General features: G+C 37.1%; 1 protein-coding gene and 1 long non-coding RNA gene across 3 annotated transcripts in view; one reads left to right on the top strand and one right to left on the bottom strand.

Moving 5' to 3' along the window:
- Positions 1–602: 602 nt before the first annotated feature.
- LOC309837327 (uncharacterized protein) lies at positions 603–59,804 on the top strand (the record flags this gene model as incomplete). Its single annotated transcript, XM_082677799.1, has 7 exons — positions 603–650; positions 1,927–2,089; positions 29,310–29,367; positions 49,894–50,020; positions 50,332–50,424; positions 57,824–59,308; positions 59,650–59,804. The coding sequence occupies exons 2-7, from the start codon at positions 2,085–2,087 to the stop codon at positions 59,802–59,804; spliced, it is 1,923 nt and encodes a 640-aa protein (XP_082533925.1). The 5' UTR covers positions 603–650; positions 1,927–2,084.
- Positions 59,805–71,771: 11,967 nt separating this feature from the next.
- LOC309836963 overlaps positions 71,772–72,089 on the bottom strand; it is a 22,061-nt gene continuing 21,743 nt past the window's right edge. For both annotated transcript variants that reach the window (XR_014298191.1, XR_014298192.1), the window contains one exon: positions 71,772–72,089. This exon is cut by the window's right edge and continues 109 nt beyond it. This is a non-coding gene — a long non-coding RNA (uncharacterized lncRNA).

Genomic DNA, 72,089 nt, shown 5'->3' on the forward strand with positions numbered 1-72,089 from the left:
ATCACGCAACGGTGCTCCTCCCTTTTCTTTTCTTTTTTTTTACTCCTCCCTTTTATGACTGCCTCCAGGAGCTTGAGGCTCAGGCTGGCCCATCTCGTCTCTTCAAGGTGCCCAGACCTTGCCCCACTTTCACCCCACTGAAGTCCAGTCCCAGGTGGAGCCGGGACCAGACGGAACGAAACCGACTCAGCGGTGCTTCCCTCACGGACCAGATACCGTAACGCCTAGAACCCAAAGATCCAGACAACTGTAAGGAGGAGGCGACTTTTCGCAGAAAATAGATTTGGGCCGAGACGGCCTCTGGGAAATGTAGTCCGGGGCAGGAAAACTGCGGATCTCTTCACATTCTTCTCAGCACCAAGTGGCACTCCCAGGCTCCGAGGGCCGGACTCACTGGAGGCAGCTGCCGCAAAACTCTCAGCTGAGGCCCCTCGGCAGATCTGAGAGCCCCTCAACGCAGCGGTTGCTTGTTCCCGCTACTCGTCAACTGGAGGGCCAGTCCCGCCCCGGCGAGCCGCGAGGGCCTTTGGGAAGAGTTATCCTGCGTCTAACGGACCGAGGCTTGTGCTGCCTTCGGACACAGCCGGCACTGACCTTAATGGATTACCTAACTCGGGCTGCACCGGCTGTGCCACTTGGGCAGCGCTGAGGTGCGGAATTGGGGCCTGTGTCTGCGGGCTCGGTGGTGAGTCCTCGGGAAGTCGTGAGCTCAGAGTCCGGGACTCTTTGTGCTGGGTGAAATAGGGGCCTGCGGACCACCCGGTGCCTGTGTTGTTGGAGGAGGAGGCCGGGCAGGGCTTTGCCTGTGCGGGTGGTTCCCTGAGGCCGTGGGAGCGACGTGTGAAGGACTGTGAGCGTGTGGCTTGATAGGACTTTATTTGCCAGGCATTTGTCTGTGACTGATATGGCCGTGGAGTCGTGTGTGCTGGCGGATTTTGTGGATGTGCTTTTCCTTTTCTGTTTCACTATGAACGTGGCTGCAAACCACGATAAAAGGCAGAGTTCGGTTGTGTGTGTAGATTTGTGAGACTGTTTGTACCAGTGCTTCATTTCTTTGGAGATGGTAATCGTAAATATGTTTTTCTATGAGATATCAATAGCCCCAACACGTTGTTTCAGTATTTATTTAAAATTTTATTTCTGTGTAATGGCCACGTTGTTTTGTGTGCTTAGTAACAATACTCCTTGCCCCTCACTCCCCGCCCCAAATCACAAAATAAAGAAAAGCTCCAAGAAAACAAAAATCATTTATACTTCTACCAACCACTATCAAAATTTATTTCCCATCTTTTCACCCCTCCCTCTGTGAATACATACATATGCATTCGTATATTATAAAATTGGAATCACGCTATACATACAGTTCTGTAATCTACCTATGCCATTTAACAATGTGCAGTTAATATTTTTCCATTTAAACAATTACACATCTATGTCATCATTTAAAAGTTTTTTGTATGGTATACATTTTAATGCATTTACACCTGTTGATGGGTAATTTGGTTTTTTTAACTTCTTGCCATTATATAGAATGTGTTTATCAGCAACTATTTGGCATGTTATCATGCACTTTCTTAATTTTTTTTGGTGGGAGGCAGGCTCTTAGATGTGGAACTGATAGGTTGAGATATATATGCTTATTAAAGACTCCCTAATTCTATCCAGTTATTCTCTTGTAAGGTTCCAATAATCTACAGTATTACTGGCATGGTATAAGATTGCCTATATTCATACACCCTTGATAACAATGGTTATCGTTAGTATTAATAATCTTTGTTAACCTCATAGATGTAAAATAATTTCTTTAATTTGCAGTTATTTAATTACTACTGAAGTCAACCATTTAAAAATCTTTTTTTGTGTGAATTATGTGTTTTCTAAGGTGTTTTTCTAAAGCAGTGTTCTATTTTCAAATTTCTTTTCCAGGTTCTTCAGGTACTGAGGATTCATTCATTCATCCACTCACCATTTATTGAATGCTGCATGTGACAGGAATAATTATAGATGCTTGGGATATAACATTGAACAAAGGAGACAAACTCTCTGCTATCATGGTACTTACATTGTTGTGGGCCAGATAATAAATGAGGTAAGTAAGTTAAATATACATTAAATAGTGAAACATTCTAAGAGAAAAGTAAAGCAGGAGGATATATAGAATCAGGGATGAGACTTGGAGTTTTAGATGGGGTAGTTAAGAATGCATCCTGAAAATGTAATAATAAAGATATGAAGGAAATACAGGTGCTAGTTATGCACATAATTAAGGGAAGAGGGAACAACAGTTAGAAAAGCCCTGAGATGGGAATATGCCTGTTACGAAGAGGCTGGTGTGGCTGAAATAGAGCAAATGAGAGGGAGAGTAGTGAGAGATGAGAGAAGAAAGGTAATTGGAGGGAAGGAGGGCAGATCAGATTGGGCCTTATGGGCCCTGTTAAGGATCTTGGCTTTTTACTGTGAATGAGATGGGAAGCTATTGGAGAGTTTTGAACATACAAGTGATAGTATCTGCTTACGATTTAAGAGGATTGCCTTGGTTGCTCTGATGAGAGAATTATGAGAAGAAGAATAGGGGAAGAGGTCAGGGACAAGGGCAGAAGCAGAGAGACCAACTAGGAAGCTATTGCATTAATCTAGGGAAAAGATGTTGGTGACCTGGACCAGAGTAGTAAAAATGATGAGAAGTAGTCGTGTACTGGATATAATTTAAAGGTAAAGCTGACATAATTTGCTGATAGAACTGATGTGGAGTGTAAGTGTGACAAGATGACACGATATTTTTTAATCTGAGCAACTTGAAGAATGGAGTTGTCATTAACTGAGAAGGGAAAGAAGGTAGAAAGAACCTGGGGCATAGAGAGATAGTGAGATTTCAGTTTGGAATATTGTATCTGAAGTATGAGATGCCCATTGGACATTCAGGTGGAAATATTAAGTTGGCAGTGGGATATACAAGTCTGAAGTTCAAAAGAAAGTTCTGAGACCTAGGTTGGAGACATACGTTTGGGGATTATCAGCATATAGGTGATATTTAAGGAGATCACTTAGAGGGTAGATGGAAAATGATAGACGTAAAGGACTTATCTCTGGGTCACTTCAACATGAGAAAGTCAAAGAAAATGAGGAGGAACCAGCAAAAAAGACTGAAAGGGACTACCTAGAATGGTTGGGAGAAAACCCCAGTTATGGTGCTTAGTGCTACTGACATGGTCATTGTTTCTAGGCTTTTTGTTTTGGTGGGCAGAGCAAGGAAATATATTCTTTTAGTTTTTTTTAGTAGCTTGATTCACATACCATACATTTTACCCTTTAAAGTGTACAACGGAATGTTTTTCTAAAAAATCCACAGGGTTGTGCACCCATCACCATCGTGTAATTTTAGATCATTTTTGTCCCCCCTGAATTATCGTACCCATTAGCAGTCAATCTCATATTCTCCTCCTTCCTCCCAGTCTAATGAACCACTAATCTGATTGATGCCTTGATGAATTTGTCTATTCAGCCATTTCATATCAATGAAATCGTACAATATGTGGTCTTTTGTGACTGGCTTCTTTCACGTGATATGTTTTGAATGTTTATTAACGTTGTAGCTGGAAATATACTCTTAACAGAGTAGACCCCATGAGTTCATACTGCTATTTGCAATAAAAAAAATTTAGAATTATAGAGTTTCTACTTTAGTTTCATTTTTGTATCTTTTATTTATTAATCCATCCATCTGTAGATGTGTATATGTATATATAAATAAGATAGTTCAGAGCAATATTACTAGTACTTAAAATATTCCTACTGCAAATAATTTAATATTTCTTTATAGATCTATTTGCTTTGGGGTTGTCTCTCTAGGGACATATAACCCAATTATTGTGCTTTAAAGTAAGTAGAACTAATTTCTCTGTGTGTGGTTAAGCCACAAATGTAACATACGAGTAGGTTCATTTGTTTCATTCTGCTTTTGATTTTTAGGTATAGCTTATGGGTTTTTTTGGTTGTTGTTGTTTTAATTTAATTTATGTAATTAATTATTTTAGTTTTTGTTTTAACATTTGTTTTAATTTTGTTTTAGAATCATGTAAGACATTTACATGGTTGGAAAGTCAAATATGCAAAACAAACACACAAAACAAAGAGAAGTCTTGTACTGTTTGCAAACAGGGAGCATGATGCCTCCAGCTTTGTTATTCCTTCTCAAGATTGCTTTGGCAATTTGGGGTCTTTTGTGGGTCCATACAAATTTTAGGATTGTTTGTTCTATTTCTATGAAAAATTCCATTGGAATTTTGATAGAAATTGCATTGAATCTATACATTGCTTTGGGTAGTATGAACATTTTAGCAATATCAATTCTTCCAATCCATGAACACGGAATTTCTTTCCATTTATTTGTGTCTTTTTCAATTTCTTTCATCAGTGTCCTATAGTTTTCATTGTATAGTCTTTCACCTGCTTGGTTGAACTTGTTCCTAGGTGTTTTATTCTTTTTGATGCAATTGTGAATGGAATTGTTTTCTTAACTTTTCTTTCTGATAGTTCATTATTAGTGCATAGAAATGCAGCAATTTCTGTATATTAATTTTGTATCCTGCAACATTACTGAATTCATTTATAAGTTCTAACAGTTATTTGGCAGTCTTTAGGGTTTTGTATGTATAATATCATGTCATCTGCAAATAATGAAAGTTTCACTTCTTCCTTTCCATTTGGATGCCTTTTATTTCTTTTTCTTGCCTAATTGCTCTGGCTAGGATTTCCAGTACTATGTTGAACAAAAATAGTGAGAATGGGCATCCTGTCTTGTTCCTGGTCTTAGAGGAAAAGCTCTTAGCTTCACACCATTAACTATGGTGTTAGTTCTGAGCTTGTCATATATATCATTAATTATGTGAGATACGTTTCCTCTATACCCACTTTGTTGAGAGTTTTTTTTTTTTTTTTTTGGCTGTATGCGGGCCTCTCACTGTTGTGGCCTCTGCTGTTGTGGAGCACAGGCTCCGGACACACAGGCCCAGCGGCCATGGCTCACGGGCCCAGCTGCTCCGCAGCATGTGGGATCCTTCCGGACCGGGGCACGAACCCGTGTCCCCTGCATCAGCAGGCAGACTCCCGACCACTGCGCCACCTGGGAAGCCCTGTTGAGAGTTTTTATCAAAAATGGATGTTGAATCTTGTCAAATACTTTTCCTTCATCTATTGAGATGATCATATGGATTTTTATCATTCATTTTGGTAATGTGGTGTATCACATTTGTTGATTTGTGGTTATTGAACCATCCTTGCATCCCTAGAATATATCCCACTTTATTGAGGTGTTTGATTCTTTTTTTAAAATTTTTTAAAATAAATTTATTTGTTTGTTTTATTTTTGGCTGCATTGGGTCTTCATTGTTGCACATGGGCTTTCTCTAGTTGTGGCGAGTGGAGGCTACTCTTCATTGTGGTGCACAGGCTTCTCATTGCAGTGGCTTCTCCTGTTGCAGAGTGTGGGCTCTAGGCATGCGGGCTTCAGTAGTTGTGGCTTGTGGGCTCTAGAGTGCAGGTTCAGTAGTTCTGGTGCATGGGCTTAGTTGCTCCGCAGCATGTGGGATCTTCCCAGACCAGGGATTGAACCTGTGTCCCCTGCACTGGCAGGCGGATTCTTAACCACTGTGCCACCAGGGAAGCCCTGAGGTGTTTGATTCTTAATGTATGTTGAGTTCATGTTTGCTAATATTTTGTTGAGGATTTTTCATCTGTGTTCATCCGGAATATTGGCCTGTGATTGTCTTTTCTTGTAGTATACTTGTCTGGTTTTGGTATCAGGGTAATGCTGGCCTTGTGAAGTGAGTTTGGAAGCGTTTTCTCCTCTTCTATTTTTGGGAGATTTTTAGAAGAATTCGTATTAATTTTTCTTTGAATGTTTGGTAGAATTCACCAGTACAGCCATCTGGTTCTGGATTTTTGTTTGCTGGGAGGTTTTAAATTACTGATTCAACCTCCTTACTAGTAATCGGTCTGTTCAGATTCTTTGTTTCTTCATAATTCAGTCTTGGATGGTTGTATGTTTCTAGGAATGTATCCATTCCTTCTAGGTTGTCCAATTTTTTGGCATATAATTGTTTGTAATAGTCTCTTATCTTTTGTATTGTATTTCTGTGGTATCAGTTGTAACATATCCTCTTTTGTTTCTGATTTTGTTCGAGTCCTCTCTCTTTTTACTTGGTGAGTCTAGCTAAAGGTTTGTCCATTTTGTTTATCTTGTCACAGCATCAGTTCTTGGTTTCATTGATCTTTTCTCTTGTCTTTTTAGTCTCTATTTCATTTTTTTCTGCCCTGATTCTTGTTATTTCCTTCCTTCTACTAAGTTTGGGCTTCTTTTATTCTTCTTTTCTAGTTCCTCAAGGTTTAAAGTTAGGTTGTTTATTTGACATTTTTCTTGGTTTTTGAAATAGGCATTTGTTGTTATGAACTTCCTTCTTAGAGCAGTTTTTGTTGCATCCCTTAAGTTCTGGTGTATTGTACTTCCATTTTCATTTGTCTCAAGATATTTTTGATTTTGCTTTTGATTTCTTTGTTCCCATTGGTTATTCAGTAGCATGTTGTTTAGTTGCTACATATTTCTGAATTTTCCAGTTTTCTTCTGGTAATTGATTTCGTTTCATACCATGTGGTTGGGAAAGATGCTGGATATTATTTAAGTCTTCTTAAATTTGTCAAGACTTGTTTTGCGGCCTATCATATCCTAGAGACTGTTCCATGTGCACCTGAGAAGAAGGTGTATTCAGGTGCTTTTGGATGGAATTTCTGTATATATCTATTTAGTCTGTCTGGTCTAATGTGTTGTTTAAGGCCAATGTTTCCTTATTGATTTTCTGTCAGAACAATTTATCCATTGTCTTATTGTATTGCTGCCTATTTCTCCCTTTAGACCTGTTAATATTTGCTTCATATATTTAGGTGCTCTTATGTTGTGTGCATATATATTTACAAATGTTTATCCTCTTGTTGGATTGACCCCTTTATCATTATGTAATGCCCTTCATTGTCTCTTATGGCAGTCTTTGTTTTAAAGTCTGTTTTGTCTGATATAAGTATAGCTATCCCAACTTTCTTTTGGTTTCCATTTGCATGGAATATCATCATGCAAAAAGATGGACCCTTCAGTCTGTGTGTGTTCTTACAACTGAAGTAAATCTCTCATAGGTAGCATATTGATGGGTTTTGTTTTTTTTATCCATTCATCCATTCTGTGTCTTTTTGAAAGCTTTTCTTTTTTTGTGTGTGTGGTATGCAGGCCTCTCACTGTTGTGGCCTCTCCCATTGCAGAGCACAGGCTCCGGACGCGCAGGCTCAGCAGCCATGGCTCATGGGCCCAGCCGCTCCGCGGCACGTGGGATCCTCCTGGACCAGGGCACAAACCCATTCTGTGTCTTTTGATCAGAGAATTTAATCCATTTACATTTAAAGTAATTATTGATAGGTATGTATTTATTGCTATTTTGTTAATTGGTTTTTGGCTGTTTCGTAGTTCCTCTGTTCCTTTCTTTGCTATTTCTTTGTGGTTTGATGGCTTTCTTTATTGGTATGCTTAGATTCATTTCTCACTATCTTTTGTTATCTACTGCAAATTTTTGGTTAATGGTTACAATGAGACTGACATAAACCCACTTATATTTATAATGGTCTAATTTAAGTTGATAATAATCAAAGTTTGAATGCATTCTAAAGCTTTACATTTCTATCCCTGCCCCCCCATCATTTTAAAAAATATCAAATGCTTCACAAATTTGCATGTCATCCTTGTGCAGAGGCCATGCTATTCATCTCTATATCATTCCAATTTTAGTATATATGCTGCTGGAGTGAGCACTGGGAGGTTTCTGTTGACCTGTCTTCAAGTTCATTGATTTTTTCTTCAGTCATGTTGAGTCTACTGATGAGTCCATTGAAGGCATTCTTTTTTTTTTTTAGAGTTCCATCAGCACTAAGCAATTTTAATTTTAAAAAAATGATGTCAGAGTAATTTCAAACTCACAGAAAATTTGCAAGTACACTACAAAAAAACTCCCTTATTGCCTTCACCCAGATTCACCAACTTTTAATATCTCTCTCTTTCTTTCTCTCTCTCTCTCTCTCTCTCTCTCTCTCTCACACACACACACACACACACACACACAATGAGTCTTTTTCTGAACCATTTGACTACAAGCTTCAGACCTGATCCTTCATCCCCTAAATACTCCAGTGTGTATTTCCCTAAACAGAGACCTCCCAATAAGTCAGGAAGTCAACAATTGATACAACATTGCCATTTAGAGAACCTGTTCAAATTTCAGTTTTGCCAATTGTCCCCAAAATGTCTTTTTCTTCATACTTTAAAAAACATATATATTTATTTATTTTTATTTGGTTGTGCCGGGTCTTGTGGCTGGTGGGCTTTTTAGTTGCAGCTGGCAGGCTCCATAGTTGTGGCTTGCCATCTCCTTAGTTGCAGCATGCGGGCTCCTTAGTTGTGGCATGCGAACTCTTAGTTGCGGCATGCCTATGGGATCTAGTTCCCTGACCAGGGATTGAACCTGGGCCCCCTGCATTGGGAGCATGGGGTCTTAACCACTGCACCACCAGGGAAGTCCCCCCGAAATGTCTTTTTTAGTTTTCAGGTACAGGATTCCTTCATACCTTGCATTTGGTTGTCATGTCTCTTTGGCCTCCTGTAACCTGGAACAGTTCCTCAGTCATTCTGTCTATCATGTCCTTGAGAGTTTAAAAGAATACAGGCCTTATATTCTGTAGGCTGGCACTCAACTTGAGTCCATTGGATGTTTCTTCATGCCTAGACTCAGGCATGTATTCCTGACAAACTTTGATTTTCTCATTATGTCATTCTGTCCCATCACTGGTGATGTTAACCTTGATCATCTAGTCATGTTGATGTCTTCACTGTAAAGTTCTATTTTTCCTTGTAACTGTTGGAAAATGTTCCAGTATGGTGCTAAAATCCTGTTCCTCATCAAAACTTTACCCATTCTTAGCCTCCATTGACAACTTCAGTCTGAACCACTCTCCAGTTGATAAGTGGTTTTATGTTTATATTATTCCTTTTACATTTATTGGTTGGCATTATAGTGGAAAGGAAGAGCTTTCCTTTCTCCCTATTGATTTATATCATGTTGAGCTCATGGATTCTATTTTATTCAGTAGGTTATAATTTATTACTGTAAATATTTATTTTCATGCTCAAATTGCCCCTAATTTGGCCAATGGGAGCTTCTTTGAGCCAGTTTCACATCTTTTTAACATGGTCCTATCAGTTTTTGAGCACTTCCTTAATTTCTGGCACAAGATGTTCTAGGCTCATCTTGTAGTTTTCCTGCTCCAGCCCTAAAATCAGATATTTCTTCAGACAGTCTTGGTTCCTCTTCTTTTTTCCCATATAAATATTTTTTGGAAAATTTTGGACTTTTATTTATTTATTGTTGTTGAAGTATAGTTGATTTACCATATTATGTTAGTTTCAAGTGTACAGCAGAGTGATTTGGTTATATATATATTCTTTTTTTGATACTTTACATTATAGTTTATTACAAGATATTGAATATAGTCCCCTGTGCTATGCAGTAAATCCTTGTTGTTTGGTCTTTTTATATGCATCTGTTAATCCCATACTCTCAATTTATTCCTCCCTTGCTTCCTCTCCCCTTTAGTAACCATAAGTTTGTTTTCTATGTCTGTGAGTCTGTTTTCTGTTTTGTATATAGATTCATTTGTACTATTTTTTAGATTCCACATGTGATATATAATATTTGTCTTTGTCTGACTTCACTTAGTATGATACTCTCTAGGTCCATCCATGTTTTTGCAAATGACATTATTTCATTCTTTTTTTATGACTAAATAATATTCCATTGTGTATATATATATTATATATATGTACACCACATCTTCTTTATCCATTCGTCTGCCAATGGACATTTAGGTTGCTTCCATGTCTTGGATATTGTAAATAGTGTGCCACTATGAACAATGGGATGCCTGTACCTTTTTGAATTAGAGTTTTTGTCTTTTCTGGATATATGCCCATAAATGGGATTGCTGGGTAATATGGCAACTCTACTTTTAGTTTTTTTTTTTTAACATGGTTCTTTTTTTTAACATCTCTATTGGAGTATAATTGCTTTACAATGGTGTGTTAGTTTCTGCTTTATAACAAAGTGAATCAGCTATACATATACATATATCCCCATATCCCCTCCCTCTTGCATCTCCCTCCCACCCTCCCTATCCCACCCCTCTAGGTGGTCACAAAGCACTGGGCTGATCTCCCTGTGCTATGTGGCTGCTTCCCACTAGCTAGCTATTTTACATTTGGTAGTGTATGTATGTCCATGCCACTCTCTCACTTCATCCCAGCTTACCCTTCCCCCTCCCCACATCCTCAAGTCCATTCTCTACATTTGCATCTTTATTCCTGTCCTGCCCCTAGGTTCTTCAGAACCATTTTTTTTTAGATTCCATATATATGTGTTAGCATACAGTATTTGTTTTTCTCTTTCTGACTTACTTCACTCTGTATGACAGACTCTAGGCCCATCCACCTCACTACAAAAAACTCAATTTCCTTTCTTTTTATGGCTGAATAATATTCCATTGTATATATGTGCCACATCTTCTTTATCCACTCATCTGTCGATGGGCACTTAAGTTGCTTCCATGTCCTGGCGATTGTAAATAGTGCTGCAGTGAACATTGTGGTACATGTCTGTTTTTGAATTATGGTTTTCTCAGGGTATATGCCCAGTAGTGGGATTGCTGGGTCGTATGGTAGTTCTATTTTTAGTTTTTTAAGGAACCTCCATACTGTTCTCCATAGTGGCTGTATCAATTTACATTCCCACCAACAGTGCAAGAGGGTTCCCTTTTCTCCACACCCTCTCCAGCATTTATTGTTTGTAGATTTTTTGATGATGGCCATTCTGACCAGTGTGAGGTGATACCTCATTGTAGTTTTGATTTCCATATCTCTAATAATTAGTGATGTTGAGCATCTTTTCATGTGCTTTTTGGCCATCTGTATGTCTTCTTTGGAGAAATGTCTATTTAGATCTTCTGCCCATTTTTTGATTAGGTTGTTTGTGTTTTTGACAAAGAGTTGCATGAGATGTTTGTATATTTTGGAGATTAACCCCTTGTCAGTTGCTTCATTTGCAAATATTTTCTCCCAGTCTGTGGGCTTTTTATTTTGTTGATAGTTTCCTTTGCTGTGCAAAAGCTTATAAGTTTGATTAGGTCCCACTTGTTTATTTTTGCTTTTATTTCTATTGCCTTGGGAGACTGACCTAAGAAAACATTGCTGTGATTTATGTCAGAGAATGTTTTGCCTATGTTCTCTTCTAGGAGTTTTATGGTGTCATGTCATATTTAAGTCTTTAAGCCATTTTGAGTTTATTTTTGTACATGGTGTAAGGGAGTGTTCTAGCTTCATTGATTACATGTGGCTGTCCACCTTTCCCAGCACCACTTGCTGAAGAGACCGTCTTGTCTTCATTGTATATTCTTGTCTCCTTTGTCAAAGATTAATTGACTGTAGGTGTGTGCGTTTATTTCTGGGCTCTTTATTCTGTTCCATTGATTTATATGTCTGTTTTTGTGCCGGTACCATGCTGTTTTGATTACTGTAGCTTTGTAATATTGTCTGAAGTCTGGGAGGGTTATGCCTCCTGCTTTGTTCTTTTTCCTCAGGATTGCTGTGGCAATTCTGGGTTTTTTGTGGTTCCATGTAAATTTTATGATTATTTGTTCTAATTCTGTGAAAAATGTCATGGGTAATTTGATAGGGAACACATTAAATCTGTAGATTGCTTTGGGTACTATGGCCATTTAAACTATGTTAATTCTTCCAATCCAAGAACATGGGCTATCTTTCCATTTCCTTGAATCCTCTTCAGTTTCCTTTATCAATGTTTTATAGTTCTCAGCATATAAATCTTTTACCTCCTTGGTTAGGTTCATTACTAGGTGGTTTGTTTTTTGGATGTGATTTTAAATGGGATTTTTTTTTTTTACCTTCCCTTTCTGATATTTCTTTGTTAGTGTAAAGAAATGCAACACATTTCTGTATATTACTCTTGTATCCTGCTACCTTGCTGAATTCATTTATGAGTTCTAATAGTTTTTTGTGTGGAGTCTTTAGGGTTTTCTATATAGAGTATCATGTCATTTACATACAATGACAATTTTACCTCTTCCTGAATGCCTTCATTTCTGTTAGTGTATTTTTTAAATTAATTTAAATTAATTTTTATTGGAGTATAGTTGCTTTACAATGTTGTGTTAGTTTCTGCTGTACAGCAGAGTGAATCAGCTATATGTATACATATAATCCCTCTTTTTTTGGATTTCCTTCCCATTTAGGTCACCTCTGTTGATATATTTTTGATTGCTAGCATTCCTTTTGTTTATTTCTCCCCTTACATTATCTATTTTCCTAATTTGTTCATTAGAGCCCTGAACATATTAGTCATAGTTATTTTAAATGCACTGCACAAACTTTTACTGTGCCCTTTGAAATGTAAATTATTGTGCTAGGCCATGAAGAAGCCATATAAGTAGTCCCTGCCATAAGTGATTCACAGTCCTAGGGAGAGAGACAAATCAGCAAATGCTGTGGCAGAATGATAAATGCCAATGTTGGGCAAGCTCATGGGATGTAGGAGTAAGATATATCCAATAGAGGGATATCCTGATCAAGGGATAAAGTAGTTTTTTGTTTGTTTGTTTGTTTTTTGCCATGTTGCATGGCTTGCAGGATCTTAATTCCCGAACCAGGGATCGAACCTGGGCCCACAGCAGTGAGGGTGTCAAGTCCTAACCACTGGACTGCCAGGGAATTCCCTGGATAAAGTAGTTCTTAATTTGACTTAAGGATGAGAAGACATTGGTCAAGTGAAAGATGCAGTTGATCAGCAATCAGGGAATGGTTTCTATGTAGGGGGAAATGATATGCAGTAGCTTTTAAAGGAGTGAGTGCACTGTGTTTCTTTTAAAAGGCACATAACCATAACTTGTGCCCCCCCCATGTGATTTAAACATATGTTGCCAAGTGGATGTTAGGACATGGAATCCAGGGACACATGGGAAGACTAGGGAAAGAGAAGACTAGGGAAATTTTGGGGTGGTGGTGGAAAGAAAATACTCATCCACGATGGAGCTATTTCCCCAGTATGTAAGTTAGCTCAAACTATCTAGAGAATTGCTTTGGGAAATGCAGCCAGGGGTGGGACTCTCAATTATTCTAGAGTTTTTGGCAAAATTTGGATTCAAGCAGGCAGAGATGATGATAATGACGATGATGATGATACGGATGCCCAAGTTGTTAATGTTTTTTAACTGTATCCGAGCTCATTTCAGGAGGGAAGTATGCATAGTGGTTCAGAAACTGAACAAATGGATATACCTCAAGTAAGTTCTTCACAAAGGGACAAGAAAAATAACATTTGGTATGAATAGAACATCTGAGAATTTGTTTTGAAAGTATTTCTCCAGTCAGTCCACTTTGAATTCCTCCAAATTTATTCTTTTTTCCCTGACACCTTGCCAATTGCTACTGCTTTGCCTGTAACAGTTTGCCACAGCAACTCCAACATAGCGAATTTACTTAACATTAAGATACCATCTTAATCCTAACTTCATGTGGGAGGTATTTGGGGGCCCCATGCCAGAATAAGCTGAGGGACTTTTGCTGTGTACCTTCCAAGTGGGGCAATTCTTAAAAGTTTATTGTAGTGGAGGGACTTTGGGTTTCTGCTCAGGGACATAGATGGAAAGAGCTCTGCCTCCACCCTTAAAACAAGGAAAAAACTGGACGAACTGCAGATTAACAACTTTTTTTGAACTCATCAAAGAACTGAGGTCACAGGGCAACCAAGTAACCTGAAATCTGAGGAAAAACAGATGCCTTCTGGGAGAAACAGGACTTGAGCCTTCACTCACATGGGGTGGATACTGCCAGACACCATATAAGCCAGTAAGAAGATACAGTTAAATTTTTTAAACAAATTATCAAAGGTTGAATGTGGGCCAGCAAGAGTATAAAGCCACTGAGGGAGTTGCAAATTTGGGAGTTTTCAATCTCTGTTAGGCTTTTCCTCCAGAAATCCCACCAGACACTCACTGTGAAAATGGAGGAGAGTCCTGTGATATCTTTCCTTGTGGTACTGCTTTGGGAAAGGGAACAACAGCACAGACCCATCTTTGCTGCAGAATAAAAACTTTAGTTTGTATAATAAAAAGCAACAAAAACTGTTACCTTAGGGCACAGGTGGAAACTTATAGCAGTTTAAGAAAGTGAACTGAAAAAAAAGCACTACCTCTGGGAGTGGGGAAGGAATATATGGTAGACCTAGCACACAGCTGGAGGAGAGGCAAGAGCATTCATGAAAGCCACATACATAACCAAGACCCAGGGACATGGGGCCTGCCTAAGATTTAGGCTTAGTGAGAATATAAGAGACTGCTTTTCTCTACCAACCCCTACTGCCCAACCCCCCATGAGGGTAACAAGCATCAAATAAAAATAATACTGGAACATAGCTGGGAGACCTGCAAGAGAGATTCTCTGTGGGGAACAGCACAGATGGAATACTCATTGCCAAGGGAGAAACATATATTGAGAAAACATGCCTGGCAAACCAACCCATACCTTAAACACAGGTATCTTTAGAGGAATTTGAAGCCTGTGGTACAATGAAGGTAACCACAGAAATGAAAAACCTAAACCCCACCCATCTGCTGACTCAAACCCCCGTGTTAAAAACATAGCAGAGGGCTTCCCTGGTGGTGCAGTGGTTGAGAGTCTGCCTGCTGATGCAGGGGACACGGGTTCGTGCCCCGGTCCGGGAAGATCCCACATGCCGCGGAGCAGCTAGGCCCATGAGCCATGGCCGCTGAGCCTGTGCGTCCGGAGCCTGTGCTCCACAACAGGAGAGGCCACAACAGTGAGAGGCCTGCATACTGGAAAAAAAAAAAAAAAAAAGCAAAAAACAAAAAAACCTAGCAGAAGGAAAGGCATGCTAATCTGTAAGCATAAGAAATACTTAACTTTATATTTGCTGTACTACCCAAGGTGTCCAGCTTTCCAAAAAATTATAAGGTATGTGAAAAGGCAAGAAATAACACTTCAAAGAGCCAAAGCAATCATCAGAACCAGACTCAGATATGACGTAGATATTGGAACAACCCAATAGGAATTTAGAATAATTATGACTAATATGTAATGAATCACATGGGTAATTACAGCAGAGAGATGGAAACTATAAGAAAAAGTTGAATAGAAATGCTAGAAATCAGAATCACAGCAGAGGTGAATAATGTTTATGATAGACTCATTAGTAGATTGGACACAGCTGAAGAAAGAATCTGTGAACTTCAATTTAGAGTAATAGAAATTACCTATACTGAAACACAGTGAGAAAAAGAGTGGGTGAAAAAAGCCAGAATAGAGCATCCAAGAGGTATAGGACAGTATAAAATGTCTCATATATGCTTAATTGGAATCCCAGTTAAGAGAGAGAATGAAGAAAAAATATTTGAAGAAATAATGGCTGAGACTTTTTCAAAGTTAATGACACCAAACCAGTAAACTCAAAGACCACCAAGCAGGATAAACACAAATAAAAATGAAAAACACTTTTGGACATATCATATTTTTTAAAAATATACTTATTTATTTATTTATTTGGCTGCTCTGGGTCTTAGTTGTGGTTTGAGGGATCTTCATTGCCACATGCGGGATCTTCATCGCAGCATGCAGGATCTTTAGTTGCAGCATGCAGGATCTTTTAGTTGCAGCATGCAGGCTGTTAGTTGTGGCAGGTGGGATCTAGTTCCCTGACCAGGGATCGAACCTGGGCCCCCTACATTGGGAGCACAAAGTCTTAACCACTGGACCACCAAGAATGCCCCTGGGTATTATCATATTTAAACTTCTGAAAAAGAAAGATAAGGAAGAAAATCTTGAAGGCAACTTCAAGAAAATAGAAACTTTATGTACTGAGGGACAAGGATAAGAATCACATACAGCAGACTTCTCATCAGATATCATGCAAGCAAGAAGACAATGGAGACAAATTTTTAAAGTACTGAAAGAAAAAAGCTATCAATACAGGATTCTATACCATGTAAAAATATGCTTCAAAAATGAAAAATAAATACTTTTTCAGGGACTTCCCTGGTGGCGCAGTGGTTAAGGATCCACCTGCCAATGCAGGGGACATGGGTTCAATCTCTGGTCTGGGAAGATCCCACATGCCATGGAGCAACTAAGCCCATGCACCAAAACTACTGAGGCTGCGCTCTAGAGCCTGCGAGCCACAACTACTGAAGCCCACTAGCCACAACTACTGAGCCCCATGAGCCACAACTACTGAAGCCAGTGCACCTAGAGGCTGTGCTCCTCAATAAGAGAAGCCACCACAATGAGAAGCCTGCACACCACAATGAGAGAAAGCCCACACGCAGCAATGAAGACCCAGTGCAGCCAAAAATAAATAAATAAAATACTTTAGACAATCAAAAACTCATTGCAGGCTTCCCTGGTGATGCAGTGGTTAAGAATCCCCCTGTCAATGCAGGGGACACGGGTTCGAGCCTTGGTCCGGGAAGATCCCACATGCTGCGGAGCAACTAAACCTGTGCACCACAACTACTGAACCTGCACTCTAGAGCCCACAAGCCACAACTACTGAGCTCACGTGCCACAACTACTGAAGCCTGCATGCCTAGAACCTGTGCTCCACAACAAGGGAAGCCACTGCAATGAGAAGTCCGAGCACCGCAATGAAGACTAGCCCCTGCTCGCTGCAAGTAGAGAAAGCCCGTGTGCAGCAATGAGACCCAACACAGCCATAAATAAATAAATAAATAAATTTTTATTTATTTAAAAAAACTGCCAATAGACCTTCTCTACAGGAGATGCAGAAGGAATATGATATCAATCAAACTTGGATTTGCACAAAGAAATGAAGAGCATTGGAACTGGAATCAGTGAAATTCAAATAAAATTCATTTCCTTTCTTATATGTAATTGCTCTAAAAGATACGTGATCATCTAAAGTAAATATTGTATGTTTATGGCATAGGTAAAAGTGAAATATATGACGAATGTAGCACAAAGGATGGGAGGAATTTGGAATATGTTGTTGTGGTCTTTATACTACAAGTGAAGCAGTGTCATATTATTTGAAGGTAGATGCAGATTTTTTTTGGGGGGGGGGTTGTTCCAAAGAGCAAATTTAATCAGAGAAGTGAGAAAATTCAGAAACAAAGGAAAGCAGTCAAGCAATTTGAAACAATAATAGCTTAGCCATTAAACAAAGTTAAAGATCATTAGTTCCTCCATAAGGTCTGTAGTTAGTATTCTGAGCCATCCTTGAGTTGTTTGGCAGATGGTGAAACCCCCATCAGGTGGAAAAAGTTAACTGCTGCTTGACCATGAACGAGTTGACCCCAGGTGGGTTGGAATCAGATTGATGATATTGACTCCTGATTACCTCACCACCAACGAATCAGAAGAAGGTGCACAAGCTGATCACACAACTCCACCCCCTTACCCTGTCTTTATTTATTTATTTATTTTTGTGGTACGCGGGCCTCTCACTGTGGTGGCCTCTCCCATTGCGGAGCACAGGCTCCGGACGCGCAGGCTCAGCAGCCATGGCTCGTGGGCCTAGCCGCTCCGCGGCATGTGGGATCCTCCCGGACCGGGGCACGAACCTGTATCCCCTGCATCGGCAGGCGGACTCTCAACCACTGCGCCACCAGGGAGGCCCATATGTACATTTTCAATATTCTTTTCCACTATGGTTTATCATAGGCTATTGAATATAGTTCCCTGTATTATATATATAGTAGGACGTTGTTGTTTATCCTTTCTGTATATAATAGATTACATCTGCTAACCCCAACCTCCCACTCCATCTCTCCCCCTGCCCCTCCTGCTTGGCTACCACAAGTCTGTTATCTATGTCTGTGAGACTGTTTCTGTTTCATAGATAGGTTCACTTGTATCATATTTTAGATTCCACATATAAGTGATACCATATGGTATTTGTCTTTCTTTTTCTGACTTCACTTAGTATGATAATCTCTAGTTGCATCCATGTTGCTGCTGAAGTAAAATTTTAAATGCCATTTTATTAGCACCCCCAAAATACAATACTTAATAAATCTCACAAAGTATGTACAGGCACTATATGCTGAAAATGAAAAAAAACATGATGAAAGAAAATAAATTAAAAATAAATGGAAATGCAGCTACATGGGTGGACTTAGAGATTAGCATGTGAAGTGAACTAAGTCAGAAACAGAAAGACAAATACCATAATGAAGGGGTGTTCTGCGGGTTGTCCTCCACTTCATGTTAGTGTTAATAGGTCTGCTAGTAGTACTCAAAATAGGCACTGGCTGAGAGGTGGAGATGTTATGCTTCGTTGTTTGGATGTGTGAAGAATTGGGATAAATGCTAGAATTAAGATCGAAAAGATTAGGGCTAATACTCCTTCTAGTTTATTAGGAATTTATTGTAGAATTACATGTGCAAATAGAAAATATCACCCTGGCTTGATATGAGGTGGTGTGTTGAGAGGGTTTGCTGGAGTGTAGTTGTCTGGGTCTCCTAGTAGGTTGGGTGAAAATAGCACTAATATTATTAGTATTAAAGTTAGTAACAAGGCACCTAGGATGTCTTTGATTGTACAGTAGGGGTGAAATGTAATTTTGTCTATATCAGATGAGATTCCTGTAGGATTACTGGAGCCTGTCTTGTAGAGGAATAGTAAGTAGACAGCTGCTAGTGCTGCAATTATAAATGGGAGAATAAAATGGAAGGCGAAGAATCGTGTAAGAGTTGCTTTATCTACTGAAAAGCCACCTCAGATTCATTTGGCGAGGCTTGTGCGGATACATGGGATTGCTGAGAGGAGAACAGTATTAACTGTTGCTCCTCAGAATATTTGTCCTCAAGGTAAGACATAGCCCATGAATGCTGTAGCTATGACTGTAAATAATAAGATGATTCCAGTGTTCCATGTTTCTGAAAAGGTATAGGATCTGGGACTCCCCTGGTGGTCCAGTGGTAAAGAATCCACCTTCCAATGCAGGGGACGTGGGTTCTATCCCTGGTCGGGGAACTAAGATCCCACATGCCATGGGGTAACTAAGCTCTTTTGCCACAACTACTGAGCTCACATGCCTCAATGAGAGAGCCCACGTGCCACAAACTACAGAGCCCACGTGCTCACCCGAGGGCCACAACTACAGAGCCCGTGCTCCCTGGAGCCCACACGCCCCAACTAGAGAGAGAAAACCCACACACCACAACTAGAGAGAAGCCTAAGCACTACAATGAAGAGCCCACACGCCATAACAAAAGATCCTGCATGCCTCAACGAAGATCCCGTGTGCCGCAACTAAGACCCGATGCAGCCAAAAAAATTAAAAAGGAAGAAAATAAATAAAATAGGTAAATATTTTAAAAAGGTGTAGGATCCATAGTATAATCCTTGTCCTACATGAATAAATAGGCAAATAAAAAAGATGGAGGCTCTATTTGCATGTAGATATCGGATAATTCATCCATAGTTTACATCTCGGATATGTGTTACTGATTAAAAAGTGGTTATTGTATCTGATGTATAATGTATTGCTAGAATAAGCCTGTCAAGATTTGTAGAACTAGGGAGTTCCCTGGTGGTCCAGTGGTTAGGACTCTGTGCTCTCACTGCTGAGGGCCCAGGTTCAATCCCTGGTTAGGGAACTAAGATCCCTGCAAGCCAGGGCGGGGATCTTTTTGTGGCGGGGCCAAAAAAACCCCAGAAAAAAACAAAAATAAATGCCCAGTAGGGAACCAAAATTTCATCATGACGAAATGTTTGATGGAGCTGGGAGATCGATAAATGCATTGTTAATTTTTGTTAATGGATGATTTTCAGATGTTGGTTATTAAGTATTCTTATGGTTGAAATACAGTGATTTTTCATGTCATTGGTTATGGTTAGATTCCATGTAAGAATAATGATAACTACATTGTATTTATTTTAAGTACTATTTTTGTAATTAGTCTCGTGGGTTTTTCTTCAAAACCTTCACCTAGGGCTTCCCTGGTGGCGCAGTGGTTAAGAATCCGCCTGCCAATTCAGGGGACGTGGGTTTGAGCCCTGGTCTGGGAAGATCCCACATGCCGTGGATCAACTAAGCCTGTGCACCACAACTACTGAGCTTGCACTCTAGAGCCTGTGAGCCACAACTACTGAAGCCTGCGTGCCTAGAGCCCATGCTCCGCAACAAGAGAAGCCACCGCAATGGGAAGCCTGCACACTGCAACGAAGAGTAGCCCCCGCTCGCCACAACTAGAGAAAGCCCGTGCACAGCAACAAAGACCCCAAACAGCCAAAAATAAATAAAATAAATAAATTTAAAAATAAACCTATTTATGGTGGACTTGGGTTGATTGTAGGTGGTGGTTTTGGTTGTGGGATTGTGTTGAATTTTGGTGGTTCGTTTTGGGGTCTAATAGCATTTTTGATTTATTTAGGGGGAATGTTGGTAGTATTTGGTTATATGACAGCTATGGCTACTGAGCAGTATCCTGAAGTTTGAGTTTCTAGTAAGACCGTTCTAGGTATATTTCTTTCAGGGTTGATAGAATTTTCAATAGTATTCTATGTTTTAAAGCAGTGGTCCCCAACCTTTTTGGCACCAGGTACCAGTTTCATAGAAGACATTTTTTTCTTCTATGAAAAAATGGTCGGGGGGTAGGGGGGTGGGGGATGGTTCAGGTTGTAATGCGAGCGATGGGGAGGAGCAGATGAAGTTTCCCTCGCTTGCTTACTACTCACCGCCTGCCGTGCTGCCCTGTCCCTAACAGGCCGTGGACCAGTACCAGTCTGTGGCCCGGGGGTTGCGGACCCCTGTTTTAAAGGATGAAGAAGTGGAGATTGTATTTAAGTTTAATGGACTAGGGGATTGGGTAATTTATGATACGGGTGATTCTGGGTTTTTTTTTTAGTGAAGCGGCTATAGGAATTGCGACATTGTATAGCTCTGGTACTTGATTAGTAATTGTTACCCGTTGATCATTGCTTATTGGTGTTGTGGTTATTATAGAGGTTACTCGTGGTAATTGAACGGAATTATGCTTAGGGTGAGGGTAATGAGGAATGAAAGAAAATATAGTTTGATTAGGCCTTTTTGGTCTGATACTAGCATAGAAATTTTTATTTGAATAAGGGAAGTAGTTTTGGGTAGATACTTTCTAGTCAGATTAAATCTAGGAAGGCTGATGTGATTTTTGGCTTGCTGATAAATTTAAGTATGGTGGGAAGTTGTGTATAATAATGGAGAAATACCCTAGGGGGTTGGAAAATTTGAAGAAATTTGAAGGGTACTTAAATTTTAAGTTTTGTGTGGTGAGGTTGATTTCAGTGCCAGATGGTTACAGCAAGGGCAGTTAGTTTCAAATAATAAGGTATAGTTATTTGTGGAATTGTTGTTGGAATATTGTTGGAGATAAGAAATCCAGCAAAAATACTTCCAGTTAGTAAACATTTAATAGAATTGATTAGGAGTGGGTTGTTTTCATTAATTAGAATTAAAGTGGAAAAGTTTGTCCTAATAGTGCAAGAGAGTAATGTGAGTGATATAGACAATTGTAAGGGATGTGGCGACGAGAGTTATTAGTAGGGCTCGGGTATTGGTATATGACATGTTAGCGATTTTGATGATTAGGTCGAGTAGAATCCTGTGAGGAAGTGTATTCCTGTTAGTGCGAGACTTCAATAATGAGGGCTGTTGTGGTAAAAGGTATTGCTTTAAATAAACCTGTCTACTGAATGTCTTGCTCATCATTTAGGCTATGAATAATGGATCTAGAGCATGTAAATAGTATGGCCTTGAAAAAGGCATGTATGCAAATATGGAGAAATGCTAGGTAAGGCTGGTTAATACTGGTTGTTACTATTATAAGGCCTAATTGGCATGAAGTAGAGATGGCAACAATTTTTAAATGTCATTTTGGGTAAAAGTGCATACTGCTGTAAATAATGTGGTAATTGCTCCGATACATAATATTATTGTTTGGGTAAATTTATTATTCTCTGTTAAAGGGTAAAAGCAGATAAGTAGAAAAGTACCTGGTGGCGCAGTGGTTGAGAATCTGCCTGCTAATGCAGGGGACACGGGTTCGAGCCCTGGTCTGGGAAGATCCCACATGCCGTGGAGCAACTAGGCCCGTGAGCCATAACTACTGAGCCTGCACGTCTGGAGCCTGTGCTCCGCAACAAGAGAGGCCGCGATAGTGAGAGGCCCGTGCACCGCGATGAAGAGTGGCCACCGCCTGCCACCACTAGAGAAAGCCCTCGCACAGAAACGAAGACCCAACACAGCCAAAAAAAAAAAAGAAAACAACTATAAAAAAAATACCTGCTACAACTATTCTTGAGTGGAATAGGGCTGAGATGGGGGTAGGGCCTTCTATTGCTGGGGGAAGTCATTTGTGATGCCAAATTGGGCGGATTTTTCAGTTGTGGCCAATACAAGTCCTGTTAGAGGCAGGTTTGGGTGACTTAGATTAAGTATAAATATTTATTGTAGGTCTCATGCATTTAAGTTAAATGGGAATCATGCTACTGATAATAATAAATCCAATATCTCCAATGCGATTATATAAAACTGGTTGGAGAGCGGCTGTATTTGCCTCTGCTCATCCATGTTGTCACCCGATAAGTAGAAAAGATATAATTCCAACTCCTTCTGATCCAATGAAAAGCTGGAAAAGATTGTTAGCAGTGATAAGAATTAGTATTGTGGTAAGAAAAAGGAGTATTTAAAGAATCGATTGATGTTAGGATCTGAGTGCATATATCAGATTGAAAATTCTATAATAGATCACGTGACAGATAATGCTACTGGCACAGATATTATTGAGAAGGAGTCTGTTTGAAGCTAAGTGATAATTTAAGGGTTTGGATAGTAATTCAGTGTCAGCTTGAGATAATTCTTTCTTGTCCTGTGTGAATGAATATTATTGTTGGAATTAAGCTGGTGATAAAAGCATATGAAATAGTGGTTTTTACATAGGATCGATATATGTTACTTTTGTAGATGTTGGTATTTGTTATTATGATTGGTATTGTTAGTATAACTAGTGTAACTAGTGTGAAAGAGGTAAATAAGTGTATTACTTCTGTTTTGAGTTGCACCAGCTTTTTGGTTCCTAAGACCAATGGATCAATACTATCCTTTAAAAGCTTGAAAAAGCCATACTATTAGATATGGAGGCATGAATTAGCAGTTCTTGCATACTTTTTTGGTAAACAAGAAGGTTTAGTCTTCCGTTACTAGATTCACAATCTAGTGTTTTTTAAAACTATATTTACAGTACAAGGGCCATAAAATGGTTTTGGGACTTAACGATAGGAGTAAGAGAGGTAAAATGTGAAGAGTTATGAGAGCATTTTCTCGTATGGATGATGGCTTAATATTATTGATAGAGTTTGTATATTTGCCTTTTGCTATGATTAACATATATAGAGAGTATAAGGCAGTAATTACTATAGTAATTCCTATTAGGATAATGGTGACATTTGATCATGAGAAGGATGATACTACTACAAATAGTTCTCCAATTAGCTTAATAGTTGGAGGTAGAGCTAGGTTTGTTAGGCTTGCTAGTAGTCATCACCGTTGCTATTAATGGGAGGAATGTTTGTAGACCTCTGGCTAGAATTATCATTCGGCTGTAAATTTGTTAGTAATTTGAATTTGTGAGGCAGAATGATATGAATGATGTGAGGCCATGGGCAATTATTAGAGCAGTGGCTCCTATATAACTTCAAGGTGTTTGGATAAGAATGGCTACGAAAACAAGTGCTATGTGATGGACAGAATAATATGTGATAAGTGACTTCAAGTCTGTTTGGTGTAAACAAATTGAACTCGTTATGATTATTCCTCATAAGGAGAATATGAGAAAAGGGTGTGCTATGAAATCTGTTAATGGGTTTAGTATTGTTGTAATTCATAGTATACCATAGCCTCCGAGTTTTAGTAGTATGGCTGCAAGGACTATGGATCCTGCAATGGGGGCTTCTACATATGCTTTAGGTAATCAAAGGTGAAGGCTGTAAGGAGTATTTTACTATAAAGCCTATTATACAGGCTAGTCATATGAAAATGTTGGATAAGGAGATGGATATTGCTTGTGTTCAATATTGAAGTATTAGAAAATTTAGTGAGCCTGTGATATTTTGAATATGTACTAGTGCTACTAAGAGTGGAAGCGATCCTACTAGTGTATAAAATAAGAAATAAACTCCTGCATTAAGTCGTTCAGTTTGATTACCCCACTGGGTAATGATAAGTGTCGGGACTAGTGTTGCTTCAAATAAAATATAAAATAAGATTAATTCTATGGCAGTGAGTGTTATAATTAGGAATATTTGTAATATAATTAGCATGGTAATATATAACTTTTTGAGTTAATGATTGTTTGAATAGGTGAACTTGGCTGGCTATTAGTATTAATGGAAAGAATCATGTTAAAATTAATAATGGTGCTGATAAGGAGTTGGAAAAAAAATTAGTGAAAAGTTGAGGCTATTGTCATTAAATTGATTAAGAAGAAAAGACTCATGAGACTAATTAATAAGCTGTGGACTGGTATTAATTCAGATTATGCTGTTCTTTGATAGTCATGTTAGTGGTGTTAGTATAATTGTAGGAATAATAATTTTTAACATTGGAGGAGATTAAGATTTTGTACATAATCAGTGCCGTATATGTTTGATACTCTTACTAGTAAGGACAGTCCAAGTGCGGCTTTGAAAGCTGTGAATACTAGCAGAACAATTGGCATTATGCTGGCTAGGGTAGAATGTGTATTTAGAATGATCAGGGTTGCTATAATGAATAGTGATAGTATTATGCCTTATAGGCGTAATAGTGAAGATATTAGGTGAGATCGATATATTAATAATCCTACAAGAGATACTATGAATGCTATAATAATATTTATATAAACTAAAGGCACTTGGTAATGAACTTAATCATAATCTAACAAGTAAAAATAATTTAGTTTAAACTGACTACCATATTCAGTTCATTCTAGTCCTTTTTGGTTAGGCTAGGCTGTTGCTTGTAATAAAATTAGGAATAAAGCTATAATGAGTGTTGTTTTCAGATTATTTGTCTGAGATGCTCAGGGTAAGGGTAAAAGGAGAGCAATTTCTAAGTTGAAAAGAAGGAATGTAATGGCTACTAAGAAAAATTTTATGGAAAATGGTACATGTGTTGGTCCTATAGGGTCAAACCCACATTCATAAGAACTTGTTTTTTTCTGTGTAAATATTTAATTGGGGAAGTCAGAATGCAATTAATACAATTAGTTAGGCTAGTGCTATGTTTGTAATTAATGTCAGTATTAGATTTATTATTCTTTTTGGGATTATACTGAAACTAATTGATTGGAAGTCAACTGTACTGTTTAATACTAAAAGAATAAGATCCTCATCAATAAATGAATATGTAAAGGAATAGTCATACTACATCTACAAAATGTCAATATCAGGCAGCAGCTTCGAAGCCAAAATGATGGTTAGATGAGAAGTGATATTTTAATTGATGTAAGAAGAAAATGATAAGGAAAGTAGAGCCATAATTACATGTAGTCTGTGGAGTACTGTAGCTATGAAGAAAGTTGATCCATTTGAAATTGTAAAGGATGTTTCATAGTATTCTAAGGCCTGTAGACTTGTAAAATGAAAGCCTAGGGCAATTGTAATAAGAGCGTAGAGTATGTGTTTGCAGTTTCCTTCTATGAGGCTGTGGTGGGCTCAGGTAATGGATACCTTTAATGCAGAGGTATTAAGAAGTGTTACTTCTAATGGATTTAGGGAATGGATGCCTGTTGGTGGTAAGCATCCACCTAGTTCAGGTGTAGGGGTAAGGCTTGAGTGACAGAAGGCTCAAAAAAAGCCAGTAAAAAAGACGACTTCTGAAATAATAAGATTATTCCATATCGAAGTCCTTTTTGAACAACTGATGTATAATGGCCTTGGGAAATGATTTCCCGGATGATGTCTCATCATCATTAATACGTTGTTAAGGCCTAGTGATAATAATGTTGAATTGAAGTGAAATCATGTAATTAGGCCTGATATTATTAGAAGGGCTGAGAGAGCTCCTATAAGGGGTCAGGGACTGGGATTTACTATGTGATATGCATAGGTTTGGTGGGTCGTTGTGTATTGTCATGTAGATAAAGACTTACTAGTAAGGTAAATGCATAAGTTTGAATTATGGCAATGGTGATTTCGAGGATAGTAAGTAATACAAGGATAATAAATGTAATGAGGGCTGTGGTGGTGCTAATATTCAGCAATGCTAGAGTCACTCCTCCAATTAAATGAATAATAGATGTGCTGCTGTGATGTTAGCTGTTGATTGTACCGCTAAAGCTATTGGTTGAGAATGAATAAGTTAATAGTTTCGATGATTACTAGTATAGGAATAAGAGGAACTGGTGCTCCTTGTGGTAGAAAATGAGCTAAGGATGCTTTTGTTTTATGACAAAAGCCTGTAATTACAGTTCCTGCCCTTAGGGGAATTGCTATTCCTAGATTTATTGAGTTGTGTAGTAGGTGTAAATGAATGTGGTAATAGTCCTAATAGATTTGTTTTTTTTGTTTGTTTGTTTTCTTTTGCGGTACCGGCCTCTCACTGTTGTGGCCTCTCCAGTTGCGGAGCACAGGCTCCGGACGCGCAGGCTCAGCGGCCATGTCTCACGGGCCCAGCCGCTCCGCGGCATGTGGGACCTTCCCTGACTGGGGCACGAACCCTTGTCTCCTGCATCGGCAGGCGGACTCTCAACCACTGCGCCACCAGGGAAGCCCCCTAATAGATTTGTTGATCCAATAAATAAGATGAGTGATATTAGTATTAGTGCTCAGGTTTGTCCTTTGTGGTTGTGAATAACTATTATTTGTTTCAGTGTTAGCTGAACTAGTCATTGTTGAATAGAAATTATACGATTATTGATTAGGTGTTGGGAGTAAAATGCTCGGGAATATGATAATTAAGATAATGATAGGACGTCCTATTATTGTTGGGATAATGAAAGAGGCAAATAGATTTCGTTCATTTTGTTTCTCAAGGGGTAGGTTGTTTTTGTATTTTGGTAGACCTCAACTCTGGGTTTGAATAATATATTTTGAAATTTTTAGTTGGAATATAATAAATAGGAGTAGAATTATTGATAGAATAATAATAAATCATGTTGCTATATCCAGTTGTAGCATATCATTAAGGGGAGTTTTAACTCCCAGTCTTTTTTTTTTTTTCTTAAGGTATTTTTATTTATTTATTTATTGGCTGCATTGGGTCTTTGTTGTTGCTCGAGGCTTTCTCTGGTTGAGGCAAGTGGGGGCTACTTTTTGTTGTGGTGCACAGCCTTCTCATTGTGGTGGCTTCTCTTGTTGAGGAGCACGGGCTCTAGGTGTGCGGGCTTCCGTACTTGTGGTGCAGGGGCTTAGTTGCTCCACAGCATGTGGGATCTTCCCAGACCAGGGATCGAACCCATGTCCCCTTCATTGGCAGGCGGATAATTAACCACTGTGCCACCAGGGAAGTCCCCCTAACTCCCAGTCTTTAACTTAAAAGGTTAATGCTGTTTAGCTTCTTAATGAATTTATAATACTGATGCGGATCATTTTTCAAAGTATTTTAGTGGTACTAAAATGGGTATAAAACTATGATTTGATCCACAAATTTCTGAGCATTGTCCATAATATAGACCTCATTATGTTGATATGAGAGTTGTTTGATTTTGGTGTCCTGGAATTGCATATATATCATATCATAAATCAGGGATCCCCAACCCCCGGGCTACGGACCGGTACTGGTCTGTGGCCTGTTAGGAACCAGGCCGCACAGCAGGAGGTGAGCGGTGGGCAAGCAAGCAAAGCTTCATCTACCACTCCCCACTGCTCGCATTACCGCCTGAACCATCCCCCCCGCCACCATCCGTGGAAAAATTTTCTTCCACAGAACCGGTCCTTGGTGCCAGAAAGGTTGGGAACCGCTGCCACACATAATACATTATATGTATAACCGTGCATTAATTAATTACCCCATGCTTATAAGAGTGTATGTTAACCCAGAGGTCCCCAACCTTTTTGGCACCAGGGACCAGTTTCATGGAAGACAGGTTTTCCACTGTGGCGGGGGGGGGGGGGCATGATTCAGGCCGTAATGCCAGCGAGCGATGGTTCAGGCGATGCTGCTAGCGATGGGGAGTGCCTTGCTCTGGCGCTACGCACCTCCTGCTGTGTGGCCCGGTTCCTAACAGGCCGCAGACCGCCGGGGATGTGGGGACCCCTGCATTAACCTGTTGATAGTACATACTATATTATACTTATAATCATGCATTATTTACCCCATGCTTATAAGCATGTACATTATATTATGAATATTACATAATACATAATATTATTAATCGTACATAGTACATTGTTTTATGATTCAGTTTGTATTTGGGCAAAATAATATGTTAATTGTTTTTTAAAAAATCAAATACTGCTACTAGACTTGTAATAAGAATAAGAAAAACTATACCCTGATCCTTTTTTCTCCCCATCTCTAATTCCTGTCCCCAGAAAGAATCACTTTCAACCCTTAACTGTGCCTTCTTTCGTTTACTCCGTTTTTCCAAATCATATGTTTATCCTGCTATTATTTGACACTTTTCAGATTTAGATTTTTTTATACTATGGAAAATAAGAATTAAACGTTCCTACCACCACCAGTACCTCTGATACACATCACTCACACACACAAACTTCTCCTGACTCTTTTCTCAAAATATAAAATCGTCACCATTTTAGTTAAATTCCCATTTAGTTTGTAGTTAAAATATTTCTTTTAAAAGCCTCAATACATTAAAATACCTTAGGTGTGTTGTCAGTTTCATAATTTTCTTGGTGATGTGCTTTCGTGAAGCTGTATATCTTTCTGCTCCACATGAACTGTTTATTCTCTGATACAGAGCTATTGATAAATTCATGGGGCATCTCCTACACGTGTACTCCTATTCCTGTTCACCATATGCATAAGCTCCACATGATGTAGTAGTCATCTTTATACCTGGGGAATGTATATTCTTGGCCTTTCTGATGGCTCTAAGTATCATTTTGCTATAGAGTGACCTTTAATCTACCTTGTGGGTGCAGATTTCTGAAACTGCAAAACAAACCTTGTTTAATGGCTTTTATTCTCTTCTCCAGCTCTGCCTTCTCAGGCGCAGTCCACTCCCAGAAAGAAAAGGAAATGACTGAGTTGCAGGTAAATTTTAAGTAGTATATTTGTTCCCTGCCTTATTTTACAGTGCAGTTTAAGGGAATTGCAGTAATCCATACACTAAATTGGAAAATCCTATACAGATAAAATATATTTTCAGAGGAAACAGAGTTGGAAGATTAAGACCAGGAAATATGATTATGCAGAAATGCTTTCATTCAGAGAGATTAAAGTTGGGCTTCAATTTTGAATTTCATTATAATAGGTAAACAAGGGCAGAAATTCATTACATAATTTGCATTGTCCATAAGGATAAAAATGAACATTTATTAGCAGAAGTAAGTTTTTCATTGGCACCTAGGTCAATGAATACATTGTAGTGAGACTTCCCATAGTTGGTAAACCCAGATTTTCTAGTGGTTTTGTTTTTTTGTTTTTTTTTTAATAATTTTAAAGTCTTGGCCATGCCACATGGCTTGCAGAATCTCAGTTCCCCAACCAGGGGTTAAATCCGGGCCATGGCAGTGAAAGTGCTGAATCCTAACCACTAGACTACCAGGGAACTCCCCACTGATGGTCTGTTTTGATCGAGGATAAGGCAAAGAATATATGTCAAAATAGCCCAGCATTGGAAAGAACGCAAATCAACATCAACAGAAAATGGAATAAGTTATAGTATTTCATGCAATTGGACACTATACACATAAACACACACACACACACACACACACACACACACACACACACACACTCCCCAAAGCAGATTACTGCTACTTATAACAACATAGATAATCTCACAAACATGTGTCATAAGAGAAGTCAGAAATGAGAATACATTCTATGTGATTCCATATATATGAAGTTAGAAAACTAATCTCAGTGATAGAAAATAGTGGTTACCCCTGAAGGGGTATTTACTGGGAAGGGACATGAGGGAACCTTCTAGTATGCTGAAAATGCTCTGTATTTTGACCTGAGTGGTAGGTACACAAATACATAAATGTATAAAAATGTCTCAGTTTGTACACTTAAGATTAATGCATTTTACATTATTCTATGCTTTCATACCTTATTTTTAAAAAAACTAGAATATCTGAAGAAATAGATGGGATGTGTCTTTCAAATGACCCTGTATAATTATCTTTTTCCATGTGTGTTTGCTGAGATTCAGCCACAATCTGAAGTAATCATTTATGGTAAATTCTTATAATTTTAGTCCACTAGAATGTGAACAAAGAGTATGCTTTATTTGGTTTACTGCTGTATCTCCAGCCCCTAGAACAATGCCTGGTATATGTGGTTTTTGTAAATGCTTGTGGTTTTAATGAATTGAATCCATGGTTCCTTATTTCTTCTTCATTTTACTCTTAGAATAAGTAATGCCTGTCTCCTCTTCAAGGACATTTCCTTTTCCTCAGAACTTGATCCTTTTTCTTCAGACTTCTTTTGGAATCTTTCTCTTTCAGATTTATCCTGCACTCTTAGCTACTGAACAAATCTCACTTTACTGCCTTTTCAGCCTTAGCTCAAAGCTTTGCCATACTGAGATATGCCTTTCTTTGACCAGGTGCCCCTATCTAGCAGCTTCTCTGATCTCTAGTTTTTTCCTCAGTTAATTTTCAAAGTGAATACATGTTTAACCAGCATACGCACTGGATCAAGAAATGGAATATTACACTAACACCCATTAGACTCCTGCACCTTTCCCAGTTATTACCCTCACCCCAGGGGTAACCACTGTTCAGATTATATCACTATAGATTATTTATGCCTATTTTTAAACTTTATGTAACCTATATACTTTGTGTCTGACTTCTTTTGCTCAATATTTTGTTTGTCAGATTCATGTTGAATCATTGCATGTAAGTAGTTTACTTAACCTTACTACTGTATATTATTTAATTAATGTGAATAAACCATAATTTTATGTATCCATTCTATTACTGATAGGCATTTAGGTAGTTTTTATTTGGGAACAATTAAAATATTGTTCCTATGAATTTTCTTGTAGGTTTTTGTTGCACATATGTACATATTTCTTTCTACCAAAGTAGAATTTCTGAGTCATAAGTTATGTTTAAGATTACCTCTTATTGATACTGCCAAACAGTTTTCCAAAGTGATTGTCCAAAATTGTACTCTTAACAGTGTATGAGAGTTCTGATTACTGCAAGACAACCATCTTGAGTGCATTTTCTGCAGTCACTAGCTGGTTTTTTGGCATAATATCAAACTCATAGGCAGTAAAAAAAAAGAAGCTCAACTAAATTTGAATACATAAAAATTATATTCTCCTATTGATACAATCACCATAAAGTAAATTGGCAAAACTTGAATAATCTTAGTAATACATATGGCAGACCCAATCTGGTGTTTAAATACCTATTTACAAACCAAATTAAAATCCAATAGAAAACTGCATATAGGGTATGAAAAAGAAATCCACAGTTGAAAAAGTAAGAACAAATGCCTGATAAAAATTGTAAATAATAATAAAAACTAATCTCTATTGTTAAAGTTTTACATCGATTACCTCATATAGACTTCATAAAGAATCTTCATTTTTTTCCAGGAGTTAAGAAACAAGCATAGAAAGATTAAGAAATTTGCTCAAGGTCATAGGTAAAGGATGTAGTAGAATCAGGATTTAGTCCCAGGTGGTGTAACTGTGAAGCCTGTAAACTTAACCACAGTCCTGTATGACCTCAGCCTCACTCATGATTAATGAAATGCAAATAAAATGATTTTCTAAAATAATCATCAGATTAGTCCCGTTTTTCATCATATCTCAAATCTGATCACTTGTCAACATTTCCATGGCTCTTGTAACCCAGGCCGTATCATCTCTTACCTGGAAGTACTTCAGTAACTGCCTGTTAATCTCCCTGCATACATTCTTAACCATCTGTAGTCCATTCTCCAGAGAACAACAGAAGTGATAATTTAAAAACCTGAGGTGTTAACTTCTCTGATTAAAATCATCTAATGGCTTCCCATTACACTTGGAATAAAATCCAGGTTTCTTATTGTCCTTTACAAAACCCTTCATGATATGCCTTCTTCCTATGTCTTTGCCATTATCTTTTGCTACACCCTCCCTCATTCACTGTCTTTCAGTGATACTAGCTTTTTCCACACTTTGAACAGACAAAGTTTATCCCTGGGGAACTTTGAACATGCTAGTAAAGCTACCAGAAAAGACTAAAGTCCCAACTCAAACAGCTCCCTCTTACTAAGTTCTATTCAGGTCTTCGATTGATTGGATAAGGCCTACCCATATTAGGGAGGATGATTTGCTTTACTCACTTTACTGACCCAAATGTTAATCTCAAGTAGAAATACCCTCACAGACACACCCAGAGTAATGTTCAACCAAATGTCTGGGCAACCTGCGACCCAGTCAGGTTGACACATAAGATCAACCAATTACACTATCTTATTCTATCTTACCTATTTACATGTTTATGTTTTCATTTGTTTCCCTCAACTAGTATATAAGTTCCAGGAGGACCAGAACTTATGTCTGTCTTACAGCTATATCCTTAGGCTCTAAACCAGTGCTGGGCACACCTAGTAAGTTGGTAACTTATTGAATAAAAAACCATAACTCCAGGGCTCAAATAAGAATTATTTTCTCATTCTCTTCAGTGGCAGTTAATATTCATAATGAAAACCTTAACTACTATGAGACCCTCAAATAGTCTCTGAGCTATCAGAAAAAAAGTTTCAATTGTTTCATTCTCCTGTTCCACTACTTTAACATATAGGGGAAATAGAAGAGTTGAGATTTAGGAGGTATTGGTGAGACTGAGGTAAATGAACTTGTTGACACATTGTACCTAGGTGTTGAAGAAGAGGTAGGAATCAAAACTTAATGCTACAGGGCTTCCCTGGTGGTGCAGTGGTTGAGAGTCCGCCTGCCGATGCAGGGGACACGGGTTTGTGCCCTGGTCCGGGAAGATCCCACATGCCGCGGAGCGGCTGGGCCCGTGAGCCATGGCTGCTGAGCCTGCGCGTCCGGAGCCTGTGCTCCGCAACGGGAGAGGCCACAACAGTGAGAGGCCCACGTACCGCAAAAAAAACAAAACAAACTTATGCTACAGTTCCATTTTTCAGAAAAGGTGTTAGTGTTGCCATTAATCAAGATAAGAAAGTTAATAGCAAAAATTGCTGAATATTATATCTCCTCAAAAACCTGATATGGAATAGGTAATGTTACCTGAAATAGTGAACTACCAATGGCAAACTACTAACTGGATTCTAGGTAGTAAATAAACATATGATAATTAGAAAAGCAAAATTTCCTATTAGAAAAGACTATATTTTTACAGTCTGTCAAAAAATCCAGGATTCATGAAAGAATCTCATCATTTTCCTAGTTGTGCCCTTTTCTATAGAGAATGATTAACTCTTAAAAGAGAATTTAAGAGAATATTTATTCCAACATTTTCATTTTATAGATGGGAAGCTTTTGACCCAGAGAAATTTTAAACATTGTTTAAGTAAAGCCATATCAATGCAGTTTAAAAGAAAGAAAAAAGGCAATTTGTTAATATCAGGTACTATAAAATTCAAGACAGTGAGCTTTATTTTTTTATTGAAGTATAGTTGATTTACAGTGTTGTGATAATCTCTGCTATATAGCAAAGTGATTCTGTTATACACATATATACATTCTTTTTTTTTTGCTGTTTTTTTTTATTTGTATTTTTTTTAACTATACATTCTTTTTTTAATATTCTTTTCCATTATGGTTTATCCCAGGAGATTGGATATAGTTCCCTGTGCTATGTAGTAGGCCTTGTTGTTTATCTATTCTAAGCGTAATAGTTTGCATCTGCTAACCCCAAACTCCCAGCCCACCCCTCTCCCCCCCTCCTCCCACTTGGCAACCACAAGCCTCTTCTCTGTGTCTGTGAGTCTGTTTCTATTTGGTAAATAAGTTCATTTGTGCCATAGTTTAGATTCCACATATAAGTGATATCATATGGTATTTGTCTTTCTCTTTCTGACTTCACTTAGTATGATAATCTCTAGTTGCATCCATGTTGCTGCAAATGGCATTATTTCATTCTTTTTTACGGCTGAGTAGTAGTCCATTGTATATATGTACCACATCTTTATCTATTCATCCAAGACTGTAAGCTTTAAAAAAACAAAAAGAATGATGCTTTAAAATGCTGATAAGTGCGTTAGGTAATAAAGATAAATGGTTAGGACTACTTCTGTACCAAATAAACTGCAGAAAATTTACTATAAGGAATACTGTGAAAAATAAGAAGGAACATATCAATAGGAAACTTTTATTGGTCTGTCTTAGCTCATGATAGACACATAAAGCAGACAACAAAATGAACATAACTACCAATAATAATTTGATAGAGCTAATTGATTATCATAGCTTATAGCCTGGAAACAATTAATATCCTTTTTTTAGATATGGAAAAACTAAAAAACTGACCATATATTAGGCCTGAATAAAACTCAATAAATTTCAAAAGTACAAACTGTACATGTTCCAGAATGCAGTTACATAGGAAGTTAATAATAAAAATTCAAAAAGAAAACATTTCCACATGGAAATTTTAAAACTAGCATAAGCAACTTAGATCAAGAAAGACATAAAAATTTATGTTACAGAACATCTAAAAAATAATGTACAGAAGAAAACCTGCAGGCTGAATAATAATGATATGTTAATAAATATAAACAAAATGAACAAAATATAGTTCTAGAAATCAGAAACAATGTGAGAAAATAGAAGAAGGAATTGATGAGAATAAACTTGAAATCAGTGAGAACACAGAAAATTGAACTAATACAGAGCTGCTTTTGCTTCCATCTCTCTCATCTTTTAAAAAAATTATTATTTTAAAATCTAGGAAGAGAGAGGGAGAAATAGAATAAACAGCCATATACCCAATACCTGGAATTAGCATATTTAATATTTTGTCATTTTTGCTTTGAGATTTTTTTCAATAAAATAACTAGAATATTACAGATACTCTGTCCCCAGAGTCAGTCACTTTCATGAATGTTATGTATATCAAGCGTCCATGGTTTTATGTTTTTACCACACTGATTTGTATATATGAATATTATATAATGTTGCTCTCTGTTTTAGATTTTTAAATAATAGGGAACATAATGGACTGACAGTTCTGCAACTCATTTTTTCACTCCATATTGTTTTCAAGACATATTCATGTTAATATATGTATTTCTGACTTTACATCCTCTTCCACTGTTTTATTTTTCTTATGTCAGTAGCATTCTATCTTAATTACCATGTCTTTATTATTATAAATATTGGTATCTGATAATGAAAACAACTCTCCATCTTTGTTTTTCTTTAACACTGCTGTAGCTATTTGTAGTGATTTATATATTTCCTTAGAAATTTTAGAATTAGTCCATTTCCACAATTAAAACTGCTTAGGTTTTTATTTCAAATTGAACTGAATTATGTTTACAAATATATCATCTGCAAATAGACACTTTTCATCATTTTGAATTCTCATGCCCCCCCCCCCTTTTTTCTTGCTTTACTTCAATTGCTAAATGTTCAGTATAATGCTGAATAGATGTGGTGGCAGTCATCTTTGTTTCATTCTCAGTCTTGAGTATACTTTCAATGATCCACCAGTAAGTACGATATACCATGAAAGTTTTTTCGTAAATACTCTTACAGATGAAGGAAATTTCCTTTTATTCCTAGCCTGCTAAGGGAGTCTATCATGAATTGGTATTGACTTTTGTCATACAATTTTCTTGTATATGTGATTTTTTAAAAAATAAATTTATCTATTTATTTTGGCTGGTTTTGCTCTTTGTTGTGGTGCGTGGGCTTCTCATTGCAGTGGCTTCTCTTGTTACAGAGCACGGGCTGTAGGTGCGCGGGCTTCAGTAGTTGTGGCTCGCGGGCTCCAGAGCACAGGCTCAGCAGCTGTGACCCACGGGGTTGGTTGCCCCGCGGCATGTGGGATATTCCTGGACCAGGGCTTGAACCCGTGTCCCCTGCATTGGCAGGCAGATTCCTAACCACTGCGCCACCAGGGAAGCCCGTATATGTGATCTTGATCAAATAATGTTTCTCCTTTTTTCTGTTAATTTGGTCAATTAAAGTAATCAATTTTTAAAATCGAAGTATAGTTGATTTACAGTATTGTGTTAGTTTCAGGTGTACAGCCAGAGAGATTCAGTTATAAATATATATGTTCAGATTATTTTCAATTATAGATGTTGAAATATAAATACAAGATATTGAGTATAATATCCTGTGCCATAGAGTAAATCCTTGTTGCCTGTCTGTTTTTTGTATAGTACTTTGTATCAGTTAATCTCATACTCCGAATTTGTCCCTCCCCCTCCCCTTTGGTAACCATAAGTTTGTTTTCTATGTCTGTGAATCTGTTTCTGTTTTGTATATAGATTCATTTATATTATTCTTTACAGTCCATATATAAGTGATATCATAATATTTGTCTTTGACTTACTTCACTAAGTATAATATTCTCTAGGTCCATCCATGTTGCTGCAAATGGCAATATTTCATTCATTTTATGGCTACTAACATTCCATTGTGTATATATACCACATCTTCTTAAGGCACTCGTCTCTTGATGGGCACTTGGGTTATTTCCATGTCTTGGCTATTATAAATAGTGCTGCCATGAATATTGGGGTGCATGTATCTTTTCAAATTAGAGTTTTCATTTTTCCTGGATATATACCCAGGAGTGGGATTGCTGGATCATATGGTAGCTCTTTCTTTTTTATCCAATCTGCCACCCTGTGTCTTTTGATTGGAGCATTTAGTCTATTGATATTAAAAGTAATTACTGATAGGTATATACTTATTGCCATTTTAAACCTTGTTTTCCAGTTGTTTTTCCAGTTCTTCGTTCATTTCTTCTTTTTGTTTTTTTTTCCTTTGTGGTTTGATGGTTTTCTTTTGTTTTATGCTTGAGTTCCTATCTTTGTTTTTTGTGAATCTGTTATGTTTTTGATTTGTGGTGACTGTGGAGTTCAAGTTTGTTGGCCCATGACTATCTCTACTTGTGTTAAACTTATAGTCATACAAGTTCACACCTCCCCCACATTTTGTGATTTTGATGTCCTATTTTACATATTTATGTTTTACCCTTTTGCTATTAATTGTAGTTATGTTGCTTTAAATTTTTTTTGATTGTTTTTAATCTATGTACTGGCTTAAGTGGTCTTCAATCTTGTTATATATTTACCTTTCTTATTGTGATTTTCCCTTTCCTATAGATTCTTGTTTCTTGTCTATTTGGAGAAGAGCCTTCAATATTTCTTTTAGGGTAGGTTTACTATTGCTGAATTCTATAATTTTTGCTTGTCTGAGAAATTCTTTTTTTAAAATTTATTTTATTTTTGGCTGTGTTGGGTCTTCATTGCTGTGCATGGGCATTCTCTAGTTGCAGCGAGCAGGGACTACTCTTCGTGGTGTGTGCAGGCTTCTCATTGTGGTGGCTTCTCTTTTTGCGGAGCACAGGCTCTAGGCGCACGGGCTTCAGTAGTTGCAGCACATGGGCTCGGTAGTTGTGGCTCACATGCTCTAGAGCACAGGCTCAGTAGTTGTGGCGCATAGCCTTAGTTGCTCTGTGGCATGTGGGATCTTCCCGGACTAGGACTTGAACCCGTGTTCCCTGCATTGGCAGATGGATTCTTAACTACTGTGCCACTAGGGAAGCCCTGCTTGTCTGAGAAATTCTTTATCTCTCCTCCTATTCTAAATGATAATCTTGCTGTAGAGTATCCTAGGTTTCTGGTTTTTTCCTTTCAGGACTTTGAATATGTCATGTCACTCCCTTCTGATCTGAAATGTTTCTATAGAGAAATCAGCTGATAGCCTATGGGGGTTCCCTCTAACTGACTGTTTTTCTCTTGCTGCGTTTAGAATCCTCTCTTTAACTTTTCTCATTTTAGTTATGATATATTTTGGCATGAGTTTGATTGGGTTCATCTTGTTTGGGACTCTCTGTGCTTCCTGTACCTGGATATCTGTTTCCATCTTTAGGTTTGAGAATATTTCAGCCATGATTTCTTCAAATACATTTTTGATCCCCTTTTCTCTCTCCTGTCCTTCTGGAACCCCTATTATGCATAGCTTGGCACATTTTATATTATCCCATAGATCTTGCATATTTCTTTCTTTTTTAAAAAAATTTGTCTTTCTGTCTGCTTTTCTGATTGGGTGATTTCCATTATTCTATCTTCCAGATCACTTATTCACTCTTCTGTGTCATTTAGTCTGCTATTCATTGCCTCTAGATTGGTTTTTATCCTGGCAATTGAATCGTCTAATTTTGATTGGTTCACCTTCATAGTTTCTAGCTCCTTGTTACAGTGGTCTTCATTTTTATTGATAATCTTTCTTAATTCCTGTAGCATTTTTATTACCCGTTTTTTGGGGATTTGGCGTCCAGTAGACTGGTGAGGTCTGCTTCATTATTTGTTCTTTCAGGGGATTTCTCTTGTTCTTTTTTTAGGAGTAATTCCTCTGCTCTTTCATTTTACTTAACTTTCTCTGCTTCTGTGAATTTAGGAGAAACAGTTATCTACTGTGTTCTTGAAGGGGTGTTTTTACGTGGGAGTGTCCCTATGTAGACTGTGTGTGTCCAACATTTTTGGTGCGAGGGCTGGTTTTGGTGTGGATGTTAGCCACGTTTTTCTTCAGAGTGTGTTGGCTGTTATTCCCTTGATAGTTGGTCTTTTGGTATCCAGAGCCTGTGCTAGATGGGAGGTGGGGTCTCTTCTTTGTTCCATGGCTGTCACCACCCTGTCGGGGGCAGGGTCTGCTTCCCAAATGTTGGAGTAGAAGTCCTAAGGTCAGGTTTCTCAGGCTCTGTTGCCCTTCAGTGCGTGCCCTACCCCAAAGAAGGTGGATGCTGAAGCAAGTGAGGCCCATGCGCTCATAGCAAACCTATGTGCCACGTGTGTAGGTGTCCAGGGTTCTGCTCAGAAGCAGCACAAGGCGCATTCTTTTCTCTGTTTTGTTCCTCCCAGATCTAGTGCAGGGCTGTGGTGTGGAGTAGACTGGAGCTGGGTGTCAGGGTGTTGTCGCTGCAGGAATTGAGGTGGGCAGGAATTGAGATCTGGGCTGCCTCTGTGGCAGACTTCTCCCAGGATCTGTCTGCCCCAGGTCTGGTGCTAAGTCGCTGTGTTGAATGGGTGGGGCTGGAGCACTCTCGCTGGGAAACAAACTGCTGTGCACTCCTGCCCAGGGCCTGTCTGCCCAGTATTCAGCACTTAGCCATTATGCATTCTTGTGGCACTGCCCAGTGCACACACTGACATTGTCTGTGGTAGCTGGTTCTGCTGCCCCTGTGCACACATTGACAAAAGTCTCCACTGCTAGAGCTGCCACCACCACTGTGTGCAAGCTGACAGTGAAGCTCTGTGGCTCCCTCCAGATCACACCCCAGGCCATCTGGGCTGTTTCTGCATAGCTAGATCAAGCCCTCTCCCAGGACCTACCTGCCCGAGATTCAGCGCTTAGCCACTATGTATTCTTGTGGCACTACACGATGTGCTGACAATGTCTGCCCAGCTAGACCTGCTGCCTGATGTGCGTGCTGACAGTGTCTCCCCTGGCTAGACCCACCCTCCCGTGTGCACACTGACAGTGGCTCCATGGCTCCATCCAGATTACATCCCTGGCGCCCCCTGTCTGCCTCTGTGGAGCTAAACAAATCTTTCCCCTGATCTCGCACCAGGCTATGGTGTGGAGGGAGCAGGGCTGGGGCATTTACTGTTTAGGATTAGGAAGTGCGGTGAGGTGGCTGCTGCCGGTGCAACCTTTTCTCCATGCTGATTGTTAGCAAGCCAGCATATGCACACACCTCATGAGTAGGGTCTAGGCTTCTCTAGCATACCTCATTAGTAGGATGTAGGTTTCTCTAGCCCTTCTTTCTGTCTCAGCAGATCCCATTAGGCAAGGGGGCTTGTCTCCATGTAAGACCCCAGAACTGGGATGCCCAGATTGTGAGTCAACCTGATCATTCCCCAGGGCGAGGGTCTGCCTGTGTGGACCTTGTCTTCCTTACAGATCCCTCCCAGGAGTGCAGGTCCCAACCTGATGCCTTTTTTCCCTCATCCTACCCAGTTTTGTGGAGATCTTTCTTGCAGCTTTGGTTAGGTATAGGAGTCCTTCTGTCAGCTTCCTGTTGGTTTTCTGTGAGAATTGTTCCGTGTGTAGATATATTTTTGATGTGTTTATGGCGGGAGGTGAGCTCCATGTCCTCCTACTCCACCATCTTGATCCTCCTCCTTTAAAGTCATCAATTTTTGAATGTTAAACTAATCCTGTTAACTGGTTGGGGGAAACACTTGAATATTTTTTTCCTGGATATTTAATACATTAATTTAATTTATACTAAGGTATACACAACAGATACCATAACTTTATTGAAAGCAGATTTTCTTGAGTCTGGTGTTAGAAGGTAAGGTGAAGCCAAGGTATAAGTTCCTTGAAAGCCTGTTTTATTTAGCAGGAGTTCTGTACCTATCACACATCCTCAGTGAATGCTGTTTTGGACAAGATGTCTTAAACTATGAAGATGAATTTTGCCCAAGGCCAATACTGTTCTATTAAAGTAAATTGTGTGATTGTAAATTCTTTAGAGATTTGAACCTTGTCTGAAAGCCATTTACCTCCTCACATCATACATATAGTCCATATTCCTTTGTCCCTTAACTTTATTCAATGACTTCATATGTATGAGTCACAGAATTACTCATACTACACTGATATGTATGTTAAAAATATAGTTTCTTTATTTTAAAAATTTGTTCGCATATCTCTTATGAGTTCTGATCAGTAGCATGAAAAGAAAAGCTAGTTTTGATGCAGTCTGATTCAAAACTTAGTCCTATCAGTAAACTGTTTCTTTGAATAATTATTCAGTTATTCAGATTCCCCTCTAAACCCCTGTCCTCTCTTAAGGTGGTATCTGAGATATAGAAGAAAATCTTCATAGCTTTGGGAGGAAGAGGGTCCTCTGTGATTCTCCATGAATGTGTGCTGACTGGTATCCACTGAATCTAGTTTAGCTGGCTTCTTTTTCTGGGCATTCTGTAGCTGATGAATTTGTGGTACGTTTTTCAGCTCAGTCATGATCCAAGGGCCCCCTCCTTTCATCTTTCCTCCCTTGGATCTTGTCTCCATAGACTCTGAGTCTCTGTCATAACCTCCAAAGAATCCCTGGCTTCCATGTGCAATAGTCTGTGGGGTCATCTTGCCTTCTGCAAGGGTCCTATCACTCCCTACTCAGGATATATGCTACATGGGACACAAAGGCTACTTAAAGTTCCCCCAATTTGACCATGTCACTTTGCCCTCTTAATTCACTACCTTTCTTACTTCACCTTAATGCCCTGGAGTGTGGGAAGTTCTGAGCAGACATTTAACTGCCTATGTCCCTACCTCCATGGCCTTTCTTCTCTATCCCAGGCCTCCAAGGGGGAGGAAAGGGTTTCCCCCAGTCATCTTCCCCTCTGTCTTTCTTTTTTCAGTAAAACTAAAATGGAGAAAGGTTATGAAGAATAAGGAAACATACATTAAAAAGCGTTTCAAAACTAGTATACTGGTTACATGTTTGGAATCTATGAGTGCCAGTGAGAGGCCCAAGGCAGTATAAATAAGGCCATGGAAGGTCTGAAGATATTACTGATGACAAAGCACATCCATCCAGAAGCAAAAAAAATTAACCCATAGCACAAGAATATCACATCATTTTGTTCATTGTTGCCATATTAAGTTTCATCTGCAAATGTTCACATCTCCAGAAACATAGAACAGAGTGCCTAGGACAATAAAATTAAATTGACAAGCCTGCTGTGTGTTCTGTATTCTGCTTAGTGCTTTACTTGAACTCTTCATTTTTTCATGAGGATTTAATGATTGGTGTCACTTCCCTTCAGCCTCAGGAACTTCCTTTATTATTTCTTTTTTTTTCCTTTATTATTTCTTGTTAGGCCAGTCTGCTAGCAATGAATTCTCTGGGAATATATTTCATCTTTTTTTTTAGGTGAAATTTACATAAAATTAATAATTTTGAAGCAAACAATTCAGTGACATTTAGTACCTTCACAATGTTGTACAGCCACCCCTCTATCTAGTTACAAAACATTTTCATGACCCCCAAATAAAACCTCATACCCATTAAGCATATACTCCCCCCTTCCCCTCTCCCCCAGCTCCTGGCAACCACCAGTCTGCCTTCAGTCTCTGTATTTATCTATTCCAGATATTTTATATGAATAGAATGCTAAAATATGTGACTTTTGTGTCTGGCTTCTTTCACTGAGTATAATCATTTTTGAAGGTAACTTTGCTAGTTATAGGATTATTCGTTGATAGTGTTTTTTCTTTCAGCACTTGAGATATTGCTGTCCCATTGCCTTGACCTTCATTGTTTCTAATGAGAGGTCAGGTGTCAATTTTATTGTGGCTGCCTTGTAGATAAAGGATTGTTTTCCTCTTGCAGCTTTTAAGGTTTTCTCTGTATTGTTACTTTCAGCATTTTGAGTATCATGTGTTTGTATCTCTTTGTGTTTATTCTGCTAAGGGTTCATTGAGTGTCTTGGATATGTATACTAGTGTTTTTAAAAAATCAAATTTAAGAAGCTTTCAGCCAGTATTTCTTTGAGTAGTCTTCTGTCTTTCCTCTCCTTCTGGTACTCATATTATGTGTATGTGGATGTACTTATTTCTGTCTCACATTTCTCCTAGTCTGTGTTCATTTTTCTTCACTCTCTTTTTTTCCCCTCATCTTCAGATTGTATAGTTTCTATTGATCTCTTGATCGTTAAGCTTGCTGATTCTTTATTCTGCCATCTCAGACCTTCATGCAGCTGTGAGAAATTCTCATCCAGGCCAGTGGGGAGTTGCTGACCAAAATTTTCCCATTAGAGGAGTCCCATGTCAGGTAGAATGGTCCAGTCCCTAATACCCTCACTGTGCTTAGCCTTTGGCTGGAAAAATAGCCAGTGGTGGCTTGAGAATAGCATGGTCTCATCATGAACACAGTAGTAGAACTAAAGATAGAGCGGCTGGAGTTTGTTCACCAATTATGTGTCTCACAGCTTGTTCTCTTGAAGGGGATCTGGGAGCATATTTCTATGGCTGCCACAAAGATAACATTTTGAAATGTTCTCTTCCTACCATAAGCATTTATCTGTCTTAATAGATTTACCTAGTATTATTGACTGTGACAGAAATCTTCCAGAACAGTTGCTTAAACAGGACAGAATTTTATTAGTCTCTGTAGGAATTCAGGTACCAACAAATCAGGGCTGGTCCTGTATCTCTAAGGCAGAGAGAACCAGGATTCCTCTATTTCATTTGTCTACCTCATTATCCTCTAATACTTGGCTCTACCTCATTATCCCAAATGACTATATTTGCCCTAGCCATCATAGTTACTTAACAGTCTATAGGAAGGAGGAAGCTGGGAAGAAAATGTATACCTCCTCCCTTTAAGCTCACTTACCAGTAGTTACACATAATACTCCTTTCATCTTACTGTCCAGAACCTTATATAAAAATACCTAGCTTCAAAGGAGATGAAGAATGATAATGGCACAGGAGGCCATATGCTCAGCCAAAAATTTGGAAATGGGGAGAAATATTGGGATAGAAGAGTAAAAGTCTTTGCTACAGTATCAACTGTTCTGGATTTCTTTTCTTTTCTTTTTCTTTTTTTTTTCATTTTGAGATCAGTCTTCGTTTCATATTTCTTTTTAAATTATTAATTTCATTGAAGTTCAGTTTGTTTCAGTATTCCTAATTTTGTATGTTTGTTTTTTAAATTTATTTTTCTTCATTAAACTTATTTGTCTAACTCAGTATTTATACTTAAAATATCAGTTTTTAATTATGGGGATTTATGTGTATAAGTTTTAGATTTCTCATATTAAGATTATGCTTCATATTTACTAAATTTTTTAAAAAGTATTTTCATCAAGTTTATTTTAATGATTTCTTTTTGGATTCTGTCACTCTTGAGCGATTACAATTTTCTTGCAAAATCTGTGGTGTTGGTTTTGTAATTTATTAATTATTTTATTGATTCAACTTAGGAAAATACAACTCCCTGAGGAGAAATCTGAGGCTGAGGCACTGTCAGCAAGAATTCATCTTATGTGCTCTTCTCCTTTCATGTGATTAATGAAACCATTATAGTAGGACTAGCTTTCTGCATTGTGTTTTCTCCTCAGCCGTAATTCCTCACCAGGTACTTTTTCTGAGCTTATTTTGGTCTTTATCCCACTTAAGGGGAAGTCCCAACTATCCCGTGCATTTCAGTGTTTTTTTTTAAAAATAAATTTATTTATATATTTATTTTTGGCTGCATTGGGTCTTCGTTGCTGTGCTTTCTCTAGTTGTGGCGAGCGGGGGCTACCCTTCATTGCGGTGTGCAGGCTTCTCATTGCTGTGGCCTCTCTTGTTGCAGAGCACGGGCTCTAGGTGTGCGGGCTTCAGTAGTTGTGGCTCGTGGGCTCTAGATTGCAGGCTCAGTAGTTGTGGCACACGGGCTTAGTTGCTCCGTGGCATGTGGAATCTTCCCAGACAAGGGCTCAAACCCATGTCCCCTGCATTGGCAAGCAGATTCTTAACGACTGTCCCACCGGGGAAGTCCTTTCAGTGTTTTTTTACCCTGACACTTTGCCTTTGGTTTCTTTTTTTTTCTTTTTACATTTCTTTAAAAATTTTCTTTTCTAGCTTTATTGAAATATAATTGACATGTAACATTGTGTTTAAGGTGTACAACGTGTTGAATTGATACACTTACATACTGCAAAATTATTATCACAGTAGTTGCTTAAAACCTCCATCACCTTACATAATTATTTCTTTTTTAGGGCGAGAACATTTAAGATCTACTCTCTAGCAAGTTTCCAGCATATAATACTGTATTGTTAACCATAGTCACCATGCTGTACATTAGATCCCCAGAAATTATTCATCTTATAAATGGAAGTTTATACCTGTTGACCAGCATCTTTCCATCACCCCCACCTCCTAGACCTGGGCAAGCACCATTCTGTTCTCTATTTCTATAATTTTGACTTTTCAGGATTCTACATATAAGGGATATCATAGAGTAATTGTCTTTCTTCGTCTTACTTCACTTAGCATAATGCCCTAAAGATCTATCCATGGAGTTGCAAATTGCAGGATTCCATCTTTCTCATGGCAGAATAATATTCCATTGTATACATATATATCACATCTTCTGTATACATTCATCTGCAGACAGACACTTGATTGTTTCCATATTTTGGTTACTGTTAATAATGTTGCAGTGAACATGGGAGTGCATATATGTCTTCAAACTCCTGTTCTCATTTCCTTTGGACATATACCTGGAAATGGGATTGTTGGATTATATGGTAATTCTATTTTTAAGTTTTTTAAGGAACTTCTGTACTGTACTGTTTTCCATAGTGGCTGTATCAATTTACATTCCCATCAACAGTGAACAAGGGTTCACTTTTCTCCACATCCTTTCCAACACATTTTATCTCTTGTCTTTTTGATGATAGCCATTATAACAGGTGTAAGGTGACACCTCATTGTGGTGTTGATTTGAATTTCCGTGGTGATTAGTGATGTCAAGCATTTTTTCATGTACCTGTTGGCCAATTGTATGTCTTCTTTGGAAAAATGTCTATTCAGTTTCTCTGCCCAATTTTACTCAAGTTGGGTTTTTTTGCTATTGAGTTGTATGAGTTCTTTATTTTGGATGTTAACCCCTTATCAAATATATGATTTGCAAATATTTTCTCTTGTTCCATAAATCACCTTTTTATTTTGTTGACTGTTCCTTTTGCTGTGCAGAAGCTTTTTAGTTTGATGTAGCATCACTTGTTGATTTTTGCTTATATTGCTCATGCTTTTCATGTCATATTTAAAAAATTATTGCCAAGACCAATGTCAAGAGCTTTATCCTTATGATTTCTTCTAGGAGTTTTACTGTTTCAGGTCTAATTTTAAATCTTTAACCATTTTGAGTTAATTTTAGTGGTGTAAGATGTGTCCAGTTTTATTATTCTGCATGTGATTTTCCAGTTTTCCCAATACCATTTATTGAAGAGACTATCCTTTCCCCATATTGAATATTCTTGACTCCCTTGTCAAGTATTAGTTGACTGATACAAGGGGGTTATTTCTAGACTCTCATTTCTTATACATGGGTCCATGTGTCTATTTTTATGCAGATACCACACTGTTTTGATTACTATGGCTTTGTCATATAGTTTGAAATCAGGAAATGTGATGCTTCCAGCTTTGTTCTTTCACAAGATTGCTTTGGGCATTTGGGGTCTTTTGTGGCTCCATACAAATTGTATTGGGTTGGCCAAAAAGTTCATTCGGGTTTTTCCATAAAAAGATCACTTTTTCCTGTTTCTGTGAAAAAAGTCTTTGGGAATTTTGATAGTGATTGCATTGAGTCTGTTGATGGCTTTGGGTAGTATGGACATTTTAACAATATTAATTCTTGCGATCCATGAACATGGGATATCTTTCCATTTATTTGTGTCCTCTTCAGTTTCCTTCATCAAAATCTTATATTTTTCAGTGTCTAGAGCTTTCTCCTCCTTGGTTAAATTTATTGCTAAGTATTTTTGTTGTTTTTGATGCTATTGTGAATGGGATTGTTTTATTTCTTTTTCAGATATTTTGTTGTTAGTGTATACAAATACAGCTGATTTCTGTCTGTTGATTTTGTGTCCTGCAACTTTACTGAATTCATTGATTAGTTCTTACAGTTTTTTTGGTAGTGATTTTAGGATTTTCTATATATAAGATCATATCATCTGCAAAGAAAAAGAAGACAGTTTTCTTCTTTCTTTCCAATTTGGATGTATTTTTTTTCCTTGCCTGATTGCTCTGGTTAGGATTACCCATACTATATTGAATAGGTCTGGTGAGAGTGGGTACCTTTGTCTTGTTCTGATCTTAAAGAAAAAGTTTCAACCTTTTACCATTGGATATGATATTGTTGTTGGCTTATCATATATGTCCTTGTTTATGCTGAGGTATGTTCCTTCTATACTCAGTTTGTTGAGAGTTTTTATCACAAAATGATGTTGTATTTTGTCAAGTGCTTTTTTTGCATCTATTGAAATGATCATATAATTTTTGTCTTTCATTCTATTGAAGTGATATATCACATGTATTGATTTGCATATGTTGAACTATCCTTGCATCCCAGGAATGAATCCTTCTTGATTGTGGTGTATGATCCTTTTAACATGCTGTTGAATTTAGTATGCCTATATTTTGTTGAAAAATTCTGCATCTATATTCATTAGAGATATTTGCCTATAGTTTTTCTTGTAGTGTCCTTATCTGCCTTTGGTATCAGGGTAATGTTGGCCTTGTAAAATGAGTTTGGGAGTGTTCCCTCCAGTTCTGTTTTTTGGAAAGTATGAGAAAGACTGGCATCTGTTCATCTTTAAATGATTTGTAGAATTCACCAGGGAAGCCATCTAGTCCTCAGCTTTTCTTTTTTTGGTGGGAGGGGAGGGTTTTCTCTATTGAAAGATTTTGATTACTGATTCAACTCCTTATTCATTATTGGTCTGTTCTGATTTTTTATTTCTTCATGATTCAGTCTTGGTAGGTTGTATGTTTCTATGTTTCTTCTAGGTTATCCACTTTGTTACCATATAATTGTTCATAGCAGTCTCTCATGGTCATTGTATCTGTGATATCAGTCATAATGTCTCCTCTTTCATTTTTTATTTTATTTGACTCCTCTTTTTTACTTCTTGATGGTGTCCTTAGCACAGTTAGTAAGATCCACGTCTCTGTAACGTCCTCTGAGAATGTTATCTGCTGCTCGCTCAGACTTTTCAGTGACACAGCTCACAATTCAGTACTTTGGATGTGATGAGAGAAAAATGACACTCTTTGGCACCATCCCACATAGCTGGGAAATAGGGTACTCACACATCCTTATTTTCCTTCATGAACGAAATCATGGGCCAAGATTTCTCTTGGCCCTAAGCTGTGTTGCCTTGGTGGAGGGGTGAAGTAGGTAAAGTCAAACTGTGCCTCTTACCCTCTCTGATGAGTCCAAACTTGTATTTTTTGCTCCACTGATGTACTGGAACTTCTTGGCTGGAGACGTGTACTTTCACAAAAGCTCTGTCTTCTGTTGGGTGCTTGTCTAAGACAGTCATTTTCTGGGGGCTCCTGGACCATGGCCAAGAGAGGCTAGAGTCAGTTCACATGCCTCTCAGGGTCTATAGCCAGGACTGAGGTCTGTACGCTTATAACTTAACATGTGGGTAGGCAAGACTCCTTCTCAGTCCCTCAGCATACGATGCTGGACCCCACAGTTCCCACAAAGGCACTTTTGTCCATAGATGGATGCCAAATTACTGTTTTTGCAGTGGGGCCACTGCAGAGGGATGTCTTATTTTGCCATGATTGCTTTTGTTTTCTTAAGCCTGATTGTTTATAAGTCCTTGATCTTCAGCAGAAAAGGGCTCCAAAAGAGGAGTTTCCATTATTCCCACAGCATACTCTCAACTTTAGTGGATGTTCATGGTCATAGGGTCCTTTTAGGACCTAGAAATAAATTATCAGAAACATTTTTTATGAGCTAGCTCCTGGTGATTTCCTTTTATCTTACCCCATCTCTCATAGAAATTCCTCAAAGTTTAGGAAATATGGAAAGCTACCTTTGTTCCAGTGCTGTTGAAGATTTTTTTCTTATGTTTATATTTTTGGGGCATTTTGGTTTTTAACTAGAAAAAGTGCATTTGATTTCTATGTTCAAATCACACTTCTTTGAAGAAATTTGTTACCAGTCCCTCATTTCTGACACTTTAAGCTTTCTTGGTACTGTTTTCTCAGAGTTCTGGTTGTAATTCAAGTTCAGACCATTTTATAAAAACTTCATTATCTTTTTTCTATATCTGTTGGTATTTGTAGCATTCTATTTGTGGCACTCTTTTTTCAGTATATGTGAACTCTGAACAAAAATATATCCAGTTTTTGTGGCTGCAGACACCTGTTATAGGCTTATGAACAATAAATCCTCATTTTCAATTTAGATTTCTTCTGATCTAATGAACAATATGTGCAACTGCTAAATCAATGAATATCTCTGTTTGGATGTTCCTACTATACTTCAAAGTCATTCTCTCCCCATTTCTGCTTCCATCCAAATCCTATTTTCATTTTTTCATGTACCAATGAATCACAGGGATCTAGTGAGTTCCCAGACCAATTAACTTGAGTAAAGTTTTGTATTCCGCCAGTTTTTGCACTCAGTATAAATTAGTACCCAAGATCTCTTTAACTCACAGTAGTTATTAAAGATGTGTGCTTGCTAAATCAATGAATGAACATAAACTGACAGGATGTTGCTAAAATGATATTTTTCTTTCAGACAATAACAAAAACAGGTAAAATTTATTTTATAGTCTCTTACCTTTGTGTACTATCAGAAAAAGTTTCAATATGTTTTGTCCACTACATCTAAGATGGATGACTCCAGATTGAGTGGGAATATGTTGTTACAGGAAACAGTGACATTCAAAGATGTGGCTATTGACTTCACTGAGGAAGAGTGGCAGCAGTTGGATCCTGCTCAAAGGAACCTGTACTGGAATGTGATGCTAGAAAACTATAACAACTTAATCACTGTGGGTAAGGGTAGTTTCCTATATAACTCAAACTCTGGGAGTAAATTACCTTTTTTCCCCCCAGTGTTTCTGAAATGTGTGGAACCTTTAAATGTTAGCCTGAGTTTGGCCTTTAGGTGCCTTTGCTCACATTCATGTGCATGCTGCAGCTTTCAAAGCAAAATGTCATCCTTGGTTATGTTTCAAGGGGCAGTATTCCTAGAAAACATAGTTTTCTTGTCCTTCAGAAAGCCTGGTTTCCCTGGGCCAGCCTCAGTTCTTGAATGATTGTTCCTAGTATTTATACCCAAATCTTATGTCACTTCCCTTTGACAGGATGTCCATTCACCAAACCTGATGTGATTTTCAAGTTGGAGCAAGAAGAACCATGGGTGGTGGAGGAAGAAGTGTCAAAGAGACATTGTCCAGGTTAGTGGGAAGGAACCATACAGGTGAGGAGGGGCCAGGGCCCTTTAATTGTTAATCTGTAAGTTTTTGATCCCTCTGAAATGTTCTTCAAAGTTATTTTTTTTAAGGCCATAGAACTTTGTAATGACAATTGGTGTGAATTTTTTATATACGTAAGATGTCATTTCTAGATAATATTCTTAACTTCTTTCCTCAGAACCTAAAAGACCAGTTAGCTTTCTTACCTGTGTGCTAGATATCAACATTTCCTAATTCATTCCCAGCTTTGCTTTGGTAATCATTCTAGTCTTTCTGCCCACCTTTTTACATAGGCTCCTTTCGTTTTACGTTCAGATATTTACAGAATTGAAGTTGTTTAAATAAACTTGTTGACATTTAGAGTCCTTTACTATTTTCTCTTTTTCCTTCCATTGTAAATGCTTTAGCATCATATTTTGTACCCATAGTCACACTTCCCACTGTAATTTAGCTTTTGCTCTCATACTTCAGTAATGACTACAATCCTTTTATTTCAATAAAGATTTAAAGTCAGTGCTACTTTTCTGTTATCTTCCATTTTCTGCTACATTTGTCACGTATATATGCATGTGCTTGTGTGTTTGTGATACATGTGTATACATATGTATAATGCGTACACATATATACATGCATACATATACATACATATATTTTTAATTTGAAAGATATTGTGATGTCTTTTTTTGCTCTTCAAGGAGATAAAATTTATACTTCTACTGACAATTTCTGCAACTTAGTCTATTAGCATTCCTTAAATCATTGCCAGTTTGATAAATGAAAAATAACTTACAATAGTTTGAATTTGCATTTCGTTTATTATAAATGAAGGCAAGCATCTTTTCATATGTTTAAAATCTATCTATATTTCTTTTTTATGAACAGTTTGTGTTTTATGCCCCTTTTTTTCTGTTGAGTTCTTAATTTATATGAATTCTTAACATATTAAGGTGATTAGCCGTTTCTCTTGTTTTTCTAGTATTTTTTTCCGGTAACTCATTGCTCTTTAAAGTACTTTTTACCACCGTTAAAGTTCATGTAGTTAAAATAACAACCGTTTCTTACAGGAGATTTATCATATGATTCTTTTTCCTTTTGTGTATATGGGTGAATATTATTTACATATTTCTTAATAATGAATCATACTTACATTTTTGCTATGAATTTAAATATCTTAACTCTGTCAGGCTTTGAAGTCAATGTTACACTGGTTTTGTAAATAAAATTTAGAAGCTTTTCTTCATGTTCTAGAACATTTATATAGCATTGGCATAAAACTCCCGTAAAATTTTTATTTATCTTACCTGTTGAACTATTTGGACCTTGCAGATTTTTGAGGGAAGTTTCTTTGACAGCTTTTCTCCATTGTTCCTTTTTTTTTTTTTTTTTTTTTTTGCGGTACGCGGGCCTCTCACTGTTGTGGCCTCTCCCGTTGCGGAGCACAGGCTCCGGATGCGCAGGCTCAGTGGCCATGGCTCACGGGCCCAGCCGCTCCGCGGCATGTGGGATCTTCCCAGACCAGGGCACAAACCTGTGTCCCCTGCATCGGCAGGTGGACTCTCAACCACTGCACCACCAGGGAAGCCCTTCTCCATTGTTCCTTTTATAACTGTTCTATGTAGATGCTTTTGTCTCTCTTGGCAATAGTTTTTGATAATAGACTGTAATTTTCCAGAAAGATACCATTTTAATCCTGGTTTTCGAATTAATTTTCACAGAGTTGAACAAAGAAATTGCCATAAATATTTAAATTTCCTCTGTATTTTAAGAAGGTTACCATATATTGATGTTCCAGGGCCATCTGTTATATTTAACAATTTGTTTCATCTGTGTTTTCAAATCTGTTTGTATAAAATTATTCATAGTGTTGTCTTCTTATTTATGTCTTCCATAAATACTGCAACATTCTCAGCTAACATCATCAAATGTTGGCTCTCATTCATTGCCTTCACACTCTACCACTGAGAGTCATATTAGATAGATGCTAGACCTTTTTTTCTCCATATTTTTAAATATCTTTTGCTATTTTCTTCCTCTGTATCTCTGTGTTGCCTTCTGAGTAATTACTTCAGATATATCTTCCAGTTTGCTAATTCTCTCTTCAACCATGTTTATTCATCTTTTTAACTCATCCACCTTTGAAAAAATTTTTAGTAGTATTTTGTATTTTTGTAAGTTCCTCTTCTTTTTGTTTTTGCTATGCTTTTTTCTTCTCACATCTTTCTGATTCTTCCTAGTAATTTCTGTGGCTTCTTCAGCTTTGTGTTTTTATCTTTTGCTTCTTTAAAAATACTGTACATAGCTCTTTTGTATTCAGTATCTGACAGTTCCAGTATTTTAAGTTCTCAGGTTTAAATATCTTGTTTTTGAGGACTCAGTGTATTTTGGTTCTTCACATAGTTGATGATTGCTGATCCTAAACTTAAATTTTTAAAATCTTAATTTGTGCTAATTCTGTTGTCCTAAATTGGGGTTACTTTCCTCTGAAGATGATTTGCATGTGCTTCTGGTGGGTGCCAAGAGGCGTTACCAAGTGAGGATCAGTTGAACATTCTTTGAAGGTCTTGGCTTTTTGTAGGAATCTTAGTTGAGCTTCTCTTCTTTATTGATGGCCCAAGAGCCTTATACTTTAGTTAACAAGGCTTTGCATAGGTACTCAAGACAGATCTGTCTTGCAGGTTGCTTTCAGGTCTGCTGTCTCTCAGACCTGGTTTTGGCTAATACTTCTTTTTATTTTGTTCATTTTTTCTGTGTATGGAGCTCAGGCATGGTTGTTGGAGAGGATTGCAGTGTTCTTGGAGATTTATGCTACTTCCTGTCAGCCCAGTGATGCTTCAGAATTTATGCTTTATCCACTATCTTGTTTTGCAATACGAGGTTACCTTACTGTAATTTCAATACTTAAAGTCTTTAAATTTTTTTTAAGGTTTTTTTTTTGATGACCATTTTTAAACTCTTTATTGAATTTGTTACAGTATTGCTTCTGTTTTATGTTTTTTGGTTTTTTGGCCCCAAGGCATGAGGGAATCTTAGCTCCCTGACCAGGGATCAAACCCACACCCCCTGCACTGGAAGGCGAAGTCTTAACCACTAGACCACCAGGGGAGTCCCTAAAAGTCTTTATGTAGCCTTTCTCTCTTTTTTCCCCCCACTTGCATGGTGTTCATTATTTTGGATGGTTTTATTTTTCTCTTTTCTTTCTTTCTTGGTTCTGCTAGTTAATTTTTTTTAGCCCTTTTTGTTTTCTCATTGTTTCTTCCTCGTGCATTTATATTTCTATTTTGAGCTCATTTATAGTTGATATTTTCATTAAGTTTTTTCATTCATGGCAATACATTTAATCAAGATTTTCATTTACTATGTGTCAATTGTCTTAGCTTGAAGTTTTTGTCTGCTTTCTTTATCTCATGCTTCTTTTCTTTTTTCTCTTATACTTTTTTAGAGATCTGATTCCAGTACCTTCTCATTTATGAGTGAGGATAGTTCCTCCTTGACCTGACTTTTAAAGAAGGATATTGTTAGGGAAGGAAAGAAAGTTCTCCGATCTAGAGCAGGAATATGCAAACTATGACCTGTAGGCCAGCCACTTGTTTCTAGAGTAAATGAAGTTTTACTGAAATATAGCCACAAGGAATCATTTACATCTTAACTATTAATACTTTCACATTGCAGAGGCAAAGTTGAATAGTTGTGTCAAAGACTATATGACCCACGAAGCCTAAAATATTTACTATCTGACCTTTAAGAAAATGTTTGCTGACTCTTGATGTATAGGAATGCATCTGTTCTTCATACTAAAGCCTTTTATTCTACATGGTTGTGTGAATATGTTTAGGTTTTACTTCTCATCCAAAAAGGAACTGCAGCTGCAAGTCTTCTCATAACTCTGAATCTTACACTCTCACCCCAACAGACTTCTTCCTAAAAAGACAGTATTTCACAGTGTTTCCTCATTCAGTCCTGGCTTCCTTGACATACCTTGGGATGTCAAGTCTCCTGTAATCAGTCTCTACTCCCAAATTTCCATGTTGTAATCATGGGTTAATTAATTCTGCCCTTCAAGGTGTGATATCCATTTTGACAATGTCAGCTGCTTGCTGTGCCCAAGATCAGCATGAACAGCTGTCTTCTCTTAGAATCCTCTTTTCCCTATTCCACCCTTCACTGTATTTGTCAACACTAACTCATTTATTATAATTGGGGTTACGGCCACCACCTAGGATCATTGAAGAATCAATGACTTTTCATTCCTGTTTGTATAGAGGAAAAGAGATCAGATACTTTTTCATTTCACCATCTTAAAACATGGAGTCTTTTCTGTCACATTTGATATTTTGATCTTGCCCTTGGAACTCTTGTACACTTCTACTTGGATAGTACCTTAAAGACCTGATCTTACCTTTTCTCTCAACACCTTTTGCTTAATTGAGCTTTTCTCTTTCCCTGAACTGAGGGAACTCAATAGATTAAGCTTAGTATTCTGCCTTCTTTTCTATATTTATAATCTGCAACCACGTCTCTAACTTTACCTGCATTATAGCTTCACAAGAATTTTTCCTTTACTTTATTCTCAGTCTGGCAGAGAGGGAGAAAAATCTCCATTTTCCTCTCCTAGAGCTAAGCAGCCACTGGGGACTGAATGTCTCACCTTTGGGTATGTAGACGTTCATTTATTCTACGTTTGAGCCAGTTCCTTATCTCTGAATTTCTCTGCCTGGTGTCCTTGTCTCTAGAGCCTTTCTGCTTATATTTCTCAAGAGAGTAATCTCCCATCTTCTCTAGGGTGGAAGAGTGGTCTTTGTCTTTGTTAGTTTATATCTTTTTCTTTCCTTATCTAATTTTAGTGTGGTTTTGTGTAGGATCAGAGATAAATTCATGTATTTATGAGGCCATATTTAAGCATAATTTCCCACTCTTTGTTTTCCCTTTCAATCATGCTACGCAGGCTCTTCCAGTTTTATATTCCGATTCTTCTTTTTTTTTTTAATATTTATTTATTTACTTTGGCTGTGCTGGGTCTTAGTTGCGGCATGCAGGATCTTTGTTGCAGCACGTGGACTCTTTGTTGCAGCATACGGACTTCTTAGTTGTGACATGCAGACTCTTAGTTGCAACATGCATGCAGGATCTAGTTCCCCAACCAGGGATCGAACTCAGGCCCCCAGCATTGGGAGTGCGGAGTCTTACCCATTGGACCACCAGGGAAGTCCCTATTCTGATTCTTTTATCCAATTTTTACCTTCCTATTGTTTGTTCTCATTTTATTAATTACTGTATTGTTCAGAACAATTTTATTTATTCACTTTTTAAAATATATAATACATACTTGTAGTACAAATTTTTTAAAGTACAATAGGATATATATTGAAAAGTAATTTTTCTTCTCTGCTGGCAACCCCTAGTATCATTTTCCCTTGAGCTATTATTTACTTGCATTTTCAAACAGTTTTATTGAAGCCACTTTAAGTTGATAGGTTAACTTGCAAATAATTACCATTTTTGCTATCGAATATTCTTTTCAGGAATGTGATACACCTTTTGTCTTAGTTTCCTAGAGCTGCCATAATGAAGTAGAGGCTAGAAATACACAATCAAGGTGTAAGTAGAGCAATGTTCCTTCTGAAACCTACAGGAGAAGATTCTGTGTATCTTTCAGCTTCTGGTATCCCCAGACATTCTTTGGTTTGTGGTAACATAACTCCAATTTGTGTCTTTATCTTCACATAGTGTTCTCCCTGTGTTCTGTCTCTTCATGTGGCATTCTTTTTATAAGAACACCAGTCATATTAGATTAGGGGCTTACCTTATTCCAGTACGACCTCATCTTAACTAACTACATCTGCAATGACCTTATTTTCAAATAACTTCATGTTCTGAGGTACTGGGGGTTAGGGCTTAAACATATATTTTAAAGGGGGAACACACAATTCAACCTATAACACTTTCATTTGTTCAAATCTGTGTGTGCATTTTAAAGTTTTCTTATAATTTTTAGACATTTCTTATTAAATTTATTCCCAGATTTTTCATATTTTTGTTGTCATTGTAAGTGTAGTCTTTTGCTATATTTTCTAAATAGTTGTTTGTATATATGAAGGTTACTGAAAGTGAATATTAATTTACTATATATAGTGAATTTAATTTTTTACTTTTTATAATTTTTCAGGTGGATCAATTTTGCAAGTTAACAGTTTTAGTATTGACAAATAATGTTAACTTTACCTTTCCTTTCCAAGTTTTTATACCTCATTTCTTTCTCTTATTTAATACACTACCCTGTACTGTAATAATAGTTGTGATAGTACTTATCTTTTTCTTATTCCTGACTTTAATGTGAATGCTTTGGGATTTTTCCCATTAAGAACAGTGCCAGGATTTAAGTTATACTGTGCTTTTTCTCAAGTTAAATAAGTGTCTGTTCCCATTTTATAAAGTGATTTTTATGGAAAATAGGTGCTGAATTTTATTATCTTTTTAATATCTTTGGAATGATTACTTGATTTTTCACTTTTGACCTATTAATGTATTTACTTATAGTAATAGATTTCCTAATATTGAAACATACTTATATTCCTGGAAAAAACAACATATATATGTCTTATATTTAATGTGCTTTTGGGTCACTTTTTTTTTCTTCTGGGTCATTTTGATATGTAGAGTTTTTGCATTGATATTCAAAAATGAAATTGGTGTATAGTTTGCTTTTTTGGTTGTCATCTTTATCAGGTGTTGATGTTAATATTATGTTTGTCTCACACATAAAAAAATGGGAATTCTTTTTTCTTTCATAATATTTTGTACAGCATGACAGCTGTCCCTTAGGTGTTTGTTTAAATTCCCATGATAATATCTCTGGGCCTTTTTGTTTTGTTTTGGGGTATTTCTTTTCATATTTTTCTGTTTATTTTGTGGAAATTGGTATTTGTTTTCTCCATCTTATAGAGTCAGTTTTGGTAATTTATATTTTCCAGAAAATTATGTCAAAAAGTTTATAAAAGTTTATTTAAATGGAGTTCTGTGAAGTACTTTTATGATTTTTTAGCTTCCTGTTTTTTGTCTTTTTCTCTATCGCTATTTCTTCTTACTTTATTTGTACATTCTGAATTCTCCCTCTTATTTATCCAACAGTTTACCTTTTTTCTTTCAGATCCCATTTAAAAGCAGTCAAAGCTATTTATATTCATAAATATCTGTCTCTACTCATATTTCCTTTCCTGGAATTTCCTAAAGCTTAGGAAATAGGAGATATATGTACCTGGAATTTGCTTAATAAGACACTAGGCCATAAGCTAAGAACCAATCCCATACTAGTATATTAAAAAAATTTTTTTTGATATAATATTGGAAAAATTTACAAGTGATATTTATTTGCAATTTGTTTTAGGAGAAATATGGGGGATGGATGAGCATCAGAAAATCCAGGACAGACTTTTGACACAACTTGAAGATAAATTCACAAAAACACTGACTGAAGAAAAAGTGAATGAATGTCATAAGAAATTTGCAAATGCATTTTCTCCAAGCTCAGACTTTTTTCCTTCCAGTCACAATCTCTACAAGTACGACTTATTTGGAAAGTGTTTAGAACATAATAATTTCAACTATTATAATAATGAGAGAATCCTTGTAAGAAAAGAACATTGTGAATATAATGGACCTATGAAATCATTTGGCAATAGCTTATCCCATCTTGTAGTAACCCCCTTTAAGTGTAATCATTGTGGAAAAGGTTTTGATCAAACTTTGGACCTCATAAGACACCTGAGAATTCATACTGGAGAGAAACCCTATGAATGTAAAAAATGTAGGAAAGCCTTCAGCCAAAAGGAAAAACTCATTAAACATCATCAAATCCACAGTAGGGAGCAGTCTTATGAATGTAATGAATGTGGAAAAGCTTTCATTAAAATGTCAAATCTCATTAGACATCAAAGAATCCATACTGGAGAGAAACCCTATGCATGTAAGGAGTGTGGTAAATCCTTCAGCCAGAAATCAAATCTCATTGATCATGAAAAAATTCATACTGGAGAGAAACCTTATGAATGTAATGAGTGTGGAAAAGCATTCAGCCAGAAGCAAAGCCTCATTGCACATCAGAAGGTTCATACTGGGGAGAAACCTTATGCATGTAATGAATGTGGTAAAGCCTTCCCTCGAATAGCATCTCTTGCTCTTCATATGAGAAGTCATACAGGAGAGAAACCTTATAAATGCGATAAATGTGGAAAAGCCTTCTCTCAGTTTTCCATGCTTATTATACATGTGAGAATTCATACAGGTGAGAAACCTTATGAATGTAATGAATGTGGAAAATCCTTCTCTCAAAGCTCAGCCCTTACTGTACATATGAGAAGTCATACTGGTGAGAAACCTTATGAATGTAAGGAATGTAGAAAAGCCTTCAGCCACAAAAAGAACTTCATTACACACCAGAAGATTCATACTAGAGAGAAACCTTATGAATGTAATGAATGTGGGAAAGCTTTCATTCAGATGTCAAATCTTGTTAGACACCAGAGAATTCATACTGGAGAAAAACCCTATATATGTAAGGAATGTGGCAAAGCCTTTAGCCAGAAATCAAATCTCATTGCTCATGAAAAAATTCATTCTGGAGAGAAACCCTATGAATGTAATGAATGTGGTAAAGCCTTCAGCCAAAAGCAAAACTTTATTACACATCAGAAAGTTCACACTGGAGAGAAACCTTATGATTGTAATGAATGTGGTAAAGCCTTCTCTCAAATTGCTTCCCTTACTCTTCATCTGAGAAGTCACACAGGGGAAAAGCCTTATGAATGTGATAAATGTGGGAAAGCTTTCTCTCAGTGCTCATTGCTTAATTTACATATGAGAAGTCATACAGGTGAGAAACCATATGTATGTAATGAATGTGGAAAAGCTTTCTCTCAAAGAACTTCCCTTATTGTACATATGAGAGGTCATACAGGTGAGAAACCTTATGAATGTAATAAATGTGGAAAAGCTTTCTCCCAAAGTTCCTCCCTTACTATACATATACGAGGTCATACAGGTGAGAAACCCTTTGACTGTAGTAAATGTGGAAAAGCCTTTTCTCAAATCTCATCTCTTACACTTCATATGAGAAAACATACAGGTGAGAAGCCTTATCATTGTAATGAGTGTGGTAAGGCTTTCAGCCAAAAGTCACACCTTGTTAGACACCAGAGAATTCATACTCATTAGGAATCAAAACTGTGAATCTTGTGAATATGGAAAAGCCTTTGGAAGGAATTAGCACCTCCTTGCACAGTACATTATCGGATCTAGAGCAGAAAACTGTGAATGTGGGAAAGCCGTTTGAAGAAGTCACATTTGTGACACAGTTCTTACCAAGGTGACAAATTGTGTAATGAGAAAGCTGATTGTCAAAAATCTTCAGCAGATATCTTATCTAATGATAATATTTATCCAGCATTATCTTTAAAACCTGAAATAAGATATTTTCATCAGCATGCCAGCATGATACTTGAGCTCCTAGCCAATCTCTTAACCAAGAAAAAGAAGATTGGAGAAAAAAAAAAAAAACCTCTTAAAATAACCTCTCATAGTAGAATAGTTAATTAGAAAATAGCTTGATATAAAATACCTGAGAATAAACAATAATGAATTACAAGACATATATAAAGTTATAAAACATTTTGAAGGTCACAAAAGCTCACATTTGAAATTCTGAGAAAAATAACATGTTCTGAAAAGACTTGACATGGTAAAAAAAATATAAGTTGTCTCACAAATCACTAAGTTTAAAGTACTTCCACTCAAAGTTTTTACCAGTTAGTTATATTTTAAGAATTTCATGAACTGATTCAATATTTTATATGGGAATGTAAAGGGCCACAAATAGCTGAAACAAACATGAAAAACAAAAGAGAAGATAGACTACTAGATATCATTGCATATTTATTCAAAGCTCATAGCATTTAAACAGTGTGTTCTTTATGAGGAAATAAATCAGTGGAAACAAATTGAAGACTGGAGGAAAGACATGGGAATTTTGTGTATTATAGTGCTGTTGAAATCATTGGAAAAAGGATGGCCTATTCAATAAATGGAAGATTCATATGAACAAAAAATGTTAGTTCTTTATACCATATACAAAAATAAAACCCAGATTGAAGACTAGAATATAAAAAGCAAAATTCTATATAATGAAAAAATAGACTATATTTATTACTTTAGAGTAACAGGATTTCTTTAAAAACACATAAATATGGAACATTCAATTCTATTTTGGTGTATTGGCTTCAGAGGCACCCACATATATGCACAGAGATGCATGTGTTCATGCATCTCTTTATGTTCACTGCATCATGGTTTGTATTACTCTAAATTGAAAAGAACATAATTTCCATTAGTAGAGGAATAGATTGATACAATGTGATTATTTGTATGATAGAACACTATTTAAAGATACAAATTTGATATATCATTACATGGATAGATTACATAATATTGACAGAAAAAAGCAAAATGTACAATGAAACATAACATTTCTATAAATTTAATAAAACAATGCAAAGAACAGTACTGTGTATTGATCATGGATACATATATGACATTGATTGCCTTTTAGGAAGTGAAGGCACTTGTTATATTTATCTGTAATATTTCTTTAATAAAAGAATGAAAGCAAATATGACAGTAGTAACAAATCTGGTTGTCAAAATTATGTTGTAGGTTTTGCTTTTTTATTCTTTCTTGCCTGTCTTTATTTTCTTGTTTCTCTAAAATAAGAATCAAATGGATAGGGACTTCCCTGGTGGTGCAGTGGCTAAGAATCTGCCTGCCAATGCAGGGGACACGGGGTCGATCCCTGATCTGGGATGATCCCACATGCCATGGAGCAACTAAGCCTGTGTGCCACAACTACTGAAGCCCATGTACCTAGAGCCTGTGCTCCGCAACAAGAGAAGCCACCTCAACGAGAAGCCCACGCACCGCAACAAAAAGTAGCCCCTGCTCGCCACAACTAGAGAAAGCCCACATGCAGCAACGAAGACCCAACACAGCCAAAAAAATTATTTTTTTAAAAATCAAATGGATAGAGAAAACCTGGACCTATAGAAACAATTTTAAAATGGATTCTTATCTTTGATCAGATACTAACATTTATAGAAAATATCTTTAATAATACATAAACCAAACTGAATTAAGATAATATTTTGCTTACCCTCTCATAATGTTAATTAGGATACACACATCAGAAGTATAAAATAGCCTTTGTTTGAGACCAATTTTTAAATTTTTCATTTTTAAACACAAGTTCTTCCCTATTTGAAAGCAGTGAAGAAACAAAAGAAATACTCAGTTGTTGGGGTAACTGACTCTCCATTTGGAACAAAAAGTCATCTGCATTTGGGTTGGTTCAAATTGAGGGATAAAGACCATTCATGCATACTGTAAAATGTTAATGTAAAATATCAAGCCAAGAATAGTTACCTGTATCAGAGCAGAAGCAGTTTCAATGTATTTCAACGACTCTTTCTTTGGTTTCTAGATCCTTACATGGGAATTCAAATGCTGGTGATTTTTATGTGTCAGGTAAGAGCTCAGTGGATGTGAAAGTTCACTTCTTCCTATACCACAGCTGTTTTATATTCAGGCCTTTCAAATATTTATAGAACTCAAATTTCCTTTTCTGTGAATAGCCCATTCATGTATTTTGTCTATTTTTTCTACTGGGACTTTCAAAAAATGTTTTTATTTAGAAATAATTATAGATTTATAGAAGTTGAAGAAATAATAACCTAGACTACTCTGTGTACTCTATATCCACTTTCCCCTAATGGTAATGTTTTATGTAATTATAGTTATATATCATATTTGACACTAGTGTGATTCACAGGCCTTATCAGATTTCACTGATTTTACATGCACTTCTGTATGTGTATCTCTAGTTCTATACCATTTTATCTAGTGTAAATTTTTGTAACTACCACCACAATCAAGATATAGAACTTGAAACACCACAAAGATCCCTTGTTCTATCCCTTTGTAGTCACAACCATCCTTCTTTCCTCCCCCTGTTCCCCACTCCTAATCCCTGCCAACCACTAATCTATTCTCCATAATTTCTTCATATAGGAGTGCTCTATAAATGTAATCACTATATAACCTTCTAAGATTGGCTTTTTTCACTCAACATAATTCTCCTGAGATCAATTCCACTTGTTGCAGGTACAATAATTTGTTCTTTTTTGGGCAATTTCTGAGTAGTTTTTTATGGTATCGATATACTATGGTTTCTCTAAACATTCAGCCATTGAAAGACATTTGAATTGTTTCCAATTTGGGGTTATTACAAATCTGCTGTGAATATTCTCTGCCACTTTGTTCTGTTGTTTTGTTCCTCTGTTTCACTTTTCATGTCTTACTGTGGGTTATTTGAGCATTTTTTTAGAATTCTACTTTGACTTATCTATAGAGTTCTTAAGTACATTTCTTTGTATAATTTTTTAGTAGCTGCCCTAGGTATTACATTATACATATGTAACTCACCACAGTCTACTTTTGTTAACATTGAGCCAGTTCAAAACCTTATCTCAACTGAGCTCCTTTAATTTACCCCCACTTTATTGCATAGTTATCTTAAATATTTCCTCTATATACTTTAAGAACTACATGAGATAATGTAGCCATTTTTGATTCAACCATCTAACATAATTTTGGAAACTCAACGGGAGAAAGATAATCTATTAAATGTACCCATATTTTTACTTTATGTTCTTTCCTCACTCCTGATGTTCCACATTTCCTTCATTTCTCTTCTGCTTGAAGAACTTCCTTAGAATAGATCTCCTGACAGATTCTTAGTTTTCCTTCATCTGAGCATGTCTTCATTTCACCTTTATTCATGAAGAATATTTTTTGCTGGTATAGAGTTCTGGATTGACAGTTCTTTCAGCACTTGAAAAATGTGCTACTTCCTTCTGGCCGTCATGTTTTCTGATCAGAAATCTGTCATTTAAATCATTGTTCCTCTGCAAGTAATGTATCATTACTCATGCTACTTTCATTTTTTTTCTCGTTTTTAGTTTTCTGAATTTTTATTATAATGTGTCTTGGCATGGATTTCTTTGGGTTTATCCTGTTTGGGGTTTGCTTAGTTTCTTGAATCTGTAGGCTTATGTTTATTGCCAAAATTGAGGAATTTTCTGCCATTTCTTTGAATGCCTTTTCAGCCTGACTTTCCCCTTTCCTTCTAGGATTCAGCATATTTTCCCTCTCTGTTGTTCATATTGGGTAATTTCTCTTGTTCTATAAGTTCATTGATAATTTCCTCTCTCCCCTCCATTCTGTTCTTGAGCACATCCATTGAGTCTTTTACTTTGGCTACTGTATCTTTTAGTTAAAAATATTCCATTTTGGGGACTTCCCTGGTGGTGCAGTGGTTAAGAATCCACCTGCCAATGCAGGGGACACAAGTTCAATCCCTGGTCCAGGAAGATCCCACATGCCACAGAACAACTAAGCCTGTGCACCACAACTACTGAGCCTGCACTCTAGAGCCCACGAGCCACAACTACTGAGCCCATGTGCACCACAACTACTGAAGCCCGTGTGCCCTACAGCCCATGCACCACAAAAAGCCACCACAATGAGAAGCTTACGCACCACAATGAAGAGTAGCCCCTGCTCGCCGCAACTAGAGAAAGCCCGAGCACAGCAACAAAGACCCAACAGAGCCCCCCCCAAAAAAAATCCATTTTGTTTTTTATATTCTCCCTTTGCTAAGATTTTCTATTTTTTATTTGTTTCAAGTGTGTACATAATTTGTTCATTGAAGCATTTCTATGATTGCTGTTTTAAATTTCTAGTCAGATTAAATTATCTTGGTGTTGATGTCTCTTGATTGTCTTATCATTCAGTTTGAGATTTTCCTGTTTTTTGATACAATTAATGATCTTCAGTTCTATTCTGGACATTTTGGGTGTTGTGTTGTTAGACTCTAGATCCTTCCTTTATGCAGGCAGTTACTCTATTTAGGTGTAGCTTAGAAGTCCAGGTTGGGGTAGGTGTTCAGCACCCTACTAGGCCCCACAGTCTCCACCCCAGCAAAAATGGAACACGGCCATCTGCCTCCTTTTCAGTGGATGGGGGTGGAAGTTAAGCTCTCCATTCAGCCCAGCTAGAACAGATGGGGAAGATGAAAGTGGGGAAAGGGTGTTGGCTAGCATCACCTTTTTTGCTAGAGTTTAAGTGGGGATGAAAGTTCAGCTCCCTATTGGGCCCTGATAAAACTGAGGAGGGTGAGAAGCTGATTATTGAGCAGCACTGCTTGGAACCACCTAGTTCAACCTCAGTGCTTTTGGGCCACCATGGAAGTTCATCCTGCTTGATACTACCCTGTTGGTGAAGCAGAGGCAAACTTACCTCACTGGGCTTCCCTGGTGGCACAGTGGTTGAGAGTCCGCCTGCCGATGCAGGGGACGCGGGTTTGTGCCCCAGTCCAGGAAGATCCCACATGCCGCGGAGCGGCTAGGCCCGTGAGCCATGGCCGCTGAGCCTGCGCGTCCGGAGGCTGTGCTCCGCAGCGGGAGAGGCCACAACAGTGAGAGGCCCACGTACCGCCAAAAAAACAAACAAACAAAAACTTACCTCACTGCCACTGGGTGTGGCCCTAATGGGTAATTAATTTTTTATTTTTAGTGTTATATTCTGTATACAAACCATTTGTCAAATATTTGCATTATTAAAATATTGGTTTTTTGGATGCACAAAAATTTTAAAGTTTTAATGTGGATATTACCTAATCTATGATATATTTTAAGTTAATTTGTATAAGGTATAGGATTTAGGTCAAGGTTCATTTTTTTTGCTTATGATGTCTAATTGTTCCAACACTATTTGTTGGAAAAAATTATCCTTTGTCTATTCAATTGTTTTGCACTTTTGTAAAAGATCAGGTGGCCTACTCATGTGAGTCTATTTCTGAACTCTTTTCTGTTCCATTGATTTATGTATCTGTCACCCTACCAACACCACACTGTCTTGATTACTGTAGCAAAATAGTGATTCTTCTCCCTTTATCCTTCTTTTTCAAAACTGCTTTATCCTAATTCATTTGCTTTTCCTTATAACTTTAGATTCACTGGTTTTTTTTCCAAAAATGCTTAGATTTTGATAAGAATTGTAGTACACCTTTATATTACATGGGAGAAAATTGAAATTTTTACTGTGTTGAGACTTCCAATCCATAAGCACAATATGTCTCTTCACTTATTTAGATCTTTGATTTTTTTCATCGGTGTCTTCTGGTTTTCAACTCCTGTACATATATTGTTAGATATAAACTTAACTGTTTCATTGGCAGGAGAGGGATATTTTTGTTTTGTAGATTCCTTTCCATTCTTTATATAGAAAACAACGTCATCTGCAAATAGAGAATTTTGTTGTTGCTGTTCTTTCCAATCTGTATGCCTTCTATTTACTTTTCTGGTCTTATTTCACTGGCTGGGCCTTCCAGATACACTGGTGAGAGAAGACATCCTTGCCTTTTTCCTAATCTTTGGATGTTTTCCATTTTTCTTTGGGATAAATGGCCAGTTAACTTCTGGAATGGGATTTTAAAACTGAATACTGGAAAAAGTTAAGTGATCAACAAAGCCCAAAATACAAAAGGCAACAAAAAAAGATGCAGAGCTAATATTTAAGAGACGAGACTAGCCTATTACTAGAGTAATTGTCACCTTTACAGAGAAAACTCCACTATTCTTTTCCTTGAAGTGACTTGAGTTTCAAATAACCTAATTGAGAAGGTAATTTAGATGAAGCTTTGCTCCTACCAGCAGGAAGAATCTTGATAAATACTGTGGGATCTAACTAGAGCTTCCTTCCTGGAACCACAGTTGAAAAACTATTGAGCAGGATGAGACCAAGTAATGAAGATCCCTATCAGTTCTAGCTATTTTCTCATTAACCATGTGCACCATCGAAGGTGTCCCTTGCTCATGAAGGTCTCACCATTATTAGGGATACTAAGACACATATCCAAACTGACCACTGAAGTCAGCCTTGTGATTTTTGATGGTCTAACCCATCGAGTATGCAGAGAAACAGGAATTGAGGCAGTCGGGGATAAGGTAGGAATCAGTTTTAGGCCTAATCTACAGTATGAAAAGAACATATGGAATTCCAAGAAAAATCTGACAGTATAATAGAGTGGTAGTGTGTGTGCATGCACACACACATTTAATTGTAATAGACCACAAGCAAGCAGAGTTGTGTTAGGATTTCTGTCTCTTCAAGAGAAGATACAAATGGCCAACAGGTACATGATTTACAAACATTTTCTTCTATATGTTATGTTTTCACTTTCTTGATAAGGTCTTTTTGTAGAAAAAGTTTATAGTTTTGTGAATTTCAATTTATCTTTTCTTTTGATTCCTGTGTTTTTTATGTCAAATCTAAAAATTAATTGTCAAAATCAAGATCAGGAAGATCTACCCCTATGTTTCTTCTAAGAATCTGATAATTGAACTCTTAAATTTAGGTCATTGTTCAATTTCAAGTTAATTTTTGTAAATGGAGTGAGGCAGGAGTTCACCTTGATTCTTGTGCATGTAGTTAACCAGTAGTCCCAGCAGATTTCTTAAAGAAACTATTTGTACCCCATTGAATTTTCTTGGCACCCTTGCCAAAAATCAATTGGCTATGGATATTTGGGTTTATTTCTAGACTCAACTCTATCCCATTGATCTATATGTCTGCCCTTATGTAAGTACCACATTGTTTTGATTACTCTAGCTTTGAAGTAGTTTTTGAAATTGGAAGGTGTGAGTCTTCCAATTTTGTTTTTCTTTTTCAGTGTTGTTTTGACTATTTGGGGACCCTTGAAATTTCATATAAATTGGAGGATCAGCTTTCCCAATCTGAAAAAAAAGTATTAGAATTTTGATAGGGATTACACTGAATCTGTAAATTGCTTCGAGGATTACTGCCATCTTACTAGTTGTTATGGACTGAATTGTGTCCCCAAATTCCTGTGTTGAAGCCCTAACCCACAATGGGACTATATTTGGAGATAGGGCCTTTAAGGAGCCAGTTAAGGTTAAATGATGCCATAAGAGTGGGACCCTAATCCAATACGAATTTTGTTCTTTAAGAAGAGGAAGAAATACCAGGAATGTGCATGTACAGAGAAAAGGCCATCTGCAGGTCAAGGAGAGAGGCCTCAGGAGACGTCAAATCTGCAAACAGCTTGATCTTGAATATCCAGCCTCCAGAACTGTGAGAAATAAATTTCTGTTGTTTAAGCCATCCAGTCTGTGGTACTAGGCAGACCTAGTAGAGTAATACAACACTATTACATTTTCCAATTGATGAAAATGGAATGTCCTTCCATTTAATAATGTCTTTAATTTTGCTCAGCAATGTTTTGTAGTTTTCAGTGTACAGGTCTTTCACTCCCATGGTTAAATTTATTCCCACATATTTTATTCTTTTTGACGCTATTATAAATAGAATTTTCTTACTTCCTTTTGTATTGTTGATTGCTAGTGTATAGAAAAACAGTTTTTTTTTGTGCTGATCCTGTACCCTATAATTTTACTAAATTTATTAGCTCCAGTTTTTTCCTGTGGACATTTTGGGATTTTCTATATATAGAATCATGTCATCTGCAAATAGAGATAGTTTAGTTCTTCCTTTAGAATTTGGATGCCTTTTATTTTTCTTGACTAATTTCTCTGGCTAGGACTTCCAGTACAATGTTGAATACCAATGGTGAAATCAGATATTCTTGTCTTGTTCCTGGTGTTAAGGAAAAAGATTTCAGATGTTCACCATTGGGGATGATGTTAGCTGTGTGTTTTTCATAAATGCCCTTTATCATGTTAAGGAAATTCCCTTCTATTCCTAGTTTGCTGAGCATTTTTAACCTGAAAGTCTGTTTAATTTTTTCAAGTGCCTTTTCTGCATCAATTGAGATGATCATATTGGGTTTTTTTGGCCTTTGCTTTATTAATGAAGTGTATTAACTTCATTTATTTTCTTATGTTGAAGCACCTTTGTATTCCTGGATAAATCCCACTTAGTCAAGCTGTGCAATCCTTTTAATGTACGGTTAGATTTGGTTTGATAATATTTTGTTGAAGATTTTTGTACCTATATCCATGAGAGGTATTTATATGTGGTTTTCATTTCTAGTGGTATTTTTGTCTGGCTTTATATTAGGATAATGCTGGCTTCATAGAATGTGTTAGGGATAATTCTCTCCTATTTTTCAGAAGAGTTTGAATAGGATTGGTGTTAATCCTTCTTTAAAAGTTTAAATTCACTGGTGAAGCCACCTGGACCTGGACTTTTCTTTCTTGAAGGTCTTGAACTACTGATTCAACCTCCTTACCTGTTACAGGTCTGTTGCAATTCTCAATTTCTTATTGAGTCAATTTCAGTAATTTGTGTCTATAGATTTTGCATTTTATCTACACTATTTAATTTGTTGGTGTACAATTATTTGTAGTATTCTTTTATAATTCTTTAAATTTCTGTAAGGTTTGTAATGTCCCCACTTTTAGACAAATCTAAAGGTTTGTCAATTTTGGTCTATTCAAATAACCAACTTCTGGTTTCACTGATTCTATTTTTAAATTTCATTTATTCTTTGTATCTGCTTTTGTCCATATTTTCTTCCTTCTGCTGGTTTTGGGTTTAGTGTGCTCCTCTTTTCTAGTTCCTTAAGATGTAAAGTTAGGTTAAGATTTTCTTCCTTTTTTTTTTTTTTTTTTTTCTTCCTTTTTAATATAGGTATTTATAGCTGTACACTTCCCTCTGGGAACTGCTTTCATTGAATCTCATAAGTTTTGGTATGTTGTGTTTTTATTTTCCTTCAACTCATAGTATTTGCTAATTTCACCAGTGATTTCTTCTTTGACCAATTGGTCATTTAAAGAGTATGTTGTTTAATTCCCACATATTTGCAAATTTTTCAATTTTCTTTCTAACATTGACTTCTAACCTTGTTTCATATTAGTTAGATACTTGGTATGCTTTCAGTTGTTTAAAATGAGAATTACTTTATGATCCTGGAGAATGTTCCATGTGCACTTCAGAAAAATGTGTATCTGCTGTTGTTGGGTGGAATGTTCCAAATATGTCTGTTAGGGCTAGTTGGTTTTTGTGTTGTCCAAGTCCACTTACTTATTGATCTTCTATCTAGATATACTTTTCATTATTGAAAATAAGGTACTTAAGTCCCCAAGTATTGTAGAACTATTTCTCCCAACAATTCTGTCCATGTTTGCTACATATATTTTGAGGCTCTGATGTTGAGTGCAAGTACGTTTATCTTCTAAATGCATTGACACCTTTATCAATAGATAATTTCCTCTTTGTTTTGTAACAATTTAGACCTAAAACCCATTTTGTGTTTTAATCTATCTACACAAGATCACTTTTTTAGTTCCTCTAGTGGATACTTTTATATCTTTAAAGATTACAACTAACTTTTAAACCTTTAAAAATTGAAATATAGTTGATTTACAATATTGTGTTCATCTCAGGTGTACAGAAAAGTGAGTTACATATATATGTATTTTTTCATATTATTTTCAATTATGTTATTATAAGATATTGAACACAATCTCCTGTGCTATACAGTAAATCCTTATTGCTTATCTATTTTATGTATAGTAGTTTGTTACTCCCATACGCCTAATTTATCCCTTCCCCCCTCTCCTTTTCATTTGGTAACCATAAGTTTGTTTTCTGTACCTGTGAATCCATTTCTCTTTTGTATATTCATTTGTATTATTTTTTAGATTTCACATATAAGTGATATATATTTGTCTGTCTGACTTGCTTCACTAAGTATAATATTCCTTAGGTCCATCCATGTTGCTGCAAATGGCAATATTTCATTCTTTTTTATGACTAATATTCCATTACACACACACACACACACACACACACACACACACACACACACACACACACACACACACACACACACACACACACAATCATGTCTTCTTAAGCCAGTCGGGCATTTGGGTTGTTTCCGTCTTGGCTATTGTAAATAGCGCTGCTACATGAACACTGAGGCACATGTATCTTTTGGAATTAGAGTTTTCATCTTTTCCAAATATTTACCAAGAAGTGGGGTTGCCAGATTACATGGTAGCTCTATTTTTTGTTTTTTAAGGAAACTCCATACTGTTTTACATAGTGGCTGCACCAATTTACATTCCCACCAACAGTGTAGGAGGGTTCCCTTTTCTCCACACACTCTCTGGCATTTATTATTTATAGTTTTGGTGATGGCCATTCTGAATAATGTGAGATGATATCTCATTGTGGTTTTGATTTGCATTTCTCTAATAATTAGCAATGTTAAGCATATTTTCATGTGCCTGTTGACCATCTGTATGTCTTCTTTAGAGTAATGTCTATTTAGGTCTTCTGCTCATTTTTAAATTATGTTGTTTTTTAATATTGAGTTGTATCAGCTGTTTGTATATTTTGAATATTAACCCCTTGTTGGTTTGCATTGTTTGCAAATACTTTCTCCCATTCAGTAGGTTGTCTTTATGTTTTGTTGATAGTTTCCTCTGCTGTGCAAGAGTTTTAAAGTTTGATTAGGTCCCGTTTGTTTATTTTTGCTTTTATTTGTTTTGCCTTGGGAAACTGATCTAAGAAAATATTGCTGTGATTTATGCCCAAGAATGCTCTTTGACTTGTTCTCTTCTGGGAGTTTTATGGTGTCATGTCTTAAATTTAGGTCTTTAAACAATTTTTAGTTAACTTTTGTATATGGTATGTTTTAATTTCATTGATTTGCATGTAGCTGTCCAACTATCCCAACACCACTTATTGAAGAAATTGTCTTTTCATTGTGTATTCTTGCCTCCTTTCTTGTAGATTCATTGACTGTAGGTGTCTGGGTCTACTCCGGGTTCTCTATTCTTTTACATTGATCTATATGTCTGTTTTTATGTCAATAACATGTTGTTGTGATTACTGTAGCTTTGTAGTTCTGTTTGAGGTCTGGACGGGTTATGCCACCACCTTTCATCTTTTTCCTCAGGATGGCTTTGGCAATTCTGGGTCTTCTGTGACTCCATATAAATTTTAGGATTATGTTTTCTAGTCTGTGAAAAACATCATGGGTGTTTTGATAGGAATCACACTAAATCTGTAGATTGCTTTGGGTAGTATGACTATTTCTTTTCATATATATATAAATTCCTTCCTCCCTCCCTCCCTTCATTTCCTTATTTTTTGTCAGTTGCTGTAAGACTGAGGGACAAGTCCTGAGAGCAGGTGAGGGGATTAAGAAGAGACAGGGTCAGGAGGGTGGTGTATAAACACACACACTTTATTTCTCATCAAACCTCTTTTTATATATTGCAGTAGACAATACATGTTTTTGTTAAAATCACCAAACTGAATCATCAGACAGCATTTCCTTAGTGTTGAAGTTATAGTACAAAACATTCTGCGAACCAGGATATAAACATGCATGAGAACAGACTGTGACTACCAAAGCATGCCAAGGACAAACTATAGTTAGAAAAACTGCAAGCAACTTCACGGGCCAAGACGCATATCTTCTCTAATAACTCTTTCGGGTCCTGTCAATGATTAAGCAGGACTTTGCCATGCTTTAAGCTGCAAGAACTGTG

Source organism: Grampus griseus (assembly GCF_964374135.1).
Source record: "Grampus griseus genome assembly, chromosome: 19".
NCBI classification, from domain to species: domain Eukaryota; kingdom Metazoa; phylum Chordata; class Mammalia; order Artiodactyla; family Delphinidae; genus Grampus; species Grampus griseus.